At 35.3% G+C, this 72,089-nt stretch overlaps 2 protein-coding genes across 4 annotated transcripts; both read right to left on the bottom strand.

Moving 5' to 3' along the window:
* Positions 1–29,007: 29,007 nt before the first annotated feature.
* Positions 29,008–40,343, bottom strand: LOC132622370 (MADS-box transcription factor 23-like). 3 transcript variants are annotated; one of them, XM_060336974.1, is made up of 9 exons: positions 40,211–40,343; positions 39,885–40,096; positions 32,361–32,439; positions 30,612–30,673; positions 30,177–30,276; positions 30,053–30,094; positions 29,849–29,932; positions 29,609–29,763; positions 29,008–29,242 (listed from the first exon to the last, which is right to left on the bottom strand). In XM_060336974.1, exons 2-8 carry the CDS (start codon positions 40,064–40,066, stop codon positions 29,611–29,613), a joined length of 702 nt encoding a protein of 233 aa, XP_060192957.1. In that variant the 5' UTR covers positions 40,067–40,096; positions 40,211–40,343; the 3' UTR covers positions 29,008–29,242; positions 29,609–29,610. The 3 variants fall into 3 exon arrangements, with proteins under 3 accessions (XP_060192957.1, XP_060192959.1, XP_060192958.1); XM_060336976.1 differs by having other exon boundaries at positions 29,891–29,932; XM_060336975.1 differs by having other exon boundaries at positions 30,612–30,664.
* A 7,214-nt stretch (positions 40,344–47,557) lies between these two features.
* LOC132622095 (uncharacterized protein At4g22758-like) lies at positions 47,558–49,140 on the bottom strand. The gene is made up of 2 exons (XM_060336624.1): positions 48,544–49,140; positions 47,558–47,923 (listed from the first exon to the last, which is right to left on the bottom strand). Exons 1-2 carry the CDS (start codon positions 48,794–48,796, stop codon positions 47,748–47,750), a joined length of 429 nt encoding a protein of 142 aa, XP_060192607.1. The 5' UTR covers positions 48,797–49,140; the 3' UTR covers positions 47,558–47,747.
* Between the last annotated feature and the right edge of the window lie 22,949 nt (positions 49,141–72,089).

Here is a 72,089-nt window from a genome sequence, read left to right as displayed (position 1 = left end):
AGTGTACAATAATATCGGCTCATTACATCAAGTATACATATACATTTGGATTGTCGTTTTAGGGGTTGTAAAGTGCTCCGAAGTACGTTTGAAAACTTGTTATATTTAGGTTTAAGTGCCATATTTTATAGGGTGAGATTCTTTTATGTCTTTTTTATTTTGGTATTGTGTAATCCACACTTTTTGAATGTGCAAAAATAAATATAATATTTAAAAATAATTCATCCAATACGAGAGGTTCATAATAATTGAAAAATATTTCATTCCATTAGCAACGAAATACATCATTAAATTACAATAGACTAAAAAAAAATAATCAAGTTCTAGACACTCTTCTACTTCCAGATGTGCTGCCACCACGAGAGTTTTGCCCACATGAACGCTTATCATGCCCAAATTGCTTACATGTCGAGCACTTGCGAGAGTAAGTCTTTTCGCTAATATCAATTTGATTGTGATAACGGGTTAGCTTATTTTTTTCCCAATTTACGGATATGGTTCTTGTTCGCAATCATAGAAAACGGCGCGACTGACCAATAAACTTGATCACCAAGGGGCCGGAATTGGCCAGAATATGCTTTAAGGTATTTTACGACCTTATATTCCTCCGCCATATAATCAGTTACATTTCTGGCGTTCTCTCAAAGCACTTGACTGCATGAGAACATGGCATGTGGTACGTTTGCCACTTACCACAAGTGCATGATTGTGTACGCTCAGTAACGATATGTTTGTTTCCTCCTTTGCCGTCGCAATAACCCGTTCTAACTTCATACACTCGTTGAACGACGTCATACTCGGTCGTTTGGTGACCCTCTGCCTTTCTTCTATAGTGCTCCATTTTTTTGTAGGGCTTTGACATCCATGTTCCCTCGTCGGTTAATATAGCTATGGCCTGCCTTGTCCTATCCGCAAATCGCTCCACGACCTGCTTGAAAGTTAGTCTTACCATTGCGGTGACAGGTAGTCCTCGAGCAGATTTGAGGAGTCCATTGAAAGACTTCGAGCTGTTCGTCATGAGCATGCCCCATCTCCTTCCACCATCAGCATAAAGAGTCCATTTTTCAACTTCTAATTTCATCAACCAAACATATGCCTCTTCACTCACTTCCCTTAGCAGCTCCATTTTTGCAGCCCATTTTCTTTGTTGATGCTGCATCGTAGCCCCCTCATCAATTTATTTACAGTGTCATTTCCAAACTTTGTTTGCAAATTAGCCTTTAAGTGCCTTAAGCAATATCGATGGTAAGCATGTGGAGGCTGCCACCCTTCCAGAGTACGCATATTGTGCAATATGCCTTTATGATGATCCGATAGGACACATATGCCCTGACGACCCTTAATAACATGAGTTTGTAGATGATTCAAGAACATCCCCCATGTCTCGTTGCTCAAGTTGGCGGCAATTGCGAAAGCAAGAGGAAATATTGACCCATTGACATCCATACCTACTGCAATTAGGAGCTTAATGTCATCTCGGCCATACACATGGGTCCCATCTATCGATATCACATTCTTGTAATGAGCAAAACCATCAATACTTGGTTTGAATGCCCAAAAGACGAAGTCAAAAATTCTGCCCTCTAAAAGCCGCCACTGTACAACATGTCAGGATTAGCATGTTGTAGAGCTGCCATATACCCCGGCAACGGCTGAAAAGAGGATTCTCAAGTTCCAAAGATCGTTTCAGAAGCACGTCGATGCTCGAGAAATCCCTTTCTCTTGCTTATGATTTTACCATTGTTATACCCTATTTTAACCGGGATCAAAATAGTTTATAACATCTCGGTAATTCCGGGGTTAATTAAAGTTAAGGGAGTCGCCACCTAATTATTTATGGTGAATTAGGACACCTAAAGTTCATTAAAGTTATTTTCTAAAGTCTAACTCCGTTTTAAAGTCTATAAAATTTAAGATTCTAGGTACGGGTTTAACTAATTTAAAGGGAAGATGTTAGGCATCCTTTAAATTCCATTAATAATGGTTAACCGACCGGACTGAGGTGAATTAATTAAGGCTGAAAAATGTGGATGCAACTCTATATCTTAAATTTCTTAAAATCTCCAACTTCGGTCTCTCTATTTTGTGTTAACTGAATTGCATAAAATCTATGGTTAAAATGTCACTTAACTCATTCCCAATAAATAGCATTGTTGTATGTATTCCTCTTTATGGACTCTTGATTATTACTACTCATCAATATTTCTTGGATATTTTATTCATCCGATAATTAATTCCTTTACTCAAGCAGTTGGGTTATTGATTTTAATCTCTAAACTTAAATCACATTCTATATAATAACCAAAATATCTTAGCTACTGCCCTTGAGGAAGTATACTACCGCCTGTGATAAAAATACTCCCTTAATTTACTAGTTGTAGATAAATTTTAGCATGACTAAATAAAATCGGTTATTAGTCTTATTGTTCACCAAATACCACACAAACAAATAGAGCAAACAAATCAAGTAAAGTACTAGTTGCACAATACAAATTAAAGTCACAAAAATAAAATAGAAGAGTAAGAATGATTTAAATGGGCTCAGCCCATTTCAGAATTGCTGCTGTCCGCTGCTGTTGGGCTGACTAGATAGAGAAATTACGTTGGGCTTTTAGCCCAACACCGAATGCGGGAGATGACGAGTCCTCGAACTCGTATGCGATGGTCATGCATAAAACAAAAGAAAAAGATTAGTAAAGTGAAGATATACAAGAAAATAATATCCAATATACAGGGCGGTATATACCGGAATATATAAACATTTGCATACATCTGTGCACCTTATGTATAGATTAAACTAGCAAGAGATTGCAATTAACTTGGGATTAAAATATATAGTAGAGCATGTAGAAGACGTATCGTAAGTAAGACTCTTTAAGCAACAACTTATTGTATGTAGTTTTACTACATGAAGGTCTGGTTATAGAGGGCAGCGAAACCCAAATCAAGTTTTATAAAAAAGAAAGTTCACATGTTGTTTTGACAGTAATCCTTATTGTCCATGTTTATATTGAGTCAAACTCATAAATGAGATATATCTACCCCTATGCAAACAGTAGCAGCAGAGTTAGTACGGGGAATTTAGAAGAGAAGAAGTCAGTTAAACTGAATCATGTTCGAGTTTCTCAACACATCATATGTTATAAATAAGAGAGGAAGCAGATAGAAAAATCCTTTCAAAGTTTCTATAGGCAGTCACAGTTCTCGGTTTTCGCAAATAACATTGTCGAATATCCTTAAGCAATTTGTCCCCTTACTACATTAGTTTTGACAGATGGTTTCTCCAGATGAGCTCAGAACAAAACACATCAAGTAAACTCTCACTTCGACATTATTTCCAGTTAACAGAATGAAACATTACTAGGGCATTCAGGGGTTTGCAACTCTACTCACCTAAGGCAATGTATTGATATTTTAACCTCACATAAGTCACTGATTACTACTTCAGGCTAAGATCAGAGGGAATACTCATATTCCATGCTAAGACAGGTTCTAGAAAAGAAAGGCATAGATCCTTTACAAGGTTTCATCCCATAATACTATGCATTCAAATAAACATTCCCTTAATCCCTTAAGTTAGTTACAATCAGCTAACCAACAAATTGTCATCGAACATTACAGCTCAGTTATTTCGTGCAGAGAGCAATAGATAAACACAGATTAAAGGAATAAGGTACTGGATATTAAACCAAGTTTTGGACCAAAGGTGAGGGAGAAGAAATACACAGATTGAGAGCAGAAATCATTTAAATGCACAATAAAGGCAGTCAGCACCTCAGATATAAAAAATATTGAACCAAATCTAACCGAGATTTCTACTTTATTAGTTCAAAACACAAATATGCTCATTTAAGAGTGCAGGACACTTGAATATATTTTTTATAAGAAAATCAGAATTGTTGAAGCCTAAAATAATACCTAATCCCCTGATAAGTTGGTATTTTACCAACTTATCTCTTCTTTAATCTTATATTTTTTCTATATTTGCTTGAGAAAATAGTGTATTTAATATCATTTACATCTATTTTACAGGTCTTATGTGATTTATAAGTGATCAGAAGAAACCAAGTGAAAATTTAGTCAAAAAGAGGCCAAATGGGACAGTTTTGCAAAAACAGGACAGAACTGCAAAAAACGGACAGAACTGCAAAAACTGAAAGTTGGGGCATATTTTGTCATTGTTTTGACTTGAAAAAATCTGGGCATAAAGAGAGGCTTAGGGCAACAAAACATGATCATCTTTGGCACAACACACAAGTTCTTGGAGGCTAGGGTTCATCACCAACACCTTGGAAGAGAAGATTTGGAGACACCAATGAGAAATTCTTTACCCATTTCTTCTACTCTTGCTATGTATTGAATATTTATGTGTGTAGTATTTCATTTCAATACTTGAGTTTCGTTTATGGAAATATTCTTGATTAAAGTTTGGATTGAATCTCTTGTTTTGCTTATGTGTTGAATGATTTTATTCCTAATGAAGTGAGTTATTGTTTCTTTAATTAATCTCATTTTGAATGATTCTTAAGGGAGTAGCTAACCCTAAGACTTGCCCATTTATTTCGGTTTAAACTTGGAAGAGGCAAACTCGGGATTGGGAAAGATTAATTAACAAGAATTTGGGGCGTTAACCCTCATCTAATGGAAATCGACCTAGGAATAGGCGACACCACTTGTAGCCATATTCGGGTGTTCTTAATGCTCCTAATTGCTTTAGGGATATTCAATTAGGTAGTCTAGTTAGTCTTCGGAAGAAGCTAATTTAGAGTCATTATCCGAGGCTAAGTAATATAAACTCACCATTATTTGTAAATCATGAAGTACATTGGATTGTTACTTGAGCGTAGTTTCCCTTGTATCCATGCTTGTGGCCATTGATCATTTTACTTGCTTTCTAGGTTAGTTTACATTTTTGCATTAGTTATAATTCTCTCAAACAAAACCAAAACATTATCTATCGTTTGGCTTTAGCGTAGTTGGTGAAAATTCCTACTTTTCCTAATCGCCTACATATTGTTCTCTGTGGGATTCGACCCCGACTCATAGTTGGGTAAATTATATTTGCATACGACCGTGCCCATTCTAATTAATAGGGTGGATTTGGACGTTATCAAAAATGGCGTCGTTGCCGGGGAACAATTTGGCGTATTTGGGTTAGTTTGGGATTTAAGCTAACTCGCTTTGGTTCAAACTTTCTTTGCTTTATAAAAATTTAAAAAAAAAAACTGTCCAGTTCTGAAATTTTGCAGAAACTGTCCAGTTCTGAAAAACTGTCCAGTTTTTGCATTTGCAGAAACTGTCCAGTTTTTGCTTCTGCAAAACTGTCCAGTTTCTGAAAAACTGTCCAGTTTTTGTTTCTGCAAAACTGTCCAGTTTTTGCTTTTGCTAAAAAAAAATGGGATCATATAATGAAAATTGGTTGGATGGTAGTTGTTCATACTTTGATGACCCATGCCCATATTGTGGAGGACCTCACTTTTGGCAAGATTGTGAAAATGCTCCCAGGAGAGAGATGTGTGCACCGTCTCAATCCTATGATGGGAATATTTGTAATATATGTGGTGGTCAAAATGGACATTGGAGTGATTGTCCTAATTATTTTCCTTCCCCTCCCCCAAGTTGTTCTAATGAAAATACTAGTTGTGCTTTTGAGTTTAATAGGAACAATGATATGGCAAACGAAGGGCAAAGTACCGGATATGAAGGTATCATGGAATTGCTCCAAGCATACTTTGACCGGGAAAGGGAGGAGGAGCGAGAACTCGTCGGGCAATCCATTTTGGAAATGAACAAATCACTTGAGGATGAAAATTTTTCAATTTCCATGGATGTGCCTATTCCTCAAAATGAAGTAGTTGAAGAAGATATTTCAAATTTACAAGATGAGCCCGAAAATTCTTGTGACCCCAACAAGAGTTGTGAAATTGAAAAAGTGGTTCAACTTGAAGAAAATGAGTCAAGTCATAAAGGAGAAATCTCCAATACTCGAAAAGAGGAAATTGAGGAAATGTTAAGTGGCATCATGGGGAGAAATGAAAAATATGGAAAAATTGTGGCCAAATGGTGGGAAGTAGTTCAATATGGAGATGATGAAACTATCCAAAACATGGATTTCACCACGTTAGGATTTTTACAAGCTTTGGACGATTCTCACCATGAAGACAAACTTGACAAAGTGGATATTATGAGCCAAGATTGGCTAATGAATCAAGCTCAACAACTTGAACTCTATGGGGATCACCGTGATGGCTTTTCACGGATGATAGAAGAATTGCTAAAAATGCATGTGGAGAAAAGTCAAGAAGTGGAGTTACTTGAAATTGCTATAAAAAAATTGGAGGCCGAATTGAATGCAAAGATTGAGGCATGTGACGCTCAACATCAAAAGGCCATGGATAGTAGTTTTAAGTTGATTTCCAATGAAGAAGTGGTCACTATTGATTTTCAAGAGCTAATGATAAATTACCAACCAACAAATCCAAAAATAGTGAATGATGCCGAGATTGAAGAAATGATACTAGAGTTGCATAAAAAAGTTCATGAAATCATTTTTGAAGACTCTAGTTCATTTATGGGTAAGGATGTCAAAATTCATGCAAATTTGAAATTTGAGCGCGTTGGACCACATTCGAAACATTTTTCAACATTGTGCTTGGTTGATGATATGGAAGTTGAACCAAACAAGCCAATGGAGAATTTTGGATATGAAGAAGAAAGCGTTTTTATTTTGAAGTTTGCTATGCCAAGAAGACAAAAGGGCATTCCTCACTCAAAGGCCAAAAAGTGCAAAATGCGACATCCGAGAGTTGGCCTCTTTGCTTTCCTACCACCGCCTCATGAGCATCACCGGAATCTTGATTCAAAGTTGGGGCGCAAATTCATATCTTCCAAATGGAGGGAAAAGTGGTAAAAGGTAACCGTCGTGCCGCGACGTTAACTTAAGCGCTTGGTGGGAGGCAACTCATCGTTTTAAAAATTTTAAATTATTTTTGAAATTTGATTGTTTAGAATAGTTTTGTTTCTGGTTTTTGACTAATCTGCAAAGTTTCAGAATTTTTGGAGTTGTTTTGAGCAGGCCGAATTTTCGGACAGCCCCAAACCAGTAGCTGCTGAAAATTGCAGAAACTGTCCAGTTTTTGCAAAACTGTCCAGTTTCTGCAAAACTGTCCAGTTCTGAAAAATTGTCCAGCTTCTGCAAAACTGTCCAGTTCTGAAAAACTGTCCAGTTTTTGCTTGTGCAGTGAGGACACTGCAATGTTTTTAGTTGGGGGTGGCATGTGGTAGCACGCTATATTTTGGTTATGCTTGATTGTGTGCCCTTGTCGGGTTTATTTTGTGACTGTTGGTGTGACTGTGGATAAATGTTACAAATGGAACTTGCTCAAATTCTTGAAAATTTCGTTCTTTTTGCATGTTGTGGATTAGTCACTTTTGTTATTTTATTTCCGTTCTAAGTTAGGTAGTTTAGGAGTAAAAATGGTGTTGGGATGTGATTTTTTACCCCTTGGCTAATTTTTGGCTTGCTTGGTACCAACTTATTTAAACCTTAACATATGAACTCTTGATTTTGGAAAAAGAAAAATGATTGAAGTAAGGTTTCTTGTTGTGACTTTTAGATTTAATTTTTTGCTCTTACTTTCACTAATTAGTCTCTTTAGGCTATGAGTGACTTTTTGAGTTCATTTGTTTCAATTGGTTCTTGGATACATATTCTACTTGAGTTTTCATGTGCCATGTGTGATGAGGTTTATTTGTGAGTTCTTTTACATTATTTGTGGTCTAGAACTTGCCCGGAATGAGTTTCAAGGCGAAATCCTAGACTACACTTGGTTTGAAAAATGATGTTAGGCCTTTCTTGAACCGCTTTTGTTGCCTTGACTTTCCTACCCTTGCATATTTTCCCTAGTCAACCCCTTTTGAGCCTTTAACCTTTTCTTTGGCAACCATATTACAGGCTTTAACATTCTGTTCTTCATTGATCCATCTTTTGGTACCCTACCTCCTTAAGTGCGTTGAAAGTGCAAACGTAGGCTAAAAGCCTAAGTTTGGGGGTGATAGTTGGAAAAAGTTGTGATGTGGGAGTTACTTTAAGGTGAAAGAAAAAAAATGAAGTAGTAAAAAAAAAAAAAATGGAAACTTCCTTGTTATTTTGAAAAAGAAAAAAAAAAGGAAGGAATAATGAAGAGTTGTGAATAAAGGGAAGACTAGTTGGTGAAATGAAAAATGAAGAAAAGGGTGGAAATTTCAAAGGAAGTGTGCTTTGATTGTTGAAAATTGTAGTGCTTAGGGAGGTTTTTGAGTCACTATTTCCAAATTATGTTCCTACCTTAACCAAAAGCCTACATTACAACCCTTTAAGTCCTAATTGATTTTGAACCAAGTGTGTCTATATTAGTGGAGAAATACATTAAGGGCAAGTTTATGGTACTACTTGTGCAATTGAACATCTTTGTGAGAGAAGAGAGTTAATTCTTTCTATTTAATATCCCGTTGTGTTTTGACTTACATTTTCTAAATGTGGGATTCTCTCTTGAGTGTGAGGGCACATGAGAATTTAAGTTGTGAAATTGTTCCATTTTCCAATTGAGAGGAATGAACAAAAGAAAGTTGTTTTGTGATAAGGAGTCAAATTTTGAAGCTTTAGTGTCATGACTTGATTGCTACTTTGATCAACTTGGTGTTTGAGCACTTGAAAAGAAAATGAAGTTTTTAAGAAGAAGTTGGTGATTCATATGTTTTGAATTAATTGTTGGTACCAATCAAAGTCATGTTTTTGTGCTTAAAGTAGACTTTTTAATTTGGTATGATGTTGGTGCACTATTGAGTCAATTCCTTAGAAAGAGATTTTATGTTTTGAATTGCTTGAGGACAAGCAATAGTTTAAGTTTGGGGGTTTGATAAGTTGGTATTTTACCAACTTATCTCTTCTTTAATCTTATATTTTTTCTATATTTGCTTGAGAAAATAGTGTATTTAATATCATTTACATCTATTTTACAGGTCTTATGTGATTTATAAGTGATCAGAAGAAACCAAGTGAAAATTTAGTCAAAAAGAGGCCAAATGGGACAGTTTTGCAAAAACAGGACAGAACTGCAAAAAACGGACAGAACTGCAAAAACTGAAAGTTGGGGCATATTTTGTCATTGTTTTGACTTGAAAAAATCTGGGCATAAAGAGAGGCTTAGGGCAACAAAACATGATCATCTTTGGCACAACACACAAGTTCTTGGAGGCTAGGGTTCATCACCAACACCTTGGAAGAGAAGATTTGGAGACACCAATGAGAAATTCTTTACCCATTTCTTCTACTCTTGCTATGTATTGAATATTTATGTGTGTAGTATTTCATTTCAATACTTGAGTTTCGTTTATGGAAATATTCTTGATTAAAGTTTGGATTGAATCTCTTGTTTTGCTTATGTGTTGAATGATTTTATTCCTAATGAAGTGAGTTATTGTTTCTTTAATTAATCTCATTTTGAATGATTCTTAAGGGAGTAGCTAACCCTAAGACTTGCCCATTTATTTCGGTTTAAACTTGGAAGAGGCAAACTCGGGATTGGGAAAGATTAATTAACAAGAATTTGGGGCGTTAACCCTCATCTAATGGAAATCGACCTAGGAATAGGCGACACCACTTGTAGCCATATTCGGGTGTTCTTAATGCTCCTAATTGCTTTAGGGATATTCAATTAGGTAGTCTAGTTAGTCTTCGGAAGAAGCTAATTTAGAGTCATTATCCGAGGCTAAGTAATATAAACTCACCATTATTTGTAAATCATGAAGTACATTGGATCGTTACTTGAGCGTAGTTTCCCTTGTATCCATGCTTGTGGCCATTGATCATTTTACTTGCTTTCTAGGTTAGTTTACATTTTTGCATTAGTTATAATTCTCTCAAACAAAACCAAAACATTATCTATCGTTTGGCTTTAGCGTAGTTGGTGAAAATTCCTACTTTTCCTAATCGCCTACATATTGTTCTCTGTGGGATTCGACCCCGACTCATAGTTGGGTAAATTATATTTGCAGACGACCGTGCCCATTCTAATTAATAGGGTGGATTTGGACGTTATCATCCCCTTGGCTCACATTTTGTTCCGGTTTCAACGAAGATAAAGAAACATCTAAGGAAATTATCCTGAGCTATATTAAGACCCATCATGATCGTATATTGACTCTACAGAATCCTTTACAAATAGGTTTAGACTTTTCAAACATAACTTAGACAGAGTTGCATTCAATATATGCATACTCAATTGAGGCAACAACTTCATTAACATACCACAAATCATCTAGATAGATTTAACTCATGAAACGTTGTTAACTGAATATGGTCTCATCATATTCTTAAAAAAAAACAGGATACATGTTAATCACAAGCAAATTTGATACCAAATCTAAACCAACTAACAATCAAGCGACACAATTAACATACTATGCAGGCACGAAATTCACTGAGTAAGATTAAAATAAGGTTGACAAATCACCAGAAAACTGACTCATATGAACATCAAACAAGAATAGAATGTGTTATAAGGAAGAAGTGAGGTTGCTGACCTTCCTCATGTGCAATGAACTGGGGCCTTAGTTCTCGGGTCAACGCTCAACGTGAACGACGCTCGAATCTCTTCGAGTATAGCCCTCAACACACCCGAACACAACGGAACAAATGAAAATTCAAAACGAGTGGAATCAGACCAGACTCAACGAAAATTCTACCTAAAATCGATCTCTTAATCAGACGAGACTAGGTAAAAAATAAACTTAATTCCCAGATATAGTGACTGAAAAAGATGTAAATATTTTAGAGGATTAAGGCGGTTGTCCAGAACTGAAACAGAACATAATTCGAACAAATTCCAGATTTAGAGTAGTAATCAAAAAGATAGAAAAATGTTGAGTGTCGTCCAAAATTCCCCCTTTTCGGATGAGCACTTAGAGACGTATTTATAGGTGTCGAACACTAGGGTTTTGAGCGAGCGGGAACTTGAAAAATCAAAATTCAAAAATCGAGTCAAAGCTTCAGCCAATTTGAACATTGGAATCTTTCACGTGATTCAGATTCGGGTGGCTAAACTCTCTCTGATTTTTTGGCGATTGTCGTGTCTTGAAGCAAAAAAAAAGGGGAGGTTTTTCCCTTTCAACAGCAGAATGAGCAGATAAAGCAGACCTAGGGACGATTTTTGCACGGAAATGGAAAGGCAAAGATCTGTGAGGGTGAAAGGGGACTGGGCTTTGGTCGAAAATGGAAGGGAGAGGAGAGTGAAGGAGAGAGAAGAGAGGCTTGTGCGGCTCTTTGTTTTGATTAGGTTTAGATGATGAAGGATAGTGGATATGGGCCGGGTCGGGTTGGTTTGGTGTTGGGCTGGTCGGGTGGGAGCGGGTGATGGGCTGGTCTAAAAGAGTTTTGTGGGCTGGGTCCGAAAATAATATGAATTGGTTGGGGCTTGATTGTTTGGGCCATTTATTTGGCTGAAAAACATTGGTCTTTCCGCCTTTATGTTAATTATTCTTGGGCTTTTAACTTAATAACTAGTACACTATAAATTATGTGAAGACAAATAGTAATTAGTATGTATAAAGTAAAATTAATTTAACGCGTCTAAATCCTAAAATGAAACGATGACGAACCATTTAAAATTTGTGATAAAGTAATACTATTAATGTTGATAGTAGAATAGTGAAAATGAAAGTAATGATATTACTAGTAGTAGAAATAGTAGTGAAAATAAAATACTTAGCTCGTTAATAAATTTAGAAGCCCGAAGAAATAAATTAGAATAAAGGAGGGACAAAATTGGGTGTCAACAACCATATTTTGAGTGGACCATGCCAATACAAGTTTTAACAGGCATCCTGCATAATTTTAAACAAACAACATTTAACAATGATATTTTAATTGCTGTAAAATATATAATGTAAACGGTCAGATAAATTACCTTGGATTTTCCTCAATGTGTTTAAGTATCATATGAGCAATCATGTTTATATGTAGATTACAATGATCTGCTCGACTTTGTCCCATATCACAAGTGTGATTCGGGTGGAATTTTGTGATTTCCCACAGACCATCCGGCTTAGCAATTCTCCGAAGCAACCACCGACAGCCTTGAGTATGTCGCCTACAAATCAACCTCCATACCGATCTGTTTGAGTTATCAACTTTAAACTCCCTCATACCCTTTACACAATACATTCTGACAGCCCGTTGCAACATCTTTTTTGATATGAACTACATTTCCTTTGCAATGACACATTCATCAGTCATGGGATTTTTTGGTTCAATCCACGTTTTTTGGTGACTTTGATAATCATCTCTTGTGAAGACAAATGCATCCTCACGGCCTTGGAGACTGTCAAGATATGGAATATAGTCAGAATGCCATTGCATTGAGCTGTTAGGAATTGGGTTTTCGGCCATCAGAGCTGGTACGTGGTGTTGAGTTGGTTCTGGTGGCATTCTGACTATATATATATATATTATTTAGCATCTAGGTGATGAACCTACACATATTGATTATGAGCATGGTGTGGAGAATGATCAACTCTACCAAACTGAGAGGACTGCCTTTCATCCACAGTTGGTACCACTGCCGAGTTTTGATAATAATTAGCTGCACCGAACTAGAATTATTATAATAATCAACTCCACTGAACTGAGAATTATTGTAATAATCCGCTCCACTGGACTGAGAGTTCTAATAATAATGACTTGCTCCACTAAATTGAGATGACTACCCAATATTACTCGTATCAGGTCTATAACCCCTACATAGATTTAAAAATGGTTATTTATCAATACATACAATAAACACGTGCTACTGCACAAAATAATAATATAAGAACGCATATTTACCAAGTTTGATTAAATTTTTAGGTAAGATTTTCCAGCGGCATCTGGCCACTCAAAATACCCCCATAAGAACTAAAATCTCCATACGTGTTAGCTTGACTGGGCTGTTGTTGCGGGACCTCTCTGGGTATCTTTTCAACATACATCTCCAGAACATTAAGGGTGACTAAATGTTTTAATTCTTCTGGCGCATTCAAATAATCCCTTAAAGAATCATCATCATTGACATAATGCCTACCATAAAGCACTATACCATTGGAAACTGATTGTGGATATCTGCGTGTTATAGAGATTTCATACTCATCTGAACTAACCTTCATTTTTTCACATATGTAAGTGACTAGTGATTCATAAGACATTTCAAGTGGACATTTAACATGAACGTTTGGTCTTTTATTGTAACGAACTGTACTATTGTCATCAAGGATAATACCATCCCAATGTATTGAAACCTTAACTGGTGGAATATCTTGAGCCATTTTTTGTAAGACTTAGGATAGGTTTTTTTGAATGACTTAAGAGACTTAAACTTATGAAATGGATGAGTTTTTACCTCGTCCAACATTCTTCTTAAATAGATTCATATTCACCCCTATTGCGCACAAGAACTTTGCGTAATATGAATTTAATTCAAATAAACGGTCAAAAATTCAGCATTGTGTTGTCCAATCGGTCCTTTAGGTGTCATAAAAAAGCTAAAATTGACATGCCTGATGAGTTGTCAAATCATGTCCTATTGCGCACAAGAACATTGCGTAATATGAATTTAATTCAAATAAACGGTCAAAAATTCAGCATTGTGTTGTCCAATTGGTCCTTTAGGTGTCATAAAAAAGCTGAAATTGGCATGCATGATGTGTTGTCGAATCATGTCCTATTGCGCACAAGAACATTGCGTAATATGAATTTAATTCAAATAAATGGTCAAAAATTCAGCATTGTGTTGTCCAATCGGTCCTTTAAGTGTCATAAAAAAACTGAAATTGGCATGCATGATGTGTTGTCAAATCATATCCTATTTCGCACAAGAACATTGCGTAATATGAATTTAATTCAAATAAACGGTCAAAAATTCAGCATTGTGTTGTCCAATCGGTCCTTTAGGTGTTATAAAAAAGCTGAAATTGGCATGCATAATGTGTTGTCAAATCATGTCCTATTGTGCACAACAACATTGCGTAATATGAATTTTATTCAAATAAACGATCAAAAATTCAGCATTGTGTTGTCCAATCGGTCCTTTAGGTGTCATAAAAAAGCTGAAATTGGCATGCATGATGTGTTGTCGAATCATGTCCTATTGCACACAAGAACATTGCGTAATATGAATTTAATTCAAATAAACGACCAAAATATGCAGTACTATATATAACATGATTGACAAACAACTAATATTCACTTTAAAACGAGTTATCGTGACATTCTACAACCAATTTGGAAATCTTGATTCTATTACATGTTTTACCACAACAAAAATATTTGAAGCAATGGGTAGGACATGAGAACTAGATGATGATGATTTTCATTACTCAAATAACCCTAACAAAAGATTCAATCAAGAATACAATAAAACAATGAGAGAGGAGTGGAATTGGCGTGTTAGGGAGGCTGAAGCACTGGAGCAAAAGTTAGTTTCAATAGGGCTTAAACGCCCAAAAAAACGTGTTATGTCAATGCCTCGCGGAACTCCATAAGAGTTTAATTTTGCTCTTAATCGTTTTAGCGAAGAGAACAATCAGATGCAAATACGTTACCATAAGGTAGAATATTGTATACATGGTAGCACAAGATTTAGATCCAAGTGGGATTCGGACTGTGAAATGTCCGATGAAGATTAATATTTTTCTTATAATAAGGTAAGTAGGTAGGGTCATAAAGACCCTCCCCCCCCCCCCCCCCCCCCCCCCCGAGGGTACTTGGGGGTTTGCAACTATATAAGTAGCCCTTTCTTTTGTTATTGGACTACACCATATTTAATGTCGAGTAGTAGAAACTCAGCTTGGTCTTTACTCCTTCCAAAAGAACCAAATAGCAGTGATGATGAGAGTTCAAATCATAGCAGTTTTTCGAGTGATACAGTGATTTCAAACTAGACGAGCTAAATCCGCACCTTCTTGTAGAGCGTAATGATGATTTCTACAGTGTGAAATATTCAGATCCGCGAGAATATTATTGCGGTTTATGCCGAGAATGGCGATATCGGATTGCCGAATCAGAACGTCTTGTTCGTGACTTGGAAAAGCTCAACGCTCCAATCCCAATAAGGTACTCACTAACCATGCCTCGAGTAGGTCCAACAACTTGCGAGATTGTCGTACAAAGGATTAGAAAAGAAAACAATAGAATGCTGGCAAGATGTTGTAGATTTTACATGCTAAAGTTGGCTGAAGAACGAGCATCTTCAACTGGTAGAGAACTAACATCTCCTGAAAAAAGATGTGTGTTAAGAGACAGCCAATATCGTTCTGAGGACGATATCGAGGACTTCTATTCTGATGACGATTAGGGTCTATTTAGGCTCCCTATCTCAGATTGTGGGTCATTTAAGTTTCGGACTAAGGCTGTTAATTTGTATTTTTATTTTATGATGAAGTCATCAATTTGAATTAGTTTGGCATGTTTTTAATTTGCTTTTATTGTTAAAGTCTACTATTAATTGACAATTTAACAAAGAAACACAACTAAATTAGTACATAAAGGGTGCAGATTACATTATAGGGGAAAAGGTACAACTAGTAAAAAACATAATCCATAGAAATATTAAACTTAATAAACAAAATACATTTAAATAATGAACAACAACAACATAGCACAAATAATCTTCCACAATTTAAGTTTTTCTTTCAAAGCTATTTTCTTATGTTGAGCCTCTCTAAGTTTAGCCTTCGGCAAATTTCATTTTTTTTTTTCGAATCTGTGAGCAACACCTCCAAACCTTCAATTTTTTCTTCAGCTTCCACAAGCTTAAATTGCGAGTCCAACTTAGCGGTATCTCTAGAGATACGTGAAGTCGCGGTATCTCTATCAAAAACTAGATTTTTAAACTTCGCCGCCACCGTTTTATCCACGTGAATGCTATCTTCCCACCGAAAGTATTTGCAACCGCCCATATCCTATAAACATTACAAGAAAATCAGTTTTTTTCAAGTAAAATATATGGATAACGTGAAAAAATAAACACTAAAAAATGTAAAAAATACTTACTTCGGGCACTTTACATTGCCAAAAACGGCGACCCGAATTATCTTGAATCTTTGATGTTTTTAGTTTACAGTAATAACTGCATTCGCAAATATCGGGTTGTATAGCAAACATTGAAGTTTCAAAACTTTGAGACATATTTTTGGAAGTGCAAAAGTGTGTTGAAAGGGTGAAGATGGAGAAAATGAAAGAGAAGAGAAAGAATAAAGGTTGGGTCGGGTTTTAGGTAAGGGTTTCACGCACAGAAGGGACAAAATGTAAATGTACACTTTGACCCTTTCACGCATAGAATCTGTGCGTGAAGCCTAGTTTGGTTTTTTTTTTTAATGGGTTAATTTGGTTCAATTTTTTTTTTTCTGGGTTACAAAAGCGCCGGACTCTTTTCTTACTTGACTATTTGAAGAGGTTAGCGGATCCAAGTTTTGGTTTTAATCTCTTTCGTGCAACATATTAGCCATTAGTTAATGATTAATCACAATATAAATTTATATACTCCATGTATTACGTTTATAATAATAAAATAATGCTAACCACCTTAATGATTAAAACTGGCGGCTTGCGAATTTAATTCTGTTATCTTTTTAACCAGAAAAGGTTTAGGAAAAGATTAAAACAAGAGTCAAGAGATCGTAGTAGGTTGGGTGATTAGTTGGAGGTAGTTTATTGCGTGTCTTCTTAATGGAAAGCAATAAAGGCGTGTCTAGTTGGCCACATCAGTAGTTCAGTACTCTTCATAGTTCATATACCCACTCTACGGTACGATGAATTAAAGAAAGCTGAAACTCTGTTCTGCATGAGAATAATTTAAATGCTCACACCCAACTTAAACGTTAAAAATGAAGGCAAATTCACTAACTCGAATTTAATAACCGCCTTACCTCTTTGCCCATTTTAGTTTTATTGTTATTCCGAGTAGATTCAAAATATATATTTGATGGGTTCAATTTTTTATTTATTTTTAAAATTATAAGTGTTAGGATCAAACGCGTACTATCTTGCCAAAACCTATAGTTCATAGCATAAGCAGAGCTAAAATTTTAAAGTTTATGAGTTCTAAATTCTAAGAAGAAGAAGTTATAATTGGGTTCTTGATAAATTATTTATACATGTTAAGTGGATTTTTCCATACAAATACTACAAGATATGCACCAAAAATACTAGGTTCCGGCGAACCCGCAGGTCGACTGCTAGCTCCGCCTTGGTTTATAGTAATTTTTAACCAAGCCTACGATGTGTTCTATATTGACTCCCGGGCCATCCCGGCGTATCACTTGGATCTCTCTATAGGCAGGATGTTATCTGTATCCAACAATAGGTTTGTAAATTTAGTACTAGTATTTATTAAAAAAAATTAAAAAAATTTACATGTATATAATTATAGTACTTCGTGTCAAAATACTGAATTCAAATGAATATTACCAAATAAAGCAGATTCCATCCGCCATGTCTATTATGGAACAAAAAGAAAACCGAAATACAGCTGGCATCATGTTATCATCCAATTTTTTTATTTGGATCAAGGTTAGGATTTGTTTAAGGAGAAAGGAGAAAAAATCATGGATTATATAAGGTTTGATTGATTACGAATAAGACCCTTGTATAACTTGTAAGTATATTATCCTTTTAAAAGGATGACGCCAACACAAAGTTGTCACGTACTATCCAATTCTGACAGATTATGATCTTAAACATAATAACTAAACCAGCCATACACGAGTCATGACAGCAAGTACGATCAGCATGAGTAATACCAAAGAAAATATAAATTTTTGTGGGCTATGAAGCTTGAAAGATTAGAAAATTAAAGAGGCCCACAGAGAAGTGATACAGAAAGGATAGACATCCATGCTAGTACCTGTTATATTCCAATCTACTCGCTACGCACTTCGATCAAAATTATAGGAGAGAGAGTCGGAGAGGAACAAACAAACTTCCCAATATCTCAGTTCAAAAATATACAATTATCTCTTTCCAAATACTACTCCTACATTTTTGCAATATCCATATGGGAGCCGATTCCAATTACCGGCGATCAGTGCCCCACAGCTTGTACGGTTGTATGTCACCTTCTTGTATTCCCGTGCACGAAGAATATTCGCGTATAAACACGTTGACACGTGGAGGAGCAGGAGGAGGTAGCTGGAATCGCGCGAAATTATGGAGAAGGTTGTTGAAGAAGTTGGTGAATGAAGGGAAGAATGTGTATGGCAATAAGAAGACACTAAATTTGAAGTTTCAGTATGATGCAGTTAGTTACTCACAGAATTTCGATGAAGGTGGACATAAAGATGAGTATCCTCGGCGTCAAATATAAGAGTTCAGAGACTTCAAGAATCAGTACATAGTAGATAATTAAGTTTTATTTATTTGCATGTTTCCAGTCTCACAGTACCTATGCTGACTTAATTTTGATTTACAGATGTTGTTACTACTCTTTTTTTTTTTTTTTTTTTTTCATTTGGATTCTCTGGCTTGAGCATGAAAGGCTTAAAATTCAGTCAATAAACTTTGATTCCAATTTGTGTCTCTCTCTCTTTTTATTTTTTTTATTGAAAAATACTTTCTTGGGGTGAGATGGAAAAATTTAAGTTAGTGCAAAATGTTCAAGCAAAAGACGTGTATTGAGTCCAAATTTTGAAAAAAGAGAGGTCCTTTATCAATGGATGTCAAATTGTTCATCTTTGAAGTGCAAAAAGGATTTGACTAAAAAGTCATTTTGTTGAGGCGATAATCTTCCATGCATCAACTGTAGTCAGAGAAAAGTAAAACAGGAGAGTTCTTTGAGAGATTAATTGTTAATCTAATTTTTCTTTATTTTTTCATCCGTGTTCAATATCTACTTTTGATTAATATTTTGAATTATATTATGTCGCATAAGGTCCATTAAAGGAATAAGCGTTTTCTAACAAGATTTTGTCTTCCGGAGCTCAAATTCAAATTCTCTGATAGTGAATGGAGAGATCCTGTCTATTATACCACGTATGTTGGTCCTTCATCTAATCTTGATTCCATGTTTAATAAACCTAGATGGTTTCGAGCTTTGACCATTAGGCGGTAATCACATACCAGTTCAGTGTTCAATAGAAACAATTTATTAAATTTTTTGATGATCTAAGATATCGACATACTAGCTAGTAGCTAAAGAAACATGTGACAAGAAAAGAAAATATTCTTGACTATTTTGACGTTTAGACGACCGTTTTCATTCATTTATTATCTGTTTGATACTGGATGGCGTATGCGTACGGGCCAACACTTTGGATTGTAGTGTATCTATGTTTATGTAGTTGTATTTGAGTAGTGATAATACATAATATATTTTATATTGCTAATACACATACATAAGTTTGTACTGTTTCTGTGTGTGTATATATATATCAAAACACTATTAATATAACATTGTAGTTTGTGCTCCGTATTCAAAACTTTACTATATTAGTGTTTGCTACGAATATAAAGTTTGCAAAAATTTATTACTATTTTTTAAAAGAGAAGACTTGTTTAAAAGGAAACTATTTTCCTCTCTTTGAGACAAAACAATAGCAATAATTAAGCATCAGTTAATATTTTAAATTTTAATTCGATTAATTTAAAGGTATAAAATATTCTATTGTTAATGTATGTAGATTGGACCTAAACAATACTTATTATTTTTTACCAAATTTTGATTTGAATAATTCTAATTCAAATTATTAAATAAATTTTACATGTTTAAAACGAAACAAAATAGAAATTTGATGTTCTATTTAAACGAAGAGCTACTATTTTTTAATTTTTGGTGAATATTCTTAGTTTAGCTCATTTTACTTGTTATGTTGTCTTTTGCACGTTTTTTTAAGGAAACATCAATTAGAATTATAATTTGATTGATTTACCTTATTTATTATTTGATCTCCATTTAATATTATTTTTTCTTTTACGATGATAATCCCTTTTCACATTTATTAGACTGAGAATAAAAATGAAAAAGTAATTAAATTCTATCTTATTTTAAAATGTAAATATTTTAAGTATATTTATTTTAGTAAACATAACAAATAAATGATATGGCGAAATAGCAAATACAACAGTTAAATATCTAGATTAGATCTCAGGCTAATATAAGAAAAGAAATAAATTGTATGGTTTGATTACTTAAGCTTTTGAAGAAAAGAAATAATATGGGGTTCACGTTTTTTGCTGTACAATAATTCATTTGCTGCCACTAATGGGTTGATACGCATGTGGCAATGAATCCACCATTATTGACTTAATGGGGATACTTTGGGAATTACATGAATATTGTTTGATTTTTTAATATGGGGTGCACGTTTTTTTTATATTGCTTGTTTTTTTAATATGGGGTCTACTTTTTTTTTTTTTACATGAGTTTGGAGGTGGTGGAGTCCACTTTTTTTTTTTTTCTTTACATGAGTTGGAGGTGGACGACGAAACCACCCCACTTTGGATTATATAGTGTATCTAGTTGTGTACAATTGTAAAGATTTATATATTGGGTAGTGATAGTATATATATTTTGTTATACCCTATTTTAACCGAAGTCAAAATAGTTTACAACATTTCGGTAATTCCGGGGTTATTTAAAGTTAGGGAGTCGCCACCTAATTATTTGCGGTGAATTAGGACACCTAAAGTTCATTAAAGTTATTTTTAAAGTGAACTCCGTTTTACTGTCTACGAAACTTAAGATTCTAGGTAAGGGTTCAACTAGTCTAAAGGGAAGGTGTTAGGCATCCTTTAAGACCCATTAACAATAGTTAACCGACCGGACTTAGGTGAATTAATTAAGGCTAAAAAAAAAGTGTAAAGTATAAGTATTATCCTACAAGGTAGTTGATTTAAACTAAAAAGAGTGGGAATTAGTGTTTAAAAGTGAAAGGTAGTGACTAACTTTGTATTTGAAACTAATTGACACTTTAAAAGAAAAAATGTATTGTGGGATTTTAAAACCTCTTTCTTCATTGGATCTAATAACCCTTCTAATTCCTCCCAACGTGACCTAGCTGGATCTAATAACCCTTAATCTCGTCATCATTGCTTTAACACTGGCAGCGTTTATTTTTTTGACCCTTCTGCATCCTCTTTACTCATGTCCCATTAAATTTAGGCTCCCTGATATTTGTCCACTTTTCATAAGTGTTTATAACCATTGTTGTTATTGCTATTTATTGATTCTGCATTTTCCACTCATATTGTTTTTACTAAGGAATGGTAACAAGTAACAAAGCAACCCCAGTTCTTCTGTATATTGTTAGTCTCCTCTAACAGAAAACACATAATTAAGGATAAAAATCATTCCAACGCAAATAAAGTGAAAGCAAGCAGACATAAGCAGAGGGAATGAAATTATAAAAAAAAAGAGTCCACGCCAGGGAGATCAAAACGAAAGATGCTGCAACTATCTCTTTTTTTGGTTGCTTTGGTTCGGATGGTATTTCAACGGAATGAAACAGACAAGGAAAATGGATGCAGTTTGGGCCTGGTGGCATCATCGAGTCTCAAAACGAAACTCCTCGCGGCTCCGGCAAATCATGAAACAAAAAGAAAAGAAAAAACATAAGGAAAGGGATATCGAAATGCGGTAGATAAATAAAAGAAGAGTAGAACATCACATAAGACTTGCGATATTTAGACATGCTCAGGATCCCATAAAAAAGGCTAGCACATTTAGAGATATACAATCTGTTATACTAAGTATACTACAATGTATATGCATAGGTCGAATCAAATGGAAATCACTGGTAGCGCAAACTGGTGCCTAGCTTAGACAGAATACATTAACATTCTATAGGAGCATACAAAAATCAACAAAGTATCCAAGTTGCATTCAACAATACAAGTTTTGGACTAGGCATGGTAATATGGACAAACAAGCAGGGTAATCTTACGGCTAGGCATGATGGACTAACTAATGGGCCTATAAGCCACCCATATAACCAAACATGGTGAGTCAACTACACAAAAAAAACCAAGGAATTAATCACAGTGATAGGTATGCTGAAACAGACCAAATGAATCTAACAGTTTTAGGTAAAATATCTAACATGCGAGGTTACGTTAATGAAGTAGCAGGGTCCAGTATTGAAGTTAAATCAGGATGGGGGCTGAATAATCAACTAGAAAGGAAGCATTAGACTTGACAATGGACAAACTAAAATAGGTAAGAAGGTGGTATCACACTACACACAGAGCAGCATGAGTTAACCAGAGGGAAAGGATACACACTTCACATCTCATATGATGATACCAAGCTAAGCACACAAACATGATATGCACACTGTAATGATAACAAGCAGGCTGAGTATAGCAAATAGGAGGGGGCTGACCCTACATTTAAACATGTAACAAATAGACCGGATAGAGAGACAAAAAATCAACAATTGTTTTCAAACAGAATGACAACCAAGGCTTAACACAGAAGCATGAGATTGGCCTCTCATTAACATGTCTACTAGACTAAAGAAGAAATTGACATTGTACTTAAAACAGGATAAACAAACTGAAACTTAACTGAACATGATAACTGTGCTAGTCAGGGCATAAATGCTATGCTAAACAAGTAATGAAATTAAATTATACTAAGCATGATCCCTTACAATAACTAATTGATTTGAATTTAACTAACACAAGGACAGATTAATACACAGGTTATTTCATACCCTTAAGCTAAACACATGATTGTTTCACCGATTCATACTAGATTGACTAGGTCATATGGGACTAGATTTTAACTCAATTAAACTAACATGAACAACTATAAACAACAAGGGATTATACATACGTAACTGACCATCAACCAAATTAACTAGGAATGGAACCTAAATAAATCTATAAAACTTACTGGATTGAATTATCAACATACAAATGAACGGTATTCAAACTAAACCAAACATGCTAATAGCCTAAACTAAGTAATAACAGCCGCATCCAACAAGATTCCAACTGAGCTAAAAATAATAATGACTAATCTAACAACAATAACTAAGCTAAACGTCAAACTAAACCATATGAGCACGTAAACCTACGAAACTAAAAATGAAGGGAAACGAATGGGATTTACCTTCTTCGTGTGCAGTGAACTGAGGTACGGAGATCTCGAATCTACTCTCGTATTGACAGATTCGAAACTCGAGCAAAAAATTAAAGTACCTCTGCGTAGTTAAAATTATTGCCGAGCAGCGACGAAAGTTAATCGAATCGTCGAGAACTTAACCTTTCGTCACAAATCTCATAATTCAACCAAAGTATTTTCCGATTTTAAAAGTTCAAGATCAGATTTTTAAAAGAAAGAACACTCAAGACTTTGTGATAGAAAATACTCGTGTATCACCAATCCGTCCCCCCCCCCCCCCCCCCCCTCTCGGCTACAGAACTAGAGATGTATTTATAGGAAAAGGTTAGGGTTTTCTATTTGGGCGGGATTTGAAGTTGAATTTCGAAAACGAATCAAAATATGAGCCGTTGACTCTGAAACCCTCTGTTTTGTATCCACGGCTTTTCAGATAAAGAAAAAAGTATCTTCATCGTCTTGTGTTGACTCGATCGTTGAAGGTAGGAGAGAGAGAAAACTTGTATGGAAATGGAGTGGCAAGTCTGTGAGGGTGGAAGGAATTTGTGAATTTGCCAAGTTCGTTGGGTAGAGAGAGAGTGAAGGAGAGAGAAGGCTGAACAGAAAGAGAAAGCGACGTGAAGTGATTAGGTTTTGCTGAAATGAGGGTGAATGTATTATTTCGTTTGGGCCGGGTCAGGTAATGGATAATGGGCTTCTCCGGGTCGGGTAAGTCATTAAGACGTGGGCTGGGTCCGAATTTAAACAAGTGGGCTGATTATTTGGGCCATTTATTTGGCTGAAATTCTTCCTCCATATAAATTCCATTGGGCTTCTAATTTAATGACTAGTACACTATATACTATGATAATTAGTGATTAATATGTAGAAAATAAAGGATTTGATAAAGTATAATTAATTTAACGAGTACAAAATCCGAAAATAAAATTATGACAAACCCTTTTGAAATTTGTGATAAAGTAATGCTAGTAATGTTGATAGTAAAATAGTGAAAACGAGAGTAACGATATTAATAGTAGCAGCAATAAAAAATAATAGTGAAAATAAAGTGTTTAGCTAGTTATTAAATTTAGAAGCCCAAAGAAATAAATAGGAATAAAGGAGGGACGAAATTGGGTGTCAACATATTTTATATTGTTAATAAACATACATAAGTTTGCACTATCTATGCATATATATAGATGAACATTAATACATATACCCAAAGGTCGTGTTAGCACGGGCCCAACACAAAAAATAGTACCACACCTTTCTTTTTAGTCAGTCTAAAAAAGAATGATATATTTCATGTTTAGAAATCATTTAACTTGAAACTTCCCTTTTTACCTTTAATGAAATGATTTAAATCCACACAAATATCTATGACTTGTTTTGACCACAAGTTTCAAAGATCTTTCCTTTCTTTTTTAAACTTCATGCCTAATGAAACTATGTCACATAAATTAGGATAGACAGAGTGCCTTTTAGTAATATAATTATGGAATTTTTATTCTAGAAAGTATTATAATTCAATTAATTGAAAATATCAATAAATTATTTTACTTAGTCCGCTTCTTCCATAGATGACTTTCCTGGTTTGGTTCTCCAATTGAAAGATTTGAAATACACCTTCTCTTACCGAGTTTCATGCCATCATCTCTTTCTACTCAACAACACTGAAAAGCGCTTTCATGCGTTAGCATCTGTTGTAGTCTTAAATTTTTAAGTATAGACCAACTTCATCATTTTAAGAAAATATGTGTATACCTTTCTTGACCGTTTATATTTCGTCTTCTTGATGTTATTCCTCATTATTTGTGTGAGACGTATGTGTCTAAAATTAGTTCATTTTTATCCTTACCCAAAGGTGAAAGTTTTAAATCCATTGGTTTTATGACTTCTTTAGCGTTTTTTGTGTTCAATTTAAATCGTTATTTTCTTTCCTGAATTTCTGTTCTTTAAATTTTCTCTAAGCGTACCTTTACAATTTTCTGAACTTATTATCATTAATACACCTTCTCCTACCGAGTTTCATGTCATCATCTCTTTCTACTCAACAACACTGAAAAACGCTTTCATGTGTTAGCATCTGTTGCAGTCTTAAATTTTTAAGTATAGACCAACTTCATCAGTTTAAGAAAATATGTGTATACGTTTCTTGACCGTTTATATTTCGTCTTCTTGATGTTGTTCCTCATTATTTGTGTGAGACGTATATGTCTAAAATTAGTGCATTTTTATCCTTACCCAAAGGTATAAGTTTTAAATCTTTTGGTTTTATGACTTCTTTAGCGTTTTTTGTGTTAAATTTAAATCGTTATTTCTTTTTTCCTGAATTTTCCTTCTTTAAATTTTCTCTAAGCGTACCTTTACTATTTTCTGAACTTATTATCATTATTTAAATGTCCTTTTTTTTTTGGTAATTGTCTCCTACTTCTTCACATGGACCCCACCTTAATTTTTTTTCTCAATTGTCTCCTAATTCTTCACGTGGCCACCTTAATCTTTTTTAAAAATTATTATTTTAATTAACTATATTAGAAGAGTGGGTGGTTGATGACCAAACCCACTCTTCTAATTCTAATAATATAGTTAAACATTTCAATACTATACAATCCAGCATAAAATATTACATCCACGTAGTTATATTTTAAATTTACATCTGTATAGCCAACTTTTTTCACAATAGTGTTTATATGCACGATATACAACATTATACTCTTACTGTAAATAATGTGTCGATCTTATATAAAAGTGTATAATAATGTATAAAAGAGTCATTTTGGGTAAATATTTTTTCACCCACAGCACACATGTGGATCCCACCTTAATTTTTTTTTTAACATGAATAGGAGGTCGGGGTCCACTTTTTATTTTTATTTTTTATTTTTTTTATACACATGAGTTGGAGGTGGACGATGAAACCACCTCCAACCTCATGCATCTAATATAGTAAAAAAAAATTGCTTCAATGATATTGTATGCATTTTATTCCACGAATTTTTAGTAGTATCTCTTTTTGATTACTTATTCCAAGATGGTCCACAGTGAATTTTATAAAATCTTTATTGTTTTTCAAGATGTTTTGACTGCTTCTGGCTCATGTGCTTGTTCTTTTTTTTTTTTTTCTACCCCTTCACCATTGAATTTCATTTTCTGGACGGTTCATTTGTTTTAGCCCATGAATATTTGTTTTTTCGCTCCATCATTTAATCTCTCTAGTAAATTACAAGACCGAACCTCTGTTCCTCCACCATTTTCCCATAAATTTACCCCGGATTTCAACTAAAACAGTTTGCCAAACATATTTCTTTATACACATGTGTAGAAATATATTTTTATTTAAAGAATAGAGTATTTGATAGGCCGATAACGTTTGAAATATCAAATTGGGATTGGAAGTACTTGAAGCCTTAATTGAAACTATCATCGTCTATTTTCCAAATTTTGTCTTAATTAAATATCAGTGTCATTAAGTAAATTCTACTAATGTGGGGATAACTCACTACAAAAAAAGGGTATTAGCAGCGATTTCTTTGGAGCAGTTTCACCAAACTGCCGCTAGATATCTCCCAGCGGTTAGCATAGCGGTTCTATAAGATGTTCTTCCCCTGTGCCTTGTATTGAGTAATGCAAATTTCACTGTATTAGGCCACCAATAGTAAGTTTTTTAGCTGATTGCTACGTTAAAGGCTGAAATATGTAAAAATAGCAGGCAAATTCTAAAAAAAAAAAAAGGTTAAACCACCATAAAATAAAACCAAATCGCCTCTAAATAAGTGATGTTAGATGGGGTAAAAGCGTTGCTAAATGAAATAAACCGCCGGGAAAGAGTTTTACGACAGCTTATCAGACGACAATTCTGAACCGTCGCTATATTTATTCTGCGGCAGTTTAAACCGCCGCGAAATGAAAGAACAAACTGCCATTAAGAAGCGTTTTCCCTGTGGTGACTCTGTTGAATATCTACGTTCCTATTTGGTTATAGGAGCACTTTATTAGATATCCGATTATATCAAATTGTATTTTATTAAAAACTACAAGAAGTTGGTTTGCTTAAAAAGAGAGTCGATTTATATTATACTAGATTTAAGTGCAAGGCATTCTCGTGAATATCCTAATCTCGACGTCTGAATGATCTTTCTTTGACTAGATTGGAAGAGATTCAAACCTCGATGTACAAAACATAACTCGTAGGATATATATCCAGTTAAACCAAACAATATACTCCTTCCGTTCTAATTTATGTGGCATCATTTTCTTTTTAGTCCATTCCAAAATGAATGTCACCTTTCCTTATTCGGCAACTCTTTAATGACACCATCTTTATTTTACTCATGTTGGGTTCCCATTTACTTTTAAAGATGTACTTATTGTGAAGAAAAGTAAATAAAAGTAGGCACTAAAGTAAGGATAATTTAGTAAACATAACAAAGTCTTCTCTTATTTTTTAAACTCTTTGTTCGGTCAAATGGTGCCACATAAATTAGGACGGAGGGAGTATATTTTAAAAGAATAAGAATGAAGGTGTGTATATCTCGTTTTTTCCTCCCCCTTTTAAAACTAATTTAGTACTCAAATTACTTGTCCGCTTTAGAATTCAATAACCCGGTAATGTTGTATGACACGAATAAGCTCTAAATAAGGGAAAATTTGTACAGGCAGCCTATTTGCACTATTTAAGGCACAGTTACCTTTTTAAAAACTTGCATCCATAGCCCGTTAAGGCTTTTCATGTTAAAATCACCCTAAATGCAAGTTTGGAGAAGCGGGTTTTAAATTACGAATATAAAAAATGAGTTTAAATCAGGTGGATATTATTAGAAAAAGGTTTGGAAACATTGACAAGTATGAAGATTGGTAGGTAGTACAAACTTTAGAAAAACTACGTTCAGCTTCAAATCTTCAAACATGTAGGCTTAGGCAAGCAAAATTATCTGAAGTTTGACCTTGCCAAATCAAGCTTTAGGAAAAAATGTCGGAAGTTAGCCCTTGACAAGCCAAACTCCAGGCAAAAATGTTTGAAGTTTGCTGCCAACTTCAGCCGCGAATTTTTACAATTTTGATCGAGTATGCCTCAGGTTGGTTCTGAAGCAACTTGTGCATTTGCCCCTAAATAAATTGTTAAGTCCAAAGTTCCACCTCAAAAGCACATTCTCTCAACAAGCAAAACTCTCCTTTTAGTAGATGTTGGAGTACTAATTGCAAGAATTACAGAAAATTTCCCGACAGTTTTCTCCTTCAAAATTTCCGGTATTTCTAGTAGAGAGGATGGCCTCAAGAGTTGCATAAAAAAATTATCACCATAATATACAATAAACATGAATAAAAGGCGATGCAATTTTTATTATTAAATTGCTTGAAGAACTTCCAACATTCTCAACCTTAAATAGGTTTGTTCCTAAAATCAACATGTTTTCGCTGAGTTTTGCTAATGATAAGGTAGCTTCTTCTCTATCAACATAAAATGTGGCATACTTATGTGTATGAAGAACAACACTATAAATTTTTGTGGCTAAGAAATTTTATGAAATCGTAAATGGCCATGGAATTTTCGTTTTTGTGGCAATTGTTAGGTACGATCAGCGATTTTTAAATTCATCGCTGTATGTGCATAATGTTTTAGTGTTTCTTCTAGGAAGAATCTGGGGTTAATCCACAGAAGGTTATTATTGTCTAGGGCGGTTACTGTGAAAAAAAAGAAGAAGAAACTTCAGTTTCCAAAGGAGCTATGTGAACAATGAGCACGGTGATTATATCTTTTCATTAGTATGCTCAATTTAATGTCTTTCTGTCTCCAAGTTCTGTTCCAGATAACTATGTGTTAGCAATGTTTAACTCAAAAATGGAAACATATATCACCAGATTTGGTAAACATTTCTCAGACAAATTGGTTGGTCATGAACTCATGATGCCTGTGCTCTCTTTATGTGCAACACCAAATGTTTGAATTACATATAGATAAAATAAGGCTACCATTATCAATAAGATAATACAACACTTTATGAGATGCCTTTGCAACTCCATACTAATTATATATCATAGAAACACTTCAATCCTTCTTTTTAGTCGTTCTGCTGCTCTGCAGTTCAGGTTGTTAGTCATTGATCTTTACTGCCACCATTGACATCTACCTGTAAAAGAGTGAAAATATCAGGAATTCTCTTGTACGATTGAAAATGGTTTGTAACCATGCTAGTATACATTTTTTTTTTTGCTGACTATAGTGCATTCATTGATTTAAGTTGTATACTCTTACACTATCAGAGCCATTTAAATTTTTATAGCAGGTCATTACTTTATCTTCCTGGTTAGCTTATTAGGCTGGTTTTGGAAATGAATTGTTTTGCAGGTTAGCTTAACGTGATGGTGTGAAAATTTTATTACTCTGTCAGTGCCCAAAATATAAACTTATACTTTGGTTGCTACTAGAGATGCACACAAGTAATTGTTTACACAGGTTTGAATTATATTGTAAGCAAAGAAGATGATTTACGTACCTTCAATCGGATGTTCCTGCTTGCATCTCAAAATTTTGTGGCTCAGGCTGGCTTAGCTGCAGATGGATGGGGGCATGAACTTCTCTACTCACCGTAAAGCGATATGGATTAATTGTGTTTCCATTCACTGGATTAGCATTCCTTGTACCATAAGCCTGAAAGAATAAGGTTATCTTTTTGCGCTATTAGCTTTCACTTTTATGTGCAAGGAAACTCTTACTTATAATCAAGTACTACTACCTTTTTATACAATTCTGCATTTACTTGTCGAATGAGATTTACCTTCTTGTAGAGTTCCAAATTTTCTTGATGTATCATGCTCCCCTGTATAAATTCAAAAGGAATATGCTCAAGAGCTTTCAGATCAATGAATTCCCTGTTTCAATTTTCTTACTACTAACTAATATAATCACATGATGAAAACTGCTACTTTTTTGCACAAACCTTTCGAGTTAGATCTTGAATTTCATCCTTTAATATTTGCTCCTATAAAGCCAGAAAATGTTTAGTTCCAGGTAATTTTCAGTTCCAATAGTATTAATTAAATAGTATCAGGTTGATTGCTGACCTTTTTCATACGGATGCCCTTTAAGCTCATTTCCAGTTGATTCTCCAGATTTGTCAGATCTTTTACACCCAAACCACAGAGCTCCTCTCCCATTAATTGCCTGTTCTATCAGATGGTGAGAAAATTGCCTATTGAGTAGTACTCGTCAGTATAGGTACTAATTTCAAACTTCTAGATACAATGCAATTTGTTAAGATGACTCGTTAACATCCAAATTTCCATGAGTCCATAAATTCATGAAAATTTCTTAACATATGTGTTTGATTTTTTTTTTTTTAGTCTTTATATGTTAAGTATTTTTGTTCAACAAACCAAAACTAAGATGCAACTGTCTTGAATCATGATGTGTTTATTAGTTCCTAAGCAGTTTTCATGTTGTAATGTGCCAGTATTTTAACGTAAAAGCATGTATATCTTGCCAAGAGTAAACAATACCGATGATTTTCTTGCAGCTCCTGTAATTGTTGCCGCAAAATCTCTGCTTCTCTCTGCCACAACTATAGTCAGTAAAGTGCACATACTCAGGCTAGAGGTAAAATTTCAACGTGTGTACTATATACAGATTTTTAACTATAACTCATACCAATATTCATGTGCGAACCTGGCCTTTAAACTTCTGAAATTACAAAGAAATGCTACAACTATGTATAGTTGTCTATTTGTCATTTTGTTTAAGAAACTATATGAAGATAAAGTAGTAATCTTGAAAACTACCATTTTTTTTTCCTTATTTCCTCTCAGTTTCAGTTACCTTGTTGAGCTGAAGAAATGATCTTGGAAAGCTTAAATATCGGGACTGTGCCTGTAAAATAGTTAAAACAGTATAGGAAGTAGAAATAGCACATGTTGTACTATGTTTTTATCTTTTTAATACCAATATGATCAGAAAAGGTCAAAATAATGAGGCCATGAGGGGCTCTATATTCATTACTTCATATTCCAGGCATACTGTTCGGCCAAGACAAACGAACTACTTCTCAATGGAATTATGTGAAACATCAAGTGATTTAACAGAGATTTGTTGCTGCTATACATGTATAGGTTTCCATATCAGAGCTCTTTTTTCAATAGTCCTGACTTAAAGGCACAACATTTCCTTGGCTGATCTCTAAACATGTCCTATTATGTCTCATAACTTCTGACATTACATTAATTTTATTCCTCCTACATTTTTCATTAAGCTTCCAGATTTTCTTTTTTTGCCAAAGTGTAGAGAGCTTTAGAAATTGAGCATTTCTACTATTTCTCAAACAACATTCTTTAGTTAATCTAATTCTTTGAGACTTATTCACCCGTACCGAAGGTTATTTGTTCAAAGTAATATTCTTCTAATTTCCTAGCCAATTTGGTGGGAATGGGAGTTTTTTGGCTTCTATTGTTGTTGTTTTAACTCACTTAACAAGAGAATGAGTTGAGTTACTGATGTAATTCTCAATGCTAGTTGATTCAAAAGATCCTCCTAACTTCTGTTGCTATCCTAGATGCTAAAGGTAGCCAACGAAATGTACATCCTCGGGAAATTTCCCCTCAAGTCTTGAACAAGATATCTGACCAAAAAAGAGTCCCCCCATAAAGTGGAAACCTATAATAATATGCTTAAGCAGCTACATTGGTACATCTTGCAAAGATGTTCACTTGATGGCAGAATAATCTTCACAATGAAAGATGTATCTGCCACTTTCTCTGGTATAATTCCATTAAAAAATAGTTCGTTCCTCTTAATCGTCCAAGTTTTGGAATATGAAGGTCAAGTTATGAGTTTGCTAATGCACAATCAGCTACTATTTGCATCACAAAGTTTTCATCCTTCCTCTCAAGATAATGTCCATCTAATTTTCCAGGTCCCAGCAATGTTTCACGAAGTTTACAGGCATGACTATATCTGCTATAGAGCAAAGGATCTCTAGAGTTTCAATAGTCTAGAGATTCTTTTGGGTGAATCCAGTATAGATTCCGTGGGTTCAGAATGAGTGTGATCTTATTATATATAGAGTACATGTATGCAAGTTCAAGCGGAAAATTCAGTTGAACTCACAAAACCAATCTGCAACATTTCTAGCACTTACATTCACTGATACCACCGCATGGATAGGAGAAATAAATAGTAGTAATGAATATGAACTGATAATTTATAAGTAGCTTGAAAAGTTGTAGAAGAAAAAGTTTTTTTGACTGATATTTTACCTTCAGTTCGGACACCGGATTGTGCAGTTGTTGAGGTTCGTCTTTTGTTTTATTGTATCGTTCAATAACTGATCTCATGCTGGTATATGGAAAATAAAACCAATCATTTGATTAATGTTATGTATGTATTGGCTATACATAATTAAAATGGCTGTGGCAGTTAAAAGTTGGGCGACTATAAAGTGTTTAAATCATACATGAGGATTGTAAAATAATGCAATATTGAAGAAGCCGGAATATTTGTCATACTCAGATATGTTAAAAGCAATAATCATTAATCAGTAAGTTTTTACTACCTAGGAATTCAGCAAGAAGAATCATTTGTCATGGCATATGCAGCATGTTTTGGCAATTGCAGTAATAATTTAATTAGCTGAGGCCAATGCTATTGATCTTATGGGGCTTCACTGGTGATTCAACAATGGCTCTCAAAATTTAACCATAGAGTCTGGTTAATCCTATGGATATCATTATTGGTATTCATGAAGATCAAACAATTGAAGAACTAAATTAAGGAACTTTATTTTTCCGCACTGTTAAAGTGAAGTAAATATTTTTGCAAATTTTCTTGCTAATTTGGGAGAAAGGAACTCAGCAAAAAATCTCTCTTCATGGAAGATTTAACTTTGCCTAATCAAGTTAGAGCCTTCTTGAAGATAGATGCAAATGGTACTCCATCATTCAGAACTAGGCCGAGAAACAGGCACTTCATTTTTCACTATGGATAGTTCTATGATTTAGTAAGTAACTACTCCCTCCGGTTCAAAATAAGTGTCCACTTAGTTATTAGCACACCCCTTAAGAAGATACTAACTCCAAAAAAAGATATGTGCTTTGACTAAACAAGCCTTAATTACCATTTGCATAATGCTATTAACTTGACACATTAGGATCTGGTTACTTAGCACTTGATAAAGGCAATCTGGAAAAATAAAGTTAACTCCTTCTTGATTATGTAAGTGATCAATTATTTGGAACCAAAATAAAAAGGCTCAGTAGACACTTATTATAACCGGAGGGAGTATTTGGGAACTAACATTGTGTTGAAAAAATAAACTAGGTTCATCACAATTATATTAAGAATTTACTCAGCTCATGTTTTAGAATGCATGATTCAATATAAGGATGCATGCATTGTTTTGTCCATGAACTAGAAATTAAGGAGGAAAAATTTATATATATCTATATAATTGCAGGACATAGGCCCGGTGAGGTGGCACTCTCTTAGGCTAGCATTAGTATTTATTTATTTTCTAAGAATTTTGCTTTATTCTCCATTTTTAAATTTAGTTAATTCAGTTAATAATTAATAAAAATGAAAAGGTGTCACCCCACTAGGGTGGACAAAAGAAACCGACAAACCGCACCAAATCGATAATCCGAACCAAACCGAGAAAAAAACCCGACTAGTGGTTTGGTTTGACTTGGTTTGGTTTTAAAAAGAAAAACCCGACCACTATTGGTTTGGTTTGATTTTAACTAAAAAAAGTCAAACCGAATCAAACCAACCCGATATTATATGTATAGAATTTCAAATATATTTTATACATAAAAATATTTATTTGTAATGTAATTTATAAATATTTCTTACTCTTTCATAATTTTTTGTCTTTTAACATATTATTTCAAGTTTAGAATTAGAATTTGAATAGTCCAATAAATTTTACAGATATTAGTAAATCAAACAATACTAATGCTACTCAAAGAAATTCTATTCTAACACTAGGAATGACAATAATGTTGGATATGTAATCTTTAGTTTTATATTGATTTAGACGGTAAAAATACATATCTTAATTTTATTTTTTCTTTAACATTTAGTCATGTAATTAATACTCATTAGCCGTACTTAATTTAGCATGACTTAGTACTTTTAGATTGTGATCATTTTCTATATGTCTTATAATTATTATAGCATGACTTAGTACTTTTAGATTATGATCATTTTATTTTATGTCATTTCATTACTTTTTTTTTGTTGAATATTTTAGTACAATGTCATTTCTCATCTCACATTTTGTGTTATTTCTTAAAATATATCTTAATTGGATAGTCGTATCTTAATAGGATTAAAGAAATATTTGAAGTATAAGTTATATGTTTTGTATGGAGACTTTACCCAATAAAAACCGAAAAACTCGAAAAAACCGAGAAAATCCGAGGTTGAAAAACCCGACTTTTGTTGGTTTGGTATGGTTTACAAATTTAAAAATCCGATGCAATTAGTTTGATTTGGTATTGAAAAAATTCAAACCAACCCGGTCCATGTACACCCCTACTCGCCACATTAATTCCACCGTCACTTCCAACCGAAACGCCACTTCTTGTGGTAATTTCCTTACATGCGGCTCCTTGCCCTCCTCTTTTTCATTCCCAAGTCAAAGTCCTTTCATTTTTGTGCCATTATTTTATGTTCTTGGTTATGTGAAAGGGTGTAAAAAGAGGAACAAAACCACTCTGGTATATTTTTTTTTAAAAAACAAGAGTGGCGGGACTGAACCAAGAACAGCGTGCTGTCAATTTCCTCTCGAGATTTTTTATTTTCCAATATTTTGGAAGATTGAGAATCAAAATCAAAGACGTGTTGAGTTGTTGCCACAAGTCCATCACAACACTCCCAAGGGGCTGCTCTCTCTCCTTTGTACTTTCTTCAACCAAATCTTAGCATGATATCCTTCCCCATTCTTTTTTCTTTTGCTTTTTGGTTTCCCACCTGGTCCGGTATTGAGCCAGACTATATCCGGATTTGCGCCGGGTAAAACTCATTTCTGGGAAAGCGTTCGCTAACAAGTATATTTTCATACCCAGAACCTAAACGCGAGACCTCTAGTTAAAGGAGTAGCCCCATCTACTACATCACATCCTTTGGTGGTTTCCCATTCTTTTTTCACTTATTGTGGTCCTCTCTTTCTCCTGTTTTCTTCCCTTTCAATTTTCATATTTTTCCTTTTTCCGGTTTATCAATGTGTTGTTTATGCATTTATCCTTATTTTTTTATTTTTTTCATTATTGTTGCTAATTTGTTTGTCATGTATTCTTTTCCCGAACAGTTAAAAACTTTTACTGACTTTTACTGTAAACAAATTCGACACAACTTTTAGTAGCATTAGTTTTTTTTTTTTAAAGTAATCTAATTGTCGTTGCCGTCACGATTGGTCGTGGTTTAAGCGTTTGTCTCCGAAGTAAGTTTTTATTCAATCTTCTTCTTTAGCAGTCTTTCTTGCTTTTCTTCTCTTGATTTCTATTTATCCCTCTTTAAGGTCGTATGAGTGTTTGTTTGGCAAGTCTACGAGGGCTCGAGGTAAACATTTCTCTTACAGTTTCTTTTGTTTAAATTCTTCCCTCTATTTTAAGTTTCCATAATCTAGCATATATAGGACCATTTTATATAGTTCTATAATTCTACATTACAGACAACAAAATGTACAACCTATTGTCATGTACTATATGCTAGTCCACCAATACAGAAACAAGATCCGAAAGGAGAACGTCGAGTAAAACTATGCAATACGGAGTTGATTTCCAGAAAGAAGAAAATACGAAAAAAGGAGAAACAAAGGTTTTCATTACTAGAGCTTACCAATGAATTAAAATATATCTAACCAGAACATTATTGCTAACAAATCCGATGACTAATTATCATATTTAAGGACTAAATTACTTGTATCCAAAGCTCAAAAGCGAGAAGGGAAGAAAGAAATGTTTAAACTAGCATGACTGCGAAAAAGGTGAGGATTTAAACTAGGTAAAGTGTATTAAGGATGATTCTCAACAAGTTTTGACAGGAGATATTGAGATGAAGAAGAAATAGAGATTTTATTTTGATTAGTACTCGAACAAAGAGAATAATTTTCACTCTTCTAATAAATATTACGGGTTTTTATATCAAATCATATTAGTAACTTATTATAATTAAGTAATTTAATGAAATGAGAATACATTACTTAACCATGATCAAGTAAGAGAAATGTAACTAGAAATTAGAATTAAATTAAACAAAAAAAGAAAAATACAAATATTGACATTAGAATGATTGTGTTTTGATTTTCTTTATGAATTAGTCTTACATTATATATTTGGTTTCACTTTTCGTATTATGATTATTTTTAGCTCGACTAAGTTTATAAAAAGATCGAATTTATCAGTACAGATGTTGACTGCGAAGTGCGGGTACATTAACTAGTTTAGTAGTATACAATTAAGGCACAAGAATAGGTACATGTTAGAAGAATTCCTATAAATAGCTAAACACTATAACATTTTAGATAAGTCAAAATGAGTAAAATAAAGAAAAATCATTTCCTTATTTGTCATCAAGAGGATTTGAGAGATTTAAAGTGGTCTGCTCTCCAAATTGTTCAACATTTGGAACCAGAGCCAAAATCTGCAGAGACCAGTGAAGAATCATATGTTTTTAAGACTTGAACTAATGCATCTTCCGAACGAAGTGAATATGAGCGAAATAATTATTATAGCTATGAGAATGCTGGAGTAGAGAAACACCAGATTGATGAAATTGTTTTGGTAGGTGAACTACCAACATCAAAATTTAAAACAACGTCTGAAGGATTTTTTGTAGGCAAAGAACCTAACAAGGGCATCAATCTTGATAAAGCAGTTGCTTATGAAGTTTTGCATCAAGATGAATTTTGAGTCAAGAGGTAGCGGATGATGTCGCTACCTTTAAAATGATGAATAAGAAAATCTACATGCATCTATCAAAGAATTGATGAGAAGTTGTTTGAGAAGGTTTTTATTCTGAGAAAAGATAGTAATGATGAGTAGATAACTAGGGAAAACTTGAAAGATGGAGGGGTTGTTGCAAATTAAATTTGCTAGTACATGTAAATTTAACATTTAATTATATTATTGTTTCAATTGAAGAGTACAGGGCTTGGAAATCATGACCATAAATGAACTTGCAAGATCTTCACAAGTCCATGAAGAGATGTTAAAAAAGCCGAACAAGAATTAGTTAAACCAGCTTTACAAGCTTTGGCTTTATTAAAGGCAAAGTTGAAAAGTATGGCTTGCATCAAGGAAGTTATGGACATGGATAAAATAGAGGAAGATCTACGAAAAAAAGTCGAGCTCGAGTTTTTGAAATCACAAACCAAGTTGTGGATGACTTTAGCAATTTGCGAAAGATTGATGTCTTCCAGAATATCTCTTCTAGTGAAGAATCTAGTTTAAAGGGGAGTTCTGAAAAGATAAACTAGGTTCATCACAAATATAATAATTTACTTAGGTCACGTTTAGGAAATTAATATGTTGTAGAAAATTAATATAATGATGAATGTATTGTTTTGTTCATGAATTGGAGAAGAGGAAAAGTTTAGTCGTATTAAATGAAGGTACTTGTACTAGAATAGATATATGTTAGAAGAATTTCTATAAATATGATCTAGGCGCTATAATATTTTATGTAAGTCAAATTGATTAAAATAAAGAAGAATCATTTCCTCACATATCTTCTTGAGTTTTGAGAAATTTAGAGTACTCCTCCTCCCCAAAAATTTTAACACATTGACCATCATGTAAAGGAGGAGTCCCCTCATCTCAAGTCTCAGCCTTTACCTTTTTTGTTCTTTAACATTTTTCACCCGGTGTCTAGTATTAACTTTCAAGCTGCAATTAATTAAAATTTGCGCCGTGTAAATCCTGTTATAGGGAAAACACTTTCTAACAGAAATGTTTCTATTCTCATAGCTCAAGCACCTCTGAATTCTTCTCCAATATTCCTTGATAGTACCCTTTCCATATCTTTGCATAAGAATGAGCTGGTTTATTTTCAATTTATTTCGAAGACTAAGGTTAATGTCCTCCATATACTCTTTTATAATTTATAATCTATAAATGCAGGAGTCGATGTCTAACACCACCATAATAGCTTGATCTAAAAAAATAAAAATAAAACACCTTTTACTGCCTACTTCCACTAGCGTATTAAATGATTTTTATTCAGCCTTATATGCACCTTACAATAAATGCTACCATCAACTTTGTCTCTGCATGCATGTGAGACTTTCATGGAAACGATGTTTATAATTTCTTCTCTCGGTCCTCACTAGAGGATAAAAAGAATGAAAACAACCAAAAGACAAGAAAAACAACGACAGTAACTAATATACATATTGATATGTAGACTGTAGTTGATTGATTTATGTAAAAGATTAATAGATTAAGACCACTTAGCTTCAGAGATTTTAGGTTCTGATGAAATATGAAAGATATGTTCAGCTTGGTTCACTTAGTTAAATCACTTTTTGCAGTTATATGAGTCCATCAATTTCTGGTACATAGCAAGTGCAAAAATATCTTTCAAATAACACACACTTCTCTAATAAAAGCGAGTAATGTATAATTAAGTTATTTAATATCTGAATCAGTTACATAGTCCAAACTAAAATGGCTCTAAATGGTTAGCTAATAATTAATCACGCTTTGTTTGTATTATGAAGTTCAGAATTAAAGTGATATATTAACATTAATAGACCATGGAAATTCGAATTGCGAGGAGATAGATTAAAAAAAAAAAAAAAAAAAAACTAAGCAATTTATGCATAACTTAAATCCTATTTTATATTTGCTTTTGTACAGAAACACTATATAATAGGGGCAGTAGTATATATGATGCATTCGTTTTGCTCTAACTTTATTACTTTAGTTCGGAGAGCCTCATCAATTACGAACCATCTGGTTTTTAGGTAACCATTTCATGTTTTATTTGAAGAATTACCTAATGTTATAGATCAACTTAATTAATTTGACAGTGTAAAGAATCAGTTCATAGAACATTTATAAACTCCTTTCTTTTTAATAGAGCCAGCCCTTACAAGGGAAAAATAAGTAAGAAGCAGGACGGTATTTCTTTGCAACAGTATCCTAATTAAAAGGCTTGAAGGAGAAATATAAATCACCACCATTCAATTTATTAGTCAGTATACGTATCTACTAGTATTTATGCTTAGCAAATTAGTATTAATTACATAAGATCATGTCTCTAAGAGTTCCAGTATGTCTATGACGGTTAAAACTTAAAGAGAATTCCAAATTTCATGGGATGACTCTAGAAGCTAAGGTGTCATTTTTTAGAACAAATTAGCTCATGATCTTAATCAAAAGCAATAATTACTTAAAGCAAAGTAGCAAAAAGGAAGGAGAAATCTGCATATTAATACTCTCCAGTCTTAGATGCAATGGAAACTGTATATGTTAAACATTCTTACGCAATATATAGTTACTTCATTGTTATTTTAATTTGTTTTATGATCTATCTGAAAATAATATAAGCTGAGCAAACTGTATCTGGTTAGAAATATTATATAGCGGAGTAGATAATAGAGTATATATAACCAAGCAAAGAAACAGACCCACATTTCCTAAAACTTTCAAATTAATTTGACTTATCATCAAAACTCAAAAGTATATAGCATCAACACACAAAAAAAAAAAAAAAAAAAATCAAACAACAAGAAAACGAGGTAGTATTAATTAGAAACTTGCAACATTACATTAATATACCTGGTATTAGAAAACTCATAGAGCTTCCCAGTACTGGAGAAAATAATCAATCCAACTTCAGCATCGCATAGAATCGCAAGTTCCTTAGCTTTTTTCAGCAATCCATTCCTTCTTTTGGAGAAAGTAACTTGCCTGCTAGTTGAGTTATCGATTCTTCGAATCACTATCTTTCCCCTTCCCATCTTGCTCCTTATTCTAGGGTTTTGTTAACTCTAATTATAGATCAGAAAAAAGGAAGAAAATCAAATAATGAATAAGGAGATTACAATATGTATTAGATCTTTAGACTAATAATGTAAAAGAGGAAAAAAGGAAAGATAACTTACTTGGGTTGTTGAGAGCTTCGGAAATTAATTAAATCAAATCAAAGTCTTTTGTAAGAGAAGTGTGAGACTGTGAGTAACATCAAAATCAGGAAGCAGCCTTTTATAAGCGAATGAGAGAATTTTAAAACCCGCTTTTGGGTTTGGAAATGTGTTTTTTTCACACTTTATTTTTCTGTTTAATTAACTTATACTACTATACTTCATTGGTTTATTAAATATTTTGAAGTAGGGAAGGGGTACTACTTTTTAATGGCGCCGTCACCGTATAATTCACTGACGCGTGGGGAATCCAAAACTTTCCTTAATAATTCTAAAAGGGGAAAATCATTTTCCCATTATAGTAACCTTAAACCATCCGTAAAGAAAAAGCTTTTAGTTTTTGTAAAAGGAGGAAAAAAAAAAAACTTCAATTCAGTCTGACTCTCATCTGGACTTTTGGACATAAACAGCCTGTTTGGGCCTTTGGCTAGTTTCAAGAATTTTCACGTGGCCTTGCTCCTACGGACATCTTTCACCTTACTGTCAAAAGTTAAATCAGACACTTTTGACTATTTGTAGGTTTAAAGAATTTTCCACGTTATGCTCATGTAAAGAAATTTTTACATTATTGATATAATTTAAATTCTAATACTGAATAAAATATTATGTATTTTTTTGAAGGAAAGTGTTCTTATTGGTGGAGCTCGCAATTAGTCCAGAGCTTTTGAGTCATACGGCATTGTCGGGCCATTGTATCCTATAGGGGACGGGTCATTTGCACTTCTATTCCCTATTTTGTGGTGTCTTTAAGTTTTGCCCTTCAAATGAGTTGGTCTTTAATTTTTGCCCTTCAAATCAAACTTATGCCTATAAGAGCATATATCCACAAGCTATGCTCACGCCATATTATGCCCCTATAAGCATAAGTTTGATTTTGAAGGATAAATATTAAAGAAGGGCTCATTTGAAGGGCAAAAATTAAAGACCAGTCCATTTGAAGGGAAAACCGTGCAATTACTTGGGAAGGGACAAGTCAATAGTATTATTGCTGGATTGGTGAAGATTCTGCCGCTGTGGACTTGAATCTCCTCAAAATTATGTAAATAATTATACAGTTGAAACAGAAAATAAAGAAAAACAAAATATCTTTAGGCTTAGCAAAGTGGATATATCGCTCCCACTCACTACACTGGCCTCATTTTCCCACACTTATCATTCACCAACACAAGGAAGAAACGCCAGTATTTATAAATGTAGGAATTCTTCCATAGATGAAATAACAAGATAGTGAGATAATAATATTATTATATATAGAACATGGGTTGGTGGTTATAAGATTTAAGCTTAAGTGGGTAATTAGTGATAGATAATGACGTTAGTAGTTACATGAGTTACACCAAGAATAATAATCACTTTCTCACTAATTTATATCAACTAAAATAATACACTTTAATATTATCATTTTAATATTAAGACACACATGCTCCAATATAAAGTAAGTAATAGTACTTATTATAGATCTGTTGTCACCTTATAAACTACCTGATGGTGTAAATCTACTTTATACTCCGTATATATAACTTAAACTCTTTCCTAAAAATCATGACTGGCTGAAGCTGAAAGAGCTGGTTACGAGAGACATGAATGGAGTGACTTGTCTAAGATTGGACTTCGGATCCGAACAGTAGGCAAATTCAAATGGAATAGCTGTGTTGGGTGTCTATCTCTATATTCTATAATTTTCTTTATGAATAAAGAGATCTCACAGCCAACCATTAATAGAGATTTCTTGCTCTATCGCAAGATAAGCTTTTTTGAGGAGTTCAACCATTAAATAAAAACTCTTCTTTTCTTTATACCCAACAATGTTGATGTCCTCAATCAAGTCCAATATTTACTAATAACTCCATCCTACTACCTATATTTCTCCAACTCTTGATTAATAACTGAAAATTAAACTCAGAGCTTTCTCACAGACATGTCTGTAGAAGGGAGAGGAAGAGGAGGAACGTGTTGCGCAGTACGCATGGTAAATATTAGGTTAAATACAAGTGGCATATTAGTTAATTACCCCGAAAGCTAAAAAAGGAAAATATATAGAAGTAATAAAAAGGTCGAATTACAACTAGGGTTTGAGAGATTTCAGGTACAAGTTCGTTAAAGTAACTATCGGAATCCACTGCCAAGTGCCAACCAAGGATTCACCACATAAGATACTTTCTGTCCACGAGTCAAACAGAATATATATATACTATACAAAATTTATATTAAAGTTACTGAGTTCTACCGAAACTGTACCCAAACTATACATCCATACCTCAGTAGCAGGGGCGGACCCATGTGTAAAGTTTGGGTGCTCCGGCACTCATTAAACTTAATCACGGAGTGTATAATTGTATAGAAAATATAAAGGAAACATATATAAATAATTAATAGAGCACCCCCGAACTCAAAATTCCTGAGTCCAGCACCTCCGAACTCAAAATCCTGGGTCCGCCTCTGCTCAGTAGTAAAATCATTTTATATATTGTGTGCGAGTATTCATGCTTTCTAAAGCGGGGAGGGTGAGGAGGCAGGTTTCTGTGTGAATTCGCATGCAGAGAACTCCAATCTAGAGGGAGCTACTGAGGGTGCTTTTTTAATTACCAGTAATTAACATGTAACTTCATAACAACACTAAAAGTACTCCTATGATATTAGAAAGTAGCAACATTGGAATTTTTTTATAGAGTAAACATTTACTCCTTAGCCAACAAATGAATTTAAAGATTAAATCAAATTTTCTTTAATTTATTCTGTAGGCATGTAACTAGTTGTGAAAACAGTTCTGCATGAATGCTGAAGGATAGTTAGTTTTTACTTTCGGTTGTCTTGATTAGTTTGCCAAGGAATATTGCGTGATAATGAAATATAAATATTTTGTTAGTATCTCTCTGCAGAAAGAAAAAAGACAGTCTTTTGCATTCAATTATTCTTGTGCATTACATATGGTGCGGTAGGAGCATATCTCTTTTCTATTTGACCATGAAGTCTTATATATCTTTCAAGTTGCTACTTGTTTTAACCGAAAGATCAAAATATACGTCTGGAAATTCTAGCTAAAGCCTTTGTTCGCTGCCTGACTTTATCTTCTTCTTTTTGTCCATATATTAGGTAGGTGCACGTGGATCCCTTCAAAGTATATCAAACTCCTCCGTCAGTGTAATTTAACATGTTATAATAAATTTACTTACCACTTAGTTTAGGTTATCAATCATTAATGCTCCCTCCATTCACTTTTACCTGTCCACTCTACTAAAAATATATTTTCACTTTTACCTGTCACTTTAGCATATCAAGAGAAAAACATATATTTTTTCATGTTTTATCCCTGACATTAATTACTTATTCACCAAATTATTTCTCAAGACCTAAGACTAAACATCAATTAATATGGGTATTGTGGTAAAACATTCATATCAATTATTATTTCTTAAAATAGAGCCATTTGTAACTACCTCTTAAATGGTCTGATTGTGTAAAATTACATCGCCAATGCATTAAAATAAAACAATTTTCCTTAATAGAATGGTGGAATTGAACATTATGTGTCTCAGTCCGTGACCAATAATGCATGCTCGAGTCTAGAGTATTCTGGAAAATGAAAAAACGCTCGTCCTTCTCAGTTGACATTAGCTTAGATTTTTTTTCCTTTCACTCTCTATTTTTTTCCTCGTTAAGTTGATGTGAAGAGACATGAAAACAGAATAGGATCGATAAACACGTGAGATTCGGCAATCAAGGAGAAATGAGAGTGCAAAGTGCACGCCTAAATATCATTATGTATCTCGACCTTAACAATACACCTTAACAATACTGCAAGCAAACTGTACTGCACCATTACGACATCCACTTTAATTATGCTATTATCTACGAGTGTCAATATATTTTACTGTGCCGTTACTTTAATTTTCTTCATTCCTGATTTCTACAATATTTTTTGCCATCACAACTATATGATCGTAATTGATTACGTACACTCCGCCAAATAAGTGGATCTAATTAAGTTATTTAACTTATTTCACATAGAAAATTATTAAATTAGACCTTTGGAGCAGCAATTTATGATTCAATTAATTAATCTCTTTTTACTAGTGAATAGAAACAATTAAAACTCTCCACCTGGAACTGACTAATTTGAGTTAGTGAATTTGAGGAGACGACAATATAAAAGGCTGCGAAATGGTTTGTCTGTTGAAGTCAGATTGTAATTGGTTAAGGCCACGTGAACACTATCTTTCTGATCAAATCAATGAGATTCGCCTAATTAAACCGATGAATTGAGTTGAAACTCACTTGGGTTAATCAAAGAAGCACTCTTTGAAATTCTATCCATTTTTATGCACCCAACGGCCAATAAGACAGGTGTCAATCATCAGCAAATGATAGAGTTTCAAAGACCAAGAAGAAAGGTATTCTTAGATCCAACTTCCTTTTTTAACTTTCATTTTAAAAATGTACGTCCACTTGCATTTCTGGCTCACCAAACCCTTACATGGAACAGGGTGTACAGTGTACTATAGTTTCCCTAGTTTTATTATTATATATATATATATATATATATATTTTTGGTATTATAGAATTAGTAGAAGTAGTTTGTGATGTCAAGAGTGATGGTGTAGTGGAACGAGGCACACGAAAAAATGTATCTCAGGTGTAAGAAGATATGCTTTTATCTGGAACTCACATGATATCCAAAATTATTTTTAGTTTCTGTTCGATGATGTCATGTAGGTAGGTTTATCGAGAGATGGAGATCAGGAGATAATGATAGTTATATGAAAAAAAAAAGTTCAGGTGGTTTATCACATACTTCGCAATATTCTTCCATTTCATTTTGATCAGTAGACAATTAATATTGCATTACTTTCCTCATCAATCAAGTAATACTTACTATATCTAGTACTACAATTAACCCCACTCTAATTAATTTGTAAAGAAATGGATCATGAGCCTAATTCAACCTCAAAGCTAGCTTAAAGAGAGGAGGATTGCCCGAGCCATTTAAAGAGACAACCCATCCCATGATAGCCTCGATGTGGGGCTATTTCACACCCCACCTCACGCCCAGGACTGGACATCTGGTGCGTGGGCAATTTAATACGGGGCCCAACATCGGGTAATAATTATCAGAGCATGACCCATCTCACCCGATGTGAGCCCCCAAATTAAATTGCCATGCACCAGATGTCCAGTCCTGGGCATGAGGTGGGGTGTTGAAGAATGGAAAAAGTCTTTCATCAGTAGTTAATGAGATGGGTGGTCTCCTTATATGGATTTGAGCAATCTCCCCTCATAAGCTAGCTTTTGGGATTAAGTTAAGCCCATGATCCATTTCTTTACATAATTAACCTCATAAATGTGTTGTATACGGTGGCGGAGCCACATAGAGCGGAGGGTGTTTATCCGACCCCTCGGCGGAAAAAAACACTGTTTTTACAAGGTTAAAATTATTTTTTATGTATATATAGTAGATGTTGAACCCCTTTAGGCTTCTTCGTATGTTTACTTTTTTATATTTTGAAACCCTCGACGGAAATCCTGGCTCCGCCACTAGTTGTATAATGTTATTGGTTATGGAGTACTATTTAAGTTCTTTCAAATTGATATTTTCTTTTGCAATAGTTGCGACCAGATGATTCACTAGTTAAACACAAAAAGAATAAAGAATTAATTGTCCCATGAAGACTGCCAACTTATAATGAAGTTAGCCAACTTTCGTTTGTAAATTTAACATGACTAACGAATACGAGTGACATATTCTGAGTACTTGGCTTTAGTTTCTTCATTGTGTGGGATCTTCTGGTCATTATTATTAATTAGTGTCTAATCTGCTTAAATTAATAAATTTAGGTATGTTGTACTTGATCAGTTTGTACTCTCAGGTGCTGCTTAGCCCCTTGGGTCACAATTTGTCATTCACAGAGTCCCTTAGGTCACAAATGGTCATTCAGATAGTGCAGTAATTTATGTTCCTTTTAATATTGATCTAGCTAATATTAACTTTAGATGAAACTGCAGCCTATTGATTGATGGTACCAAACGCATTGTTTTAGAATTCGCAAGGTCGGATGTATCATATAGAGATTGGCCTATTTTGTAGTCACTATTCGTGTATGAAATCATAAAATGTATACATTTCGAAGTTTCTAGTTCCCATCAAAGCCTCAAAGGGTTGGCCTCATGAAGATCTAATTCATGTTATAGGCGCGTTTGTTTGATGGAAACTACTTTCATAATTTGAAGACTAGTGGATACATTTTTTTGCGCGGACTCCCTTCAAAGGCACTGTTCTTTAATTTTTGCCCCTCAAATTGTTAGTCTTCAATTTTTGCCCATCGCCTAAAAATTCATGGGTTCCGGGTTCGAATCCCGCTCAGTCAATTTTTTTTTAAAAAAAATCGCAAGACAAAATTAAGGTAGAGTTTGTCTTATGCCTGAAGACAGTGTCTTATGCCTGAAGGCAAACTCTGTCTTAAGGTAGCAAACTCTGCCTTATTAAGGGAGGGTTTTCTACCTTAAGGCAAACTCTGTGTTATAAGGTAGCAAACTCTGCCTTAAGGTAGAGTTTTGCAGGCAAATTCTGCCTTGCGAAGTCCAAACTCTGTCTTGCGAATTTTTTTAAAATTTTTAACTGAGCGGGAGTTCGAACCTGGAACCTATGAATTTTTAGGCGAAGGACAAAAAGTAAAGACCACTCCCGAATAAGGACAATCGTGCAAATTGCCCAATTGGATACTCAATTGGGCTTGCCCAGCTTTCAAAGGAGCTACATGGGCTCTACATGTAGGCCCGTGAGTAGTAGAGTATTCCACTTTTTTCAGAAGTAATACTAATCAGAATTACTTCTTTTTTGAAGATTCTGTTCAAATGCTAAATGGACCAGTGACTAATTAAAATGATGTTCAGATATAATAATGATTCATTTCGAATAAATCGTCAGTAGTCACGCTTCCTTTTGGAGCCTCTGCTTTTACAGTACAGGGATTTAATTATACCTTTATTCCTCAAGCAAAAACGCTATAATATGCTTTGATTTGCCAACATTCCCACGTTACTTCTTGAATATGCTTTGATTTTTAGCATATCTTAGGCATGAGCTTCTGTTTTTTAGGCTTGTTCCCACAATCCACACGTCAGAGACGGATTCTAGAGGTGTTTAGCGGACTAAACGTACACTATTTTCAATTGTAACTATGAATATGTATAAAAAGAATATACATACAATTGATCACAACCAAACTCAATTTCTCAAAAAGTTGGATTAACCTCTGTTGTATACACGTGCGCCCTAAGAAGAAACAAATAATTAGGGAAGATCGACAAGACTAACGAAGGCAGCCAAGAATGTTGAGTATCATTATAACCGTTTGAGTTACATAAGTAGTTGATGCATATACACATCTTTATTAATGCAACTATATATTATATTCATTACAATGGCACGCACTTAAGAGCACAAAATAAACTTATTACAGGCTTGATGAAACCACAATTAACAAAGACACACGAAAGTGATTCAATGGGGATAAATTTTGAAGTTAAAGGACTTAGTTAGCCAAGCCTTCCAGCCTCTTTTTTCATTCTGAGAAATTCCATGTGCCCGCTCTTCTGTCATCAGTAGCTGTTTTTGCTTCTTACAGAGGATGAAATTCCTCACTCCTACTGATCCTATCACGTCTGATGGTCCCAGAGCTGAAAATCAGTTCAGAAAAGGGGTTTTGTCAATGCCCAGAAAGCATTTATTTGTTGAATTGCAACCAACTCATCTATTGAAAGTTACGCTTTTATAATATCTTTAAAACGTCCTCTCACGTGCAAACCCCGTTCTTTGTTATGTGTCAAGCACATGGCGATGAAAAATTAACGTAGGACCTCTGATCTTCTCCAATACCATATTAAATTGTGATCTAAATACTTAACTTTCAGAGAAAATACGTTTTTATTTAATTAAATACTATCTTCAACATGATTACCTGAACTATATCTATATATATATATATATATATATAGTGAGATGGTGGATGAAGCCTTTGTGTTGTGGATCCAACTAAATCAATATTTTCGATACCGTCATAAATTTACATGTAAACCCCACTAAATTTTAACAAATTTTAAAGTTTTAAACTCATAATTCTGAAAGTAAGTGCTAAGAACTTTAACAATTGAATGTACTCCTGAATCCGCCTCAGTTGAGATTGAGAATTAAGAATTCGAGTTATGTGAATGATAATTAAGCAAGAACTACTGTCAATCCTATTGAGTTAAAAGACAAAAAGAAGATTGAGAGCATGTCAGATATGTTATGTACGTACCATCAACTCCAGAACTGGCTGAGTAAAGAAAGAAATCATTGATATCATAACTCATAACTGGAAGCCGGCCCTCTCGACCATATTTTTTCAAAGCAGTCTCAACAACCTTAGCAACCTTATCATTCTCACTCACAACAAACCTTAATGGTCCAGCACTTCCCAATACATTAACCGTGATCAACAACCTACGACAATTCTCCTCCCGTTTCGACATCTTGATCTCCGAATATGATTTCATCAATTTTCTCTCCATCTATAGATCGTTTCGATCTTTTTAATTTTTATGATCTGAGCAAATGAAGCTACAAAGAAGGGTCAATTTCTATGAAAATTAATCTCAAGGGTCAAGGCCGATGCAACGATAGTACCAGGCAGAGCCAAAGGAGAGAAAAAGAAGAGAGGGCATCCAAATTTTGATGGGATGAACCATTCAAGGCCTGAGGTGCTTCTGTAAATGAAGAAAAACAGGCGTGGAGGTGTGAAATAGGGGAAAGTTAACTTCAGGTACGCAACTTTTGATACTGAAAAGAAAATACGACCCAAAAGGAAAGGCTGCCTTTCTTGAAATGTGACTCTCGATTCTTGCTCTGTTTTTTGGGCAAATGAACAGTCTCTTCTGATTTCTGATAATAATAAGACTCAAGTTTGGTGCTCGTATAATATTTGGATTTAAGTTATATACATTATTAATAAAATAATCTATATCTATATCTATATATAATATAAAACTAGACATAGACAAAGTGATGTGGCACCTCTCTATGGTCTAGGATTCTATTTATCTTTTTTCTCTTTTTTTTAAAGCTTTTTCTTCCTTATTAGTCTAAATAAAAATGTCTAAATATTAATTTCCCATGAATTTTCAGTTACAATTCCCTCATGATAAGCTTCAAATAACATTAAAATCTACCCAATAATGTCTTTAGTCTCTTGAGTTTCCCATCTTTACTTTAGAAAGAGAATGAATGATTTAAAGACATGAGTTACCAAAAAATAAGTCTACTTAATATCCAAATCAAGTTTTAGTGCTTGGACATGGGAAGAGAGAATTGATACTTCTGTTGGTTGCTACTAATTTTTAGTGTTCTCCGGTGTTGCCTTTAGCCACGGTGACTCCCAATGATGAATGAACAATGGGCTAATACCATTTTGTAAATATCACCTCAAATTTCTTTTCTTTCCTCTCATCCTTACATATATGTTTATTTACACAGATAAGAACTTGAAGTTTAATTTGCTTTTGTTTGTTGTGTTTATGTTGTTGATTAATTGCAGATGATGACTTTTCGTCGTGATATGATTGGAAAACAGTACCCCATTTTCACGATTAATGAGAGGTAATTTTCATTTTTTGTTAGATTTAGGATCTTGATCTTTTCGTTTTTGTTTTTATTTCAGACAACTACTTTAAGGGGGAGGTTCAAGGCTAACAATCGTGTATGTTTTTATTTTCCTTTTTTCTTTTTTGTATTTTTTTCCCTTCAGCATAATCTACTATTTTATGCATTTACATAAGAAATGACATGTCATAAACATTTATTTTATTTATCTACTATAAAATGCATATTCCTCCCTTTTTTTTTTTCTTTTTCTCTGGATACTCTATGATTTTTTATACTTATGATCATGTCATACCTCTATAAAAGAACGCATTTAAATGGATGAGAAAAATATTAATTATCAATCATTACTACTATGGCATAAAAGAATAGGTATTAGATGGTGCTAATTTAAGGAATCTTTTTACTTTTTGGATAAATCTTACCCCAAGCCCAGGAACCAAGTCAAATATACAGTTTTAAGTGTTAAAATGGTTGGAATTTAGAATCTCATTTATTTGGATTTGAAGATCAAAAAGAATCTTTAAAATATTTTGAATAGTACAAAAATATCTAATGAATCTAATAATTTTTTTCACACCGCGCGAAGGGCGGCCAAATTTACTAATTCTTAATAATATTCGTATTATTTAACTTGTCATAGTATGTTATTATATTCAATACCTTTTAAATATTTGATTGTTTAGATAATTTTTGCAACGTCCGTTCATATAATTTAAACTCATAAAATTTGTATGAGTTTAAGCTGTATGGTGTAAAAATATTTACTCATTTGGTCTTCTTAGGTAATTAGAAGTAACCTTTATGATAGACATTAATTGGTAACCTGATATACCTGTAATTATATGTTACACTACACTCAGTCACTCATAGTCTTAATATACATGTATATTACTTAAGTTAGTTCTTCTAAGAAACCTGACTGATAATCCAAAAATAAAAATAAATATTTATTATAATAAGTTAATTACATTGATAATGTCAAAATTATTTACGCTATCAACATATATAACTTAAATTCATCATGCGAATACTACCAGACAACATATGACAAGTTCATGTATTCCAACCAAATTAATGTTTACAATAGAAGAATAAAGAGAGAAGGCATTACAGGCATACACTGAGAATCTATATATAATATAAAGCTAGGCATAAACAAGGTGATGTGACACCTCTCTATAGTCACCATTCATATTTATCTTTTTTCTCTTTTTTTTGAAATTTTCCTTAATTTTTCCTATTTATATTTGATTTATTAACAAACTTACAAATTATTTCTTAATTACATTCTCTTAATCACTCTTTTTTCAGTTTAGAAAGCCCAAAAAGTCATTGTCATTAATGGGTTTTGTAACTCCTCAACCAGAGGTATTAAATATTTACTATTTCGGTGTTGCTTCTTGTGAGAATGAAGAGAATCAACGAAACAAATGAAGGAAATTAAGAAAGAAGATTATGACTTAGAAGATCCAAGGAAGAAGATTAGGCTAGAGATGCTGCTATACGGCTGAAAAGAAAAAAAAATATGATTGATGCAAGATGGTCAGCAATTAAGGAAAAGGAGGATGCAAGTTTCTCCTCAATGTTTTTCTTTTTTCTTTTTTTGGGTTGCTAAATCTCTTAAAAGCTTGGGTTGCTAAATCTCTTAAAAGCTATACTAAAGGAAATGTTCTAAATTTCCGGTGAAATACTCAATTGTATCATCTGTAATAAATTGTTGCCTATTCTATATTTGGCGTCTATCTATCTTATATACACGATCTGTTATAACTTTATATTTGTTTGAATTTTAATCTTTTGTTATATTGCCAAAAATTACAGATTATTAATTAAGTTTAAGAACGCTTTGATGATAGCTACAAAATATTTATACTAATATATTCTGCAAGTTGTTGTAACCGCTTCCATAATTTCCAATCTGATAAAGGTATGCCCCATTCTATACGTGCTCTTTAATTAGAATCTTATGGTTTGTGTAAAGTGATGGTTATGTGAATATTTTTTGGTGAATTTCCGTCCAAGCTATGAAATAGATCCGAATAATATTTTTTCCAACAAACAGTGAGAATAAATCAAATTAGGAAGATTAGTTTTCTCTTTTTATTTTGATTTATGAGTTGGCGTTGTAAGTTTTATCCAGCTTGTGTATCTTTTCGTAAAGTATAAAGTTCGAAGAACCAATTAATTTTAGGAAAATAAGGACGCTCCAGTAAAATTGTATGGCATATTCATGTGTAAATTTATCGAGATGCGAGTGAAAATTGCTGTCAATTTGGAGTAATTAATTAAGACATAGAAAAATAATTAATTACTGAAACTAATTATGTGAGATTGACATGAAAATGAAACGTCTGTACAATAGTAATGTTGGTTTTTTTTTTTTAAAGAGAATTCTTCTTTCTTTATATTATCTCGATTGTTTTATTTTAATAACTATAGATCAAAAGCTCAAATTAGTAAAAATTCAATCAAATTATTTGTTTTGAAAATTCTTTAAAGGTATTTGTTAGTATCAATTTTCAATTTTTGAGGGAAAATTTATAGGTAATGAGGAAAAAGTCATTAGTCGATCTGGATGTGTTGCAATGTGTGCTTCGACATAAATGACCGTCTTTGTTGATATTTTGTCACTAATAAAATAAGTTCTTAACTCACCCTTTTTTAGTTATATTTTATGTGCAAATTAATTTGGGATTTGCAATCTTTCATTTTATTCCAAAAATTATTGAAAGCGATCTTGGAGCTGAGGTTTCGGTTAAAGAAAAAAAAAGAAATTTTAATATCAATATGGATAGAATTTTTTTGAGACATCTTCTTTTGATTGAAAGGACGGGTGTTCTAAATAATCCAAATATATGATGTTTATACTTGTTTTCTCATAGAAAAAAAAGACTAAGAGGAATAATATCTAAATTTATTATTATCCTGCTAATTCTTTTGTAAATTTGCTACGTAAGAGAACAATTTCAATAAATTTGCTAATTCTTTTGTAAACATAGTTGATAGTATTTTTTTAAAAAAATTCAGGGTCAATGGTTTTTTTTTTCCTCATTGATTATTTTTAATAATTCAAAAAAGAATCTTTACAAAAAGCAAAAGAAAAAAAAGGGCAAAACGGGAAAGAATAGTCTAGAAACACAAAACTAAACTTGGGAAAGTGTACTATGTTATATATTATATATATAATAAATATCTTTCTTCTTTTCTCTTTTTTTGGGCCTTTTTCCTATTTTTTCATTAATGTAATATGTTAAAAAAAAAAACTCAAAAGAGACTCTTTTAACACTCTTAATTATGCCAAATGTGCTATATTAAATGTAATATGGTAAAAAAAAAAAATTGAAATGTTCTATAAGAACTCGAAAGACACACCTTAAATACTCTTAAACATTATTTATTCTATTTATTGAATTTCATTAGCATTATAGTTATAAACCTTTACATCTCCCCGAGCCTATAAATATTCATGATTAAGGTTATCTTGATTCATGTAATATTTTACTATGATGTGAAGGGGAGTATAATTATTTTATATTTATATATGAAAAAAGATTATTTACTGCCGCGCGAAGCGTGGACAAGTTTACTAGTCTATATCACTATATAATATAAAGTTACGCATAGATAAGGTGACGTGACACCTCTCTATAGCCAGCATTCCTATTTATCCTTTTTCTCCCTTTTTTGAATTTTCTCTCATTTTTTCTATTTATATGCTATGTTAAAAAATCCAAAAGTCACTCTTTTCACTCTCTTTATAATTTTTTAATTATGATAAATGTTGCACCTTGCACGTTGTATTCTCTATAACATTTTGTCAGTTTTTTTTTCTTCCTTAACCTCCATCCTATTACTTTGTCTTATATTAAAATCAAATAAGCAGCCTTAAAGTCTCTACTAAATTCTCTAGATGTTATGATTCTTCTCCCCTCCTGTAAATTAATTTTATTTAATGTGTAGTATTAATCATGCATCAATGGTAGGAGCTAAAAAGACAATAACCTAAGCCTCTTAAAATCCATACGGTATTGTTTTCTACTACAAATTCCAACGGTCTCAATCAGGAAAAACAAAAAATTACTTTACTTCCCACTGAAATATAGTCAACATAACAACGGGTATAATCTGTTATTTTTTCTCTTATTCTACAATGGTGTTTTCAGTTCTATTTTTGTTTTGCAGGTCTCAATTCCACTGGCACCCAAGGCAGTAAAAAACCGATATATGAGGTATTGTTGTCAGTTCCTTTTTTTTTTTTTTTTTTGGACAGGTTTTCAATTACACTGGCACCCAAGGCAGTGAAAAAATCAACATTGGAGGTATAAAACTTGCATCTTTTTAACTAGATTTATAAAATACATGTCTCAAAATTGACTTCGCAGAATGACTATTGAATAACTTTTCTTCAAGACTACACAAGCTTTGTTTTCGTTTTTTTTTTTTTGTTTTTTTTGTGAGTATTAGGTGGTCCTCATTCTTCAATGACGTTGCTGGCAAATGGATGTGTGTATTTCAATCTTCGTGTCTTTGATAGAGTGTAAGTTGAAAAATATTTTTTACTCATAGGGAGGGGAACACCCTCTGTTTCTTGAATCAATTAATTTGAATTCACAAAGGTTTTGTTTCCAAATTGGAGGTGCCTTATTATATGGCTATGTTGTTGTCCTTCTATTGGATGTTATTTCATCAGTTTCTTTCTGCCTTTCAATTATTCAGGCTCTACGATCACCTAAGCAACCCTTCAACTTAAAGGCGAATTAAATGAAGAAATGTGAGTTTAATTTAAGTGAGTGTTATTAGAAAAAAATTGAACATATTAGTGGAGATGAAGATTGATAATTCAAAGTTCGGAAAATTAGTCTTAGTTTTAAATATACATGTGAAACTTATGAAAATCTTGTTAGTTCAAACCTCTACCATACATGTTGAAAATAAGGCTTGGCAAGCATTCATAATAAGACGAACCTGAGACAAAATTTATAACTTCGAACGCGAGTTTTTGTAACTTTGCATACATCGAAAGTTATTGAGTGACTTAGCTTATAAAATTTTATAAACTTAGACCGGGGCCAAAATAGGAGTTTCTGTCGGCTATCTACGTACTTGCCGTATTTCAACTGTTCGAATCCATTTGATGAATTATTCTTTTAGAATAGAGCACTGGGAGGGGGAGGAATAAGAAGAGCGGTGATTTGTAAGCATGTTTTGATATCTTCTACGTCATTTTCTTATTGTTGTTTTTCCTCTTTTGTTTAATGTTTATATTTTTAATATTCAATATTAGAAAATTAGTTCCTAAATTGAATGAGATCTTTTATGTTTATATTTTTTAATATTAAAATATTAGAAAAAATGGTTATAAATTCAATGAGATCTTTTATGTTTATATTTTTTAATATTCAAATATTAGAAGCAGATTAGTTTGTAAAAATCAATGAGACTTTTCAAGTTTATATTTAAATATTAGAAAAATATTACTTTATAAATTCAATGAGATCTTTCATGTTTATATTTTTTAATATTAAGTACTTAACAAATATTGGTTTGTAAAGTCAATGAGATCTTTTGTGACTGCGCCAAGCGCGGACCAATTTACTAGTATTAAAGATATGGCGAAGTGACTGCTAATTACCTCAGAAAAATTTATGTGAAGCAAGTAGGAAACTGATAAGCAGTTTTCTGAGAAAAGGTTAAATAAGAATTATAATTTTTTTTTCCAACTGGAACAAAGATATATAAATCGCTTAGATGTTACTGAATTATTCAATACAAACATAAAATAGGCAGTTATACCAAGTTGATAAAAATCCCAGAAAAGACTTATATAAATATCAGGCATGAAGCAAGTTATAGTTGTATACGGTGAAAACCGGATATGAGCCAGAACGGTGATAAGGTAAATTGGTGATGGAAAAGGAGCGAGAACATACCGGATGCTGTTCAGTCCTACCCGGAGAAGGCATCTGTACCGGAGCTAAACGAGTCTGTCTTCTCCGTCATCGAAACGGCCAAGTCTGCTGATCCGAGCGTCTGTAGCCGTTGCCCCGAATAGCCGTTTGACCGAATATCCGTTTGACCGAATGGCCGTTGGACCGGGTGGCCGTTAGTCCGCGTAACCGCCGCCCGCGGGCCCCGCACCAGTGGCGTGTTGTCATAGTCAACTACCTACCATGCGTGTGTCAGACGGCGTCGTCAGTCTAATCCCACCAAATCCGTGCAGGGCTGTCATTGTCATGATTATTTTATTAGTCTCCATTTGTATGAGATCCAGAAGGTGACACTATAAATAGGGCATGTCCTCATTCCTTAGGGGGGTTGGTTCCTACATTTCTCCAAGAACACTTGTAATAGAATAGCCCATATATACAATCTTTCCTTCAATTTCTGATCCGGCCACGACCGTTTTGTTCATGTTTTTAGCATATTTAATCCATCAAGCCTTCTACGCTGTTCATAAGTATTTGTGTTCGTAAACAAACCGCCATCATTAGCCATTTCATTAAAGAACTCTTACATATATATTTTCTCTATCTCATATATATATATATTAAGACCCAAGCACATATCCTATACCCGCTTACAAATTCAATTGATTATCCGATTTCGGGGTAAACAGTTTGGCGCCCACCGTGGGGCTAGGATAATAGTGGCTTTCGATCTTGACTTATATCACATTCATCAAAATCGAAAACACCCCTGCCCGTATCTACGAAAACGGACTAAATGGCCGACGCTGAGCAATCCGGTCATGTCAACAATACCGAAATTGTGGCGGAAAACGCAGACAGCGGATTACGGAGATTGCCAAACCCTGCTGACCCGAACCCCGTCGATTCAAGGGAGGGACTCGACCGGCAAAACACCGTGGATCAAGAGAATGCCGCCCTGCCGGCCACCGATCCTCTAAATACTCACAATTCCGCTACATTGTCTCGGACCCAGGGCCGAGGAAACCCGGATGCGCCAAATGACGGTGTGAGCTTACATTTAATTTTTGAAATGTTGCAGGAACAAAGAGCGGCGATTGCCGAGCAAGCGATAGCGATTGCCCGGTTACAGAGCGGGAAAGGTGAACCGGGGCCGGAAAAGGCAAAGGATACTGCTGAGATCGGAAGAAATGAGACACGAATGGTTGAGAGCGACGGTTCCGGAGCCGGCTCCTCTACCGAGGTTCTAAAGATGATCGAAACTTTGGCAAAACGGGTAGATTCGACCGAAAAGAGGGTCGAGACATACAATTCTCGGGTAGACCAAATACCGGGGGCCCCACCTTTATTGAAGGGGCCGAATTCGAAAAGGTACATTCAGAGACCTTTTCCGCCAAGTGCGGCCCCAAAACTGATCCCGAAGAGATTCAAAATGCCCGATGTACAGAAGTATGACGGCACAACGGACCCGCACGAGCATGTGACCTCATATACCTGTGCCATAAAGGGCAATGACATGGAGGAAGATGAGATCGAGTCGGTGTTGCTGAAAAAATTTGGCGAAACTCTGTCGAAGGGGGCGCTGACGTGGTATGACCACCTACCCGAGCATTCGATCACTTCCTTTGAAATGCTCGCCGATGCCTTCGTAAAGGCACATGCCGGTGCCATAAAGGTGCAGGCCCGTAAGGCCGATATCTTCCGAATAACCCAAAGGGACGACGAGCTGCTGCGGGAGTTCGTTAACCGGTTTCAGAGGGAACGAATGGAACTCCCCCCGGTACCTGAAGAATGAGCCGCGCAAGTTTTCACAAAGGGGCTCAACATGCTAAGTTCAGCTGCTTCGGCCAAATTGAAGGAAACTTTGTTGGAATATGAGGCCGTCACATGGGCCGACGTCCACAATCGGTACGAGTCAAAGATTCGGGTGGAAGACGATCAGCTCGAATTCTCTCCGGTAAAGTTAAAAGTGAATGGAAGATTCGAGAAACCGAGGAAGGGTTATGAAGGGAAATCCGAATCATCTAAAGAAAGGTTTCGGCCATATTCACACTCGGAGAGATCAAATTTCAGGTCGGAGAAGCCAAGGGAAGGCCCGAGCTACTTCTCAGGTCGAGGTAGCAAGCAGGTCGAGCGCCCATCAAACAGCCGGGGGCTCTCGTTCAGGAGCGACGCCGGAAGTTCTGGCAGCAATAAGGTTCCACCAAAGATCTCGGAGTACAACTTCAACGTCAGTACCTCGGATCTTGTCTCGGCCATTGGTCGCGTCCCGGATGTGCGGTGGCCGAAACCACTAAGGACAGATCCGGGACAACGGGATCCGAATATGGTGTGTGAATATCACGGAACCCACGGTCACAAAACTGAGGATTGCCGCCAGTTGAGAGAGGAGGTGGCCCGGTTATTGAAAAACGGCCACCTCAGAGATCTATTGAGCGAGCGAGCCAAAAATCATTACAAGGAAAGGGAAGCTCAACGGAGGGTCGAACTGGTTGAACATCAGCATACAATCAACATAATAGTAGGGGGTATTGACATCCCTCGGGGTCCGGTAATGAAGCGGACAAAGATTTCCATTGTTCGGGAAAAACGCACCCGGGATCATTTACCCGGGGGTTCTATCTCCTTCGACGACGAGGACGCAGAGGGCGTCATTCAACCGCACAATGATGCGTTGGTAATTTCTATACTTATCTTTAAAATTAAGGTTAAACGTATCTTGATTGACCCAGGTAGCTCAGCCAACATCATTCGGTGGAGAGTGGTCGAACAACTGGGGCTGCTTGATCAGATCGTACCAGCAACCCGAGTACTCAGCAGGTTCAACATGGCAAGCGAAACCACAAAAGGGGAGATCTCGTTGCCCGTGAACATTGAAGGCTCCATTCAACAAACTTTGTTCTACGTGATCGAAGGGGACATGAAGTACAATGCATTATTGGGCAGACCTTGGATACATAGCATGAGGGCAGTGCCTTCAACGCTGCATCAGCTGCTGAAATTCCCCACCCTAGAGGGAGTGAAAACCATCCACGGTGAGCAACCCGCAGCAAAGGAAATGTTCGTTGTGGAGGAATCAACGCCCCGGTCCAGGGAGCCGGCTCACGAAGAAAGGGGCGTAACCGGAGGGGAAGCCCCCCAATAGCAATCAAAGAATACCGGGTCAGATCCGGTATATGAAGAGGATGACTTCGGGGTACCCAGATCTTTTGTCATGCCGCATGACTCGGACGCGACCAAATCGACCGTGGAGGAACTGGAGCAGATCATCCTGTTCGAGTTCTTACCAGACAGAAAGGTATACCTGGGCACGGGGCTCACCCCGGAGCTCAGGCGCAAATTAATTGAGTTTCTTCAGGCTAACGCCGATTGCTTTGCGTGGTCGCATATAGATATGACAGGTATATCACCAGAGATAGCATCACATAAACTCAGCTTGGACGGGAGGTTTCCTCCGGTGAAGCAAAAAAGGAGGCCCATGGCGAAGCCAAAGCACGCCTTCGTCAAAGACGAGGTAACAAAGCTTTTAAATATAGGTTCCATCCGGGAGGTAAAATATCCGGATTGGCTCGCTAACGTGGTGGTGGTGCCCAAAAAAGGTAACAAATTTCGAATGTGTGTCGATTATAAAGACTTAAACAAGGCATGCCCGAATGACTCATTTCCGTTACCTCACATCGATAGAATGATCGATGCGACGGCCGGACATGAAATGTTAAGTTTTCTCGACGCTTACTCCGGGTATAACCAGATCCGGATGCACCCGGAGGATCAAGAGAAAACGTCCTTCATTACCCGATATGGGACTTACTGCTATAATGTCATGCCTTTCAGATTAAAAAATGCCGGTGCTACTTACCAACGCCTAGTTAATGAAATGTTCGAAGAACAAATAGGGAAAACGATGGAAGTTTATGTTGACGATATGGTTGTCAAGTCCCTGGAAACAGAGGACCATTTAAAGCATTTGCAGGAAACCTTCGATGTGCTCCGCAGATATGGCATGAAGCTCAACCCGGAGAAGTGTGCCTTCGGGGTAAGGTCCGATAAATTTCCGGGTTTCATGGTGTCAAACCGGGGAATTGAAATCAATCCGGACAAGATCAAAGCCATCGAGGACATCGAAGTTGTGAACAACATAAAAGGGGTGCAAAGGCTCACCGGAAGAATAGCGGTGTTAAGTCGCTTCATATCAAGGTCCTCCGACAAAAGTCACCGTTTCTTCTCCTTGCTCAGGAAGAAGAACGACTTCGCTTGGACACCGGAGTGTCAAGAAGCTCTACGGGAGTTGAAAAGGTACCTGACCAGCCCTCCGTTGCTCCACACGCCGAAGGCCGACGAGCCGCTTTTCCTCTACCTAGCTGTCTCCAAAGTAGCGGTGAGTGGCGTTTTGGTCCGGGAAGAATCAGGTACGCAATTCCCTGTCTATTATGTAAGTATAACATTGGGGGATGCGGAAACCCGGTACCCTCATCTGGAAAAAATGGCATTAGCATTGGTGAGCGCTTCCAGAAAACTCAAACCTTATTTTCAATGCCACCCTATATGTGTAGTGACCACTTACCCTTTAAAAAACGTCATGCACAAACCGGAGCTGTCCGGTAGGTTAACAAAATGAGCTGTAGAAATCAGCGGTTACGACATCGAATATAAACCACGAACGACCATCAAATCCCAAATCTTGGCCGATTTCGTGGCAGACTTTGCCCCAGCTATGGTCCCCGAGGTCGAAAAAGAACTTTTGCTGACCTCGGGATAAAGCACGGGAATCTGGACCCTGCACACGGATGGAGCCTCGAACCTTAAAGGTTCCGGGCTGGGAATCGTCCTTAGAAGTCCAGCCGGGGATGTCGTTCGACAGTCCATTAGAACTGCTAAATTGACTAACAATGAAGCCGAGTATGAGGCTATGATTCCAGGTTTGGAGTTGGCTCGAAGTATGGGAGCCGAAGTCATCGAAGCTCAATGCGACTCGCTCCTGGTCGCAAACCAGGTGAACGGCGTTTTCGAGGTCAAGGATGAGCGGATGCAGAGGTACCTCGAGAAGACCCAAGTGGTACTTCACCGATTCAGAGAATGGACCGTGCAACACATACCGAGGGAACAAAACAGCGAGGCCGATGCCTTGGCAAATTTAGGATCCTCGGTCTACGGGGAGGAAATCAACCCTGGGACAACGGTGCACCTGTCAAACACGGCCATAGAAAACGGACACGCCGAGATAAACGCAATGGGCCTAACTTGGGATTGGCACAACAAGTACATTGACTACTTGTGTGATGGTAAGCTCGCAAACGACCCAAAGGAATCACGGTCGTTAAGGACAAAGGCAGCCCGATTTTGCTTAGTAGACGGTCAATTGTATCGACGATCTTTTCTCGGCCCCCTGCCTAAATGTTTGGGCCCCGGCGAAACGGAATATGTTATGAGAGAGGTGCACGAAGGAACCTGTGGCAACCACTCCGGTGCCGAGGCTCTGGTCCGAAAAATCATCCGGGCCGGTTATTATTGGAACCGGATGGACGAGGACTCTAAGAATTTCGTCCGAAAGTGTGACGGATGCCAGAAACACGCCCCGATGATTCACCAGCCCGGGGAGCTACTGCACTCGGTGGTCTCGCCCTGGCCTTTCATGAAGTGGGGAATGGACATTGTGGGCCCGTTACCACGGGCACCGGGTAAGGCCCGTTTTATTTTGTTTATGACTGACTATTTTTCTAAGTGGGTTGAAGCGCAGGCCTTTGAAAAAATCATGGAAAAGGAAGTCATCAACTTCATATGGGACCACATCATCTGCCGATTCGGCATCCCTGCCGAGATAACTTGTGATAATGGCCCTCAGTTCGTAGGCAGCAAGGTCAACGGTTTCCTCGAAGGCTTGAAGATCAAGAAAATCGTATCAACCCCGTATCACCCATGTGCGAACGGGCAGGCAGAGTCCACGAACAAAACAATAATCCAAAATCTGAGGAAGAGACTTGAAACATCAAAGCACCATTGGAGGGACGTGTTGCCGGAAGTGTTGTGGGCCTACAGAACCACATCCAAATCGAGCACCGGGGAAACTCCATTCTCGTTGGTTTACGGGGCCGAAGTCCTTATCCCCGTAGAAGTCGGTGAACCGACCCTCCGTTTCAGGTATACCACCGGGGAGTCAAACGAGGAAGCCATGGCCGTGAAACTCGATCTCACAGATGAATTACGCGAAAGCGCGTCTGTCCGCATAGCGGCCCAAAAACAGAGAATGGAAAGGTACTACAACCGAAGAGCGAACTTTCGACATTTCCAAGTCGGGGACTTGGTGTTTCGAAAGGTTACCTTGCACACCAAGAACCCCAACGAAGGAAAGTTGGGTCCGAACTGGGAGGGCCCGTACAAGGTAACCGGTATAACGGGCAAAGGATCGTACCAATTGGAATCAATGGACGGGCAGCATCTGCGCAACAACTGGAACGTGGCCCATCTAAAGAGATACTACTGCTAAGGTATGGCCCGTACTCTCTCATTGACTTTTCTCTTTTATAGGGGGTCGAGAACGGGAGAAAAATAGAATTTAGGTCTGAAAACACGTGTTGCACTCTTTTCCTTGGTGCGGTTTTGTCCCAAAAGGGTTTTCCGACAAGGTTTTTAATGAGGCAACAAGTACAACGTGTTACTGAACAAACAAGAAGAACATAACAGCACTCACCCGACCTAAAAAGCTCGGATCAGTGCTGGGGGAATACTATGCCCATACCGAAGAAGACACCGATCAAAGTAGACGGGGAGACTCAACATTTGCTACGGCAAAACAAAGGCCCGGCCACCGGCCATAGCCTTCAATGTAAGGACCAAACGATCATAATGAATCGTGTCCCATCTGATATTTGCTACGGCAAAACAAAGACCCGGCCACCGGCCATAGCCTTCAATGTAAGGACCAAACGATCATAATGAATCATGTCCTACCCGATATTTGCTACGGCGAAACAAAGGACCGGTCACCGGCCACAGCTTTCGATGTAAGGACCAAACGATCATAGTGAATCGTGTCCCATTTTTACACTTGCTACGGCAAAAGAAGAAAGAGTCAAAACTCTCATATGAACAAACGTTTTGCAAAATCAAAATTGTCAAAATTTACTAAAGTTAGCAGCTTTTACTAAGGCCGAAACTCGGCAAAGGCAACTGGCCAAAATTTGACAAACTCCCCAAAGGGGTGCTGCCACATCAAAAACTTTGCTAGCCAAGGCTGAAAAGACATCGGTTCTAAAATACAGCCGAAGAAAAATATCGGCTCTAATAAGACGCTCCTCGAACATTCGGAGATGACGGAACTACCGAAACATCGGCCAAGACCCAAACGGGACCGATGGATGAATCAACGACTACGAGTCACCTCGTCCCAAAACGGACCAGCAATAAACAGCAAAAATAAGGACAAACAGTCAAAACGAGTGTTGACACCCAATTTTGTCCCACCTTTCCTCCAAAATACCTATTTTTTCGCTTCTAATATTTTGGCAACTTTAAAAAATAATTATTTGCATTTTTACTATAATTAGCTTTTATTAATACCGGCATTTCATTATCCTGTCATTATCTTTTACTACCGTCATTACTACCATTATTAGTATTATTATTATTATTATTATTATTATTATTATTATTATTATTATTATTATTATTATTATTATTTGTTACTATTTTTTATTATTACTAGTATTATCATAATTATCATTTCAGCATTTTTTGCCGTCTTACGCACACGCATCGCATTTATCTTCGCATAATTAAATAACAGCATTCACTTACTGTTGAATTTCAAATATTATTGCACTGCTATTATGACGGCATATAATTTATTACCCGAGTATTAATAATTGCACATTTTATTTTAAGTAATTTAAATTGGTCTTTTATTTAAATGTAGTAGCCCAATCAACTTCTACTATTTTCGGACCAATTTTCAGAACCTGTCCACATTTTATTTACTAGCCCATTTTAATGCCCTATCAACCCAATCATTTCGGACCAACCCATTTTAATTTACCAGCCCAAATCAGCCCATACCCAGTCCAAATTTCGACCAGCTCTGTCGTTTAACAAGGAACCATTCCTTGTTCAGGGGATTGTTTTATCCACCAGCCGCACACCCCCCACGCTCCTCTTCTCTTCTCCCTTCTCCTCTCCTTCGAAAAACCCTAGCCGCCTCTCTCACGTCTTCTTTCCCCCCAATTCCCGCTGTCCCCCACTTCCCTTTGTCCCCCGCTCTTCTCTCTCTCCCGCTCCTCCCTCTTTCTTCAACGCCAAAAGAGCAAAAACCCTATAAATAGTGGGAGTTCAATCGTAAAAGAGGAGGTTTGGAAGTCCCAAAAATCCCCCTGAAAATTAAAGTTCTGAAAAACAAGTTTTCCAGTGGCAAAAATCACCTAAGCAATATTAGTTCAACAACTTTATTTCTGAATATTGAGTAAAAATCCAGTCATTTTGCTTTCGTTTGCGTTGGTTGTGCTTAAATCCGAGCATCGCAAGCTCGGATTTAACGAGTATTCGAGGGTGAATCGGAGACCCCTGCCCCACTTCGCTGCACCCGAAGCAGGTAATTTCCCTTTTCCATTTATTCTTTTGCATTTTTTCGTTTCTTTGGTTGCTAGGTGTTAGCTTAAATTTGTCATTTTTTTTGTGATTAAGAATGTTCATGTGATGAGTTAATTAGCTAAATAATGTTCTTTTATGTGTTAGTTCATTTTACTATTTCTGTGTGATTTGCGTACGTAGTCTAAACATATGTATATGTGTTAGAATAGTTGGTCCGTGTTGAATCATATTCGTGTTCAATCTTGATTTTAGATTGAAAAAAGGAATAAAGATTATATGAATCAATTTAACTAGTAATTTAATTAATGATTATGTGAACTAGTTTAATAGTGGTGATTAGTTTGCTGTTGCATTCATTAGAAAGTATACTATGTTTAGTCTGCTCATATAAACATGCTTTAGAAGCCATTTGGTCTAGACTGTTTATGCTAAGTATGCATTATATATTGGTTGTGTTCTAGTTAATCACGATTTACAGGCTGTATTGTTAGAATTGATTAAGTAGGCAGATTTAGAGGTCGTTTGATCAAGCGAGCTAGTGAGGATTTCAACATATATTAAATGTTCAGGATGTCTGGCATAATACCATGACTTCTTAAAGTTGATTATGTCATAGTTGCTGTGTTGATTGTTATTTCCCTTTAGATAGGAGTTGATGGTATATTGTGTACCAAAGAGTCTGTTCATTCGTTGTACCTGATTAATCTGTTACTTTTTCTTAGAACAATAATAGCTTTTGTCACAATCGGATACTAATCTTTATCTCTTTTCCCCTTTCTTTTACATGTACACATCGGAGCAAACGGAGTCTTAATTTGGGACTTTATCAAAACAAAGTCTCAAGATGAGATTCGGCACACCCATCCATAGAGTCATCTCGTTCCGCAATTCTTAGATCACATCGGGTAGGCGAAACTCGTTAGAAGCCGCCTGTAACATTTATTCTTTTTTTATCATTCATTTTCTTTCATCCATTTTATGATTGCTAATTTGTCTGCGTTTTGGATTGTGCGTGGCTTAAAATTAGATGGAGAACCTATGATTCATGTATGATTAGAAAGGGGTAGATTCTATCATTTAGGATTACCGCTCTGAACATCAAGTACTTATTTTCACCATATAGAGTGCATCATTCATATAATAATATTTTAAACTTTGTTAGCTATAAGTTATCTTTTTGTTGTTTTTTCTTTCTTTTTCTCAAAAGCTATTTTCTTAAATTTTAAACCTCAATTAATTAACCTAAGATTGGTCGGATAGCCGTAGTTAACGGATTCTAAAGGATGCCTAACCCCTTTCCTTTAGGATAATATAGAACCCTTACCTAGAATCACACTGATTAAGCAGACTATTAACGGAGGTTTAATTTAGCTTTACCTTAGTTAATAATTAGGTGCCCTAATTCACCTTAAAATCAATTAGGTGGCGACTCCTTAAAACAAAGCAAAAATACGAATCTCCAATATGTTGTACTCGTTTCAACCCGGTTAAAATGGGGTATAACAGCTTGGCGACTCCGCTGGGGACTCTAGGTTCTAACCATAACAAACTTAGGTTGATAATTAATTTGTTGGATGATTTGGTTGTTTTCTTTATGTTTGCTTTTATTGTTGCCTTGTTTGTTTCTTTTATGTTCTTTTAAAATGATTGCTTTATTATGTGAAATTTTCTATGTAATAATATGTTACTGCTTTCCTTAAACTGACATTCCGGTCATATTTCCTCCACTCCTGGAAAATTCACACTATCACACGTACACGCGAGGTGTGTTTTGCGCACCCGCAAATTTTCTTCGTAGAATCCAAATTTTAGGAGAGTTGGCATATGCGCGGGGTGCTCGAGTAACGGGGACCGCGTAGCTTTCTCACTCGAGTAGTCCGCTCGGGAACCTTGCGTCTAGCAAGCCAAATCCTAGAAAAACTTAAGATAGAGCTATGCCACCAATTCTATTTAAGTCATGCATGCATAAGCCTTAGGTGGGTCGGTCCTTGGTATCGACTCCATAATTAGGAAACCTACCAAATTGTCGACGGGTTTCATAACCCAACGACCGTAAGCATATTATGTGTAACGTGATAATGATAGAAGGATCCAAGCCTAGTCATGATGATAGTTTTAGTTTGGATCTCTTGAATGAGTGAGAACTTGGGAAGAACTGGTTTGCCATTTACTGGTTTCTTGTTTTCAGTGTTCTTTTCTTCCTTGTTAAATTACTTTGGCCATAATGAGAATATGTGGATATGTTCATCTCCTCTTCACATCTGGAAACTAATACTGTAGTCCTCTTAGACCATTTCAAAATTGGGTGTCAAACCTGAAAACATGTTAAGATTTGAGAGAACTTGTGTCTAACATTCTGTCTTAGTGGTTAAATTCCTGAACTTTTCTTTCTTGGTAAAATAAAGGCTCCTTATCCTTGCGATATAAACTCCATATGCATCTAAATTAAACCATGTAGGCTAATCTGTTTACTTTATCCCTCTTTAAAAACCATATTTTAACCTTGTTTATGAAATACACATCTTCTCAAATATAAAGATCTTCAATTTGGTCTGACCACCATGAGTTGTGCCTTAAAATGTGGTATATCTTCCTAAGGTAAGCCAGTAGTGACTTCTTTAGCAACTCACAGTACTTTGAGATATTTGTTGCACTTCATGATAAAGGAGTACTTATAAATAGCGAAGTTTTGAAAAGGCTAATGCCGAAGCTAACTAGTTTGTGTGTATTGAGATTGTGATACTGAGATTGAGCCGTTAACTTTCATCTAGGTGTCAATAAAAGGCTAGAACTCGACCATTTTCCTTCGGGGCAAGACATGAGATTAAGTCATTTAAATAGTTGCTCTAAGTTGTTCTACCCTTTGTTTTGCTTTCAACATGAACTGATTTTCAACATAGGGATGCTCTTTGGTTCTACTTTAGCATTAGCTTTCTCCCCTCAAAACCAGTTTTAGAGAAATTGATCGTTAACTTTTGTTGAAATTGGACCTTCATAGCTAAAAGTTTTAAGTCTTAGGCTAAGTCTAGTTACAGTTAACTCTTTGTCGTATGCTTGAGTAAGAGCAGTTATAAATCAGTAACTTCTCATTTTTAAACAGTTATAAATCAGTAACTTCTCATTTTTAACTAATTCAGTTGGCTGAAATCTTTTGGAAGTTAATTTCAAACCATAAGTGAGTTTGCTTCAATGATTGATGTAGATCTAGTTTTTACTTGTATGTTTTTGGCATGCTACACTAAGACTCTGAAATGACTTTGGTTCCTCATTCTTCTGCCTATTGGTTTAAGTCATGTTTGTGTAAAACAAAATGCAGAGAATTTTAAATTTTATATTCTTCAACCAGTAATGACTATGTTCCTGTGGGGAATTTAAAAAATGGGATAACATGTTTTTTATTTATTTCTTTGTTTTCCTAAGCAAGCTTCTAAGTAGTAAAGTACTTTAGCTAACGTTAAACTTCAATTTTGGTCTAAGTAAATTAGCTATCCCATGAGAAGTATAACTGTAAGTTGAATTATTTTGCATGACTGCTGAGATCAATATATGGTTCAGGTTCCCAGTTAGTTATTGAGAACTTTTAAATGTTGATGTATGTTCTAAAGGTAATCCTGGTGAAGCTAGCTTGGTAGGTTAAAATTAACTAATGTTTTCATAACTATCACCCTAAGAATTGAGATTCCTAACTGCCCATATATGATTTAAATTAGTGATAAGTTGCCTGCTTTGATTCTCTCTGAATATATTTCTCTCTCCTTTCATAGTTGGGCATAAGAAAGCTTGGTTGCACTGCAGTTTGTCCTTCTGTTAGCAAGTTGTCCTGATTTCTTCATCTGTTAAGTTTGTTTCAAAATAGTTGAAGTATTGATCTCAAATGGTTTTGAGGGTAAGCATAGATCCATAGGCCATAAAATCACTACATGTTAGTTCAAAACCTGGAAATATGCCCAATGTTCACTTAATCTAAGCCTCTGTGCCTTTTTTCCCTTTAGTGTGTTTCCTAAAGAATAGTGATGTTCTGTTTGGACTGACTTCTTGACTAAAAATGACCCTAGTTTAGTTGCTAGCATTCTGTGACATTTATGGGACCATTTTGAATTCAATACCTTCTACCCCTATCCCTTAATAGTTTCTAGCATTCTGCGACATTTATGGGATCATTTTGAGTCTGAGATTAATGTCCTACTGGTATAAATAAACAAGAGTTACACTTTATCTCATGATTCCTTATTTCTACCTGAGGCAGGTATGAACTGTCTTAATTTGTTTTCCTCTGCCTAACTACCTACACATTATAAAGAGGGGGGAGAAAGTAGAGACAAACCTCAGGATCAGCTTAAAATAAAAAGGGCAGATTGGTCTGAGGTGTGCTTGTATTAAGTCAAAATGAATAGGATTTTTTTGTTTGATGTATGCTTGTGCCCTTGACCAGAATTGCATCCTGCATATTTTAGCGTCATTATGTTGGCTCAAAATCTAGAGTCTGATTGAGTTGAGCCAAGACATTAGATGAATGGGAAATCTATTTTCTACCATGGGTTGCTTAAGTTTAGTTATGTCTTCATTAAGAAAGATAACCTGTTAAGAATTACTAACAGTTGAAGTATGGTATGGACTGACTGATAGCCCTCATTTGGTAAGCCCTTTGTTGCTCATGTCTTTTGAGTGGTCTTGTGGTGATGTTTATGATCAATCTTTAAGCTCACTGGCCTTTGAAAGCAAACCTGTTAAGTTGGTACTTGGCTCTTTATGTTTAGACTTTTGTTTGTTCTTAGTTGAGTTTTAGTTTGCTTATATCTGGCATTTAAGACTACTTTCAATTCTGTAATCTTTTCACAATGTTCATAGGCAGTCGAATCCCTTTAGCTAAACTAAGCACGTACTTTGAGCACCTTGGAGTATATTTGTTATCTTGGCTGGATATATGTTGGTTTTGACGATATGGGCTAGTTTTAAAATCTAATCTTCCCTCAATGGTGATCTATTAGCTGCTTGAAGGCTCACTAATGAAGATTTTGTTTTAAGTACCTATTTGTTCATGCTACTCGTAAGAGGTTGTGTTTTAACAAATTTTTCTTTTAATAAAATAGATCCCAATATCCTTGGCCTTAAGAGATCAACATCGATACCCTATTAATTGGTGATTTCTGAATACTTTGGTCGTAATGAAAATCTGTGCGTAATAGTCATCTCTTCTTCAAGTCTTGAAATTAACACTTTAGTCATTTTAAACCATTTTTCAAGATTTGACCAAATATGGTAGATGAGGCATCTTATATGATTTATTTTGATAAAATCTTTTGTTTCGGATACTCATCCTTCTTCCCCCTTGTTCTCTTTGCATGAATTGGACGATTCGGTTGTTGTTTGCTCGCTGCACTTATGATAAGTTGCTAGTCCTTGGATCCTTTATACTTATTGCTATCATGACTCATTACTTGCTAATGAATTAACTAGTGCAACTAATATGGAAAATGGAAAGGGCAGCTTGAAGAGTAGGTATATGTTGATCAAAAAATTAATCCAAAATGTGCTGAATACATCCTCTAAGAATTCTGTAGTTGTGAAAATCTCGTATAATTAGCCTCTTGTTATCGTTTTCTAAATACTCATAGCTGCATATTACACTTACAAACCTAGCATTTAAATATTGCTTCAGTTAGGATAATTGCAACTGCTTTTGTCAGACATCAGTTAGTTGTGGCTCATGTATTGCTATTGTTTTGAGAAAATCTGTGAAATGCGGCCATCTGCAAGGATGTGCCTGTTATTTTTTAGTTGCTGGTAGGTTTGTTGTGATTTGGATTGAAGTTTGGGATGGCATTGGGTGACCATGATGGCTGCATATTTGATTTAGAGACTACTGTCTATTGTTGACAAGAATATGCAGCTACTGCCTTCAACTTGCTACACTTCTAAGATTGAGAAATGTCGTCAGTAATCTATTACCCTGAATATCTATTTGTTGTCATACCCTGGACATCTGTTTGTAGACATACCCTTGGGCATCTGTTTATTGACATACCTCTGCAAAATGTTGTTGTTGCACTGAAGAAAGGAGTAACTGCTGCTATGCCTTGCTATGCTAAGCAAGTTGGTTGTTATAATTAAACTATTGTATTAGGCAGTGACACTTAAATCACATTTAGATAGATTAAGAGCACTAATTCCATTCTTCACTCTTTCTCTTCATTGCATGACCTGGGCTGTTACTTGATGGTTTGCTGCATTCGATACCTGCTACCATGTTTTTGAGCTGAAACGACTACATTTTGGGTCTTCTGTTTCTGCTTGTGTTCTATAAAAAAAAAATGAACTGATACTACACTAATGCCACCTTGAATGAAACTAGCTGTTGGCTGCTTATTTGCCACACCGATCACTCAAATGTTCTTGTTGTTTAGGCTGGCTGATCCCTTTTACAGCTGTCTCTTGAGTTGCATTTTTAGGGTAAGGAAAACACTGCATTCTGGGCCAAAGTGTTGTGGCACTTCCAGGCAAACAGATGCTACACTTGGAGGAAGTCAACTACCGTATTTAAGGGCCGATAATTTTTTCGTTTATGAACAACATTTTCACTGCCTTTGGGGGAAAACTGCTGCTATAACTTGGTGTTTACTCTTGAACATGTTGCGGCTGGAGGCAAGCAACCACTATTTGGGGCTAAATGGCTGTTGTATTTTCAGGCATAAGGATACTGCAATAGAGAACTCTCCTTGTGTTGCCTCATCGTGTTACTTTGTCCATGTTGTGAGGAGCTATGTTGTTACATTCTTAAAAAAAAAAATATATATATATATATATAACTTGTTGCACTGAAAAGAGCAGCTGCTAAAGATGATTACAATCTTCAGATACTGTTACGACTGGTTACTGTAGAAAACTGCTGCTATGTCCTCTCTAAAGTAGAAGTTGCACTACACTTGAGTTGTTGTGTTAAATTTTGCCTTAAGTTTCTATTGTCTGCTGAAATATTCCACTTTCATGGGAATGAACATGCTCAGAAATGAGCAGATTCTTCATCAAATGAAAATAACTGTTGTTGCTTTTCTTTTAAAGAACAGAATGCTACGCTTAGTGAAAATCCCATTAATTTGAGATAATGTTTGTTGAGCTAAACCTGATTTTGCTACTTTTGCACTGTTGAAAACCTTGTTTTAAGTCACAATAGTTTAAAAATTTCCGAAATAAAACCTTCAAGCACTTATCTTTTCCTGGAAACATTCCTTGGCTTGTTCTTTCAGCAAGGTTTTATTTAATTTAAGTTGTGACTGCTAAAGGATGTATTTGGTAGAACTAACGAGGAAAAGGATACCAACTGGTTTCCTTAAAGCTAAAGTCGTTTTGGTGTTAACTGGGAATTAAATAACGCCTTGAACCATCTAGTTTTCTTTGATATTTGTATGTGTAGTAGCAGAGGGACAAATTTGTATAAGAGTTGATCTCACAATCTTTCCTTATTTGGTTACGTATGGAAATTTTCTATTAGGATTCTAATTTAATTAAGTTTCGCCTGGGTTGAGAGTGTTTATTGCATTTGGGCGTCGTCATGGGAAAATAATTTGGATAAGACACTCCCGCTTAGAGACCATGGTTGTCACTCCCGAGATGTGGGCTCAAATGGCTAACATAATGCAGTATTTGGGGAATGCGGGAGCAGGGCCTAGCAATGACAGAGCATCATCTTCAGTTCAGC

This window comes from Lycium barbarum, chromosome 12 (assembly GCF_019175385.1).
Source record: "Lycium barbarum isolate Lr01 chromosome 12, ASM1917538v2, whole genome shotgun sequence".
NCBI lineage: Eukaryota > Viridiplantae > Streptophyta > Magnoliopsida > Solanales > Solanaceae > Lycium > Lycium barbarum.
This window is presented reverse-complemented; position numbering and strand designations above follow the sequence as displayed.

Excerpts from the sequence above, each read along its gene's own strand:
- LOC132622095 (XM_060336624.1), bottom strand. The coding sequence starts at position 48,796 with ATGGAGAGAAAATTGATGAAATCATATTCGGAGATCAAGATGTCGAAA. Across the intron at positions 47,924-48,543 it reads AGCCAGTTCTGGAGTTGATG|CTCTGGGACCATCAGACGTG; the intron begins GTACGTACATAA and ends ACTGATTTTCAG.
- LOC132622370 (XM_060336974.1), bottom strand. The coding sequence starts at position 40,066 with ATGGGAAGGGGAAAGATAGTGATTCGAAGAATCGATAACTCAACTAGC. Across the intron at positions 30,674-32,360 it reads ATCCGGTGTCCGAACTGAAG|TTGTGGCAGAGAGAAGCAGA; the intron begins GTAAAATATCAG and ends TACTGACTATAG. Across the intron at positions 29,933-30,052 it reads TTCAAGATCTAACTCGAAAG|GGGAGCATGATACATCAAGA; the intron begins GTTTGTGCAAAA and ends GAATTTATACAG.